The sequence below is a fragment of the Zootoca vivipara genome, chromosome 4 (genome assembly GCF_963506605.1).
Source record: "Zootoca vivipara chromosome 4, rZooViv1.1, whole genome shotgun sequence".
NCBI lineage: Eukaryota > Metazoa > Chordata > Lepidosauria > Squamata > Lacertidae > Zootoca > Zootoca vivipara.
This window is the reverse complement of record NC_083279.1, coordinates 18286216-18358304: the sequence shown is the minus strand read 5'-3', so window position 1 is coordinate 18358304 and position 72089 is coordinate 18286216. Positions and strand designations below refer to the sequence as shown.

Genomic DNA, 72089 nt, shown 5'->3' with positions numbered 1-72089 from the left:
AGGTAGTTTTCACATCCCCCATTGTTAAGCAGGGGCCCCAGCAGCTGTCTGAGAATGCTGTGTGCCCGTTTCAAGATCAGAGCCTATCATTCTTATGGCGTTAATAGGAGTAAAAAAACTAATTTGCTTTATAACTGGATGAGGAAGCATGGAAAAATAAAAAAACAGAACAGCTTTGCACATGCTAGAACTTATTAAAGGAAAATAGAGTTCTAACATGCTTTGCAGAAAATAATTGCATGTTTGTGGATACTTTGCTAGCTCCGCAAGAGAACCTGGGGAGAGGGAGAGAATGGAGGGACGGTTATTTGCCCAGGTAGACAAGGGAAAATGAGAAAAATCCCCGCACAATTCACAGAGGTACTAATGGAAGCGGGGGAAAGGACTGCTGTTAATCAAATGTCAATAGATGTCTAATAGGAGGATAAGAAGGAGCTGTGTGTTTGAGACCTAGGGGAACGGCACCAAACAGTTTCCCACTAATATTGGTTCAAAAATTAAATGGATCGTTAGACTTCACACATACCTTGTGTCAGCTCTGTACAAACATTCCATCAAGAAATTTTACAAGTGGGCAAGGGGGGGGGGATACCATAGAATCCTCTAAAAGTAAATTTAGGATCATGAGTCCTCACAAGCTCAATTTGTACATTTTAGGAACTAAGAACTACCCATCTGGGGTGAAAAACAGCTGCACATTCAGCTTAAATGGTCTCATCCTTCAGTCTCTGAAACACTGCATTTAAAATAGACAGTTTGTTAACATTTCAGTAGTAACAGATTATTCCACCTCTTTTAATCAAGTCACTTAAATAAAAGTTTTGAAAGCAATTGTGCAAAAACTTGATTCCTTCTAACATTGCCTCTCTCCTACAGTCCCTTGTACCATTAACAATAGATGCCTATTTTTATTATTAAGCATTGAAACTGAATTAAGTACGGAGAAATGGAAATGGAAATGCTCTAATTAGTTAAATAAAAATGCAGCACACTTGAGCTGGGGGGTCAAATCAAACATTGCGAGTTAACATATATGAAGGTGGGGCAGAGAATCTGTGGGTCCTATAGATGTTTCTGGATTACAGGTTCAATCATCTCTCACCTGGCTGCCTGGTCTGGTAGTGGGGCAAGGTGCCTAAACATTTTGTTTTGGGGCCCACAAACTAAGTCCATGGAGCCACATGGCCCTTAGCATTCCTGTCTAACACTGCTTACCAGGAATGAGCAGACGTACCAGTGCATGCTGCTCAGATTCTGCCTGCCTGAAGCCACAGCCCAACAATGCGGCGAAATACATGAATCTGATGAAATACTCCAGTGTAGATGTTGTGCTGTTCTTTCTGCCCAATCTAGAGATGCTTGGGGAATTTGATCTTCACGAATTCCGATACAAACTGACCTCGGCTGGATCGAAGTGTTTGTGAAAGGGCAACACGGGATCCAAGCCAATGCTTTTTTTTTTTGTTTTTAAAAGATGAAGTCTGGTTTGCCCTTCTTTTCCGGTAGGGACACTGCCATCTTTCCAACTCTGGACCAAGAACATCCAAGCGGCTGTTGTTCCATACATAGTCCAAGCTGATGGACTATGCCAAGATGGCAAAGTTGACTGGAAAACTCAGAAATCAAGAGGATAAAAAATTCATAAAAGAATGGGGGGGAAACTGTAAGTTATTTACAGGGCCAGATTTAGGTTTGATGAGGCCCTAAGCTACTGAAGGTAATGGGGCCCTTTATATGTCCAGCTGTCCTTTGTCAACAACAAATTGTTTCTGTTTTTTGTGTTGAATATATGCTATATGGTAACTTATGGACCTAATACGTATCTAAAGCCATTTGCACATAACAAAATATGTATTTTATCAAAGTACATCCATTTTTCCCCTTTAATTTTTTTTGCCCCCCCCCCCAATGGAGTGGGGCCCTAAGTTATAGCTTGTTTGCTTATACCAGGCATGGCCAAAATGTGGCCCTCCAGCTGTTTTGGGACTAAAATTCCCATCATCCCTAGCTAACAGGACCAGTGGTCAGGGATGATGGGAACTGTAGTCCCAAAACAGCTGGGGGGCCAAGTTTGGCCATGCCTGGCTTATACGTAAACCCAGCACTTATTTATAACTTATTTAGGAGACCACTGTAAGCAGATGGAAACAAGAGCAGGATTTTGACTCACTTGTAGTGTAAAAAATATTATGGACAATATGGCTTGATATAAAAATTGGAGTATGGACTAATATGCAGTTGTAGATGTTTAAAATAAGACTTCATGGATGGGGAGGGGGGAGTCTTGAGATTCAGAGGATCCCCTCATACCGTATGATTCTACTGATCTCTGTTTATTTGTACTTTTTATTTGTAAAACCAATAAAATGTCTTTTTAAAAAAAGATGTCTGGATATTATGTGACGCACACCAATTCCTACACTTCTGTGGCAAATCCATTGGTGTACAGTCTACTTACAACTTGTTGTTCTGCTTTTTTTCTTCCTTTCATTTTTCAGTGTTGATTAAAACGCAGATCCTTACACTTAACGGATGTTATTCGCTCTTACGCTTTTCAAAATTTAAAAGCCAAACAGTGCTTTTTAACAGCAAAACTCCCCGATCCCTTAAGGCACAATGCTAGAGCGTAAGTGCTTTTCAAAAATGTTGCAGCAAACATTATTCAGCTTTCGCCAGCTGGCATTTAAAAGCCATTCAGATATTCATTCCTGGATCCAGGACCTCAGTGTGGAGGGCCCAGACTTGAGCTTTCTTGTCACCACACAAGTCGGCTTTTGTGCACTGTAGGGATTCACACATGTAATCCCATAAAGAATTTATCCATCTCCACCACAATATATTGACTCAAACAACTTCCTTTCCATGGCAGCAAGTACACACATCCGTGCAGTTCACCTCCTCCTCTTGCACTGAACCAAGAACACCAGGGACTCAGCTACATTAGTAAAGAAAAACATTTTATATGTGTTATAACACTGTGATGCCAGAGGGCGCTATGGAGTCCCGTCTTTCGCCAAGGGGGTTCCCCCCTTTGAGGTTTACAATGCGTTTTCCCGAAACGCTTTTCTGATGTGTCTAGATCCAGCCCAGGTCAAACATCTGAATTGGCCGTAGATAAAATATATACTTCATATCTGTTTTACGCCTTCAAGGTTGATGCGTATGTAACAGATATGCACTGTGTAATAGAACGCTATTTATTCTGAAAGTTATAGTTCACATATGGAACTTGCTCCCACAAAAGGCGGTGATGACCACCAATTTGGATGGACACACACACACACACACACCTTTGGGTAACGTAATTTAGAGTTATGAATGCGGAAAACCCGGAAGTGTATACTTCCGGGTTTCACCACATGCGCATGTGCAGAAGCTCTCTGCACGCTTCACACATGGACAAAAGTTTTGTGTATATGAGAACATCTACCCTGCATGGGAGCATTCAATTTGCACAATGGGTTGCCATATGCGCAGGTTTCCCTGGAAATTTTAAACGGCAGCCAAGATTTCCGCCCAGACGAGACTTTCGGTAGCCAAATCACGGCAATGTCCAGGATTTTCCAGCCCTAGGAATGTGACAAGAGTCAATATAATCCAAAAACTAATCTGGGGCTGGAGCAATCCAACCCACCATGACTTTTCAGGCTTTGGTGTCACCTAGGAGCATGTGTTTTTTAGACAGGGATCACGAGAGCTTGGATGGTATGAGATGATTGTGAGCAAAGAATTCCTTTAAAAAAATCACTGGAAGAGGCAGATTGGAAGTGATCCTTTTTGTTTCTATGTTATGCAAGAGCCAACAACACAACAAAATGGATGAAACCACTTTAAAACAACCAATAAGGGGAAACAAGTTAAGTGTAGAGGAATTTTAGAAATTCGTCAGAAATTTCCAATATGGGTTTGGTTTTGGCTTTTGGGGTTTTTTTTAAAAAAAGACAAAACATTTTGGAGAAGAAAATGATCTGCCATACTCATATGACATGAGGATATCTACTAATATCCTATATAATAAAGTCCAAGTGTCTCTGCGTCCAGTCCCTGTGTCCCTGGGTTTGCGCTACTGCGCATGTGCCCCACGAACACAGGGACTGGACGCAGTGACTGGACGCACACACATGCTTTTTCTCCCCCCCCCCAACCCTCTGCCTCCCGTTTCCCTGCAGCCGCCAACCGCCGCTCCCAGCCGGACAGCGCCTCACTGCGCTTGCGCTAAAGTGTGAGGAAGAGGAGGCTGCTTACTTTTCCTTTCCCCCCCCTACGCTCCCCCCCGGGCGACCAGCAGCAAGACAAGGAGGAGGAGCCCGGTCCGGCTCCTGCAGCCGCCACCGCCGCAGCCCCAGAGCCCGATGCCGCCATCTTGGTCCGCTGCCGCCTCCTCCCGGCGCACCCCATGGCCGAGCGCAGAGAGGGAGGGAAGGTCACAGCCCCGCCGCTCCTCTCACATATGTTCTAGCATCCATTTATTTAACGGGCTCAATGACACTAGTTAATCTATAATACTGAAACCGCTATACCGAATGTAAGAAGTGATATCACACACATTTTTTTATTATGGTCCAAAGGCCCACAAAAACAGTTTCTAAAGCAAAGTGCAGCAGGAATACAGAGAAAACATCCCAGGGCAGCCACTATGTTTTATCTAGAGGATGTCGATTTCAAATTCTTATTACCTCCGATAGAAGTTTCAACACGGCCAGGGTCATAACGTTTGTCTTATCTTTGAGAAGATACTTGAGAATAGAAGGTTTCAGAATTTCCAGGTAAATTTACCAATAAGGGCTTAATTATGTGATCCCTGGAAGTAACTTTAATGACAACATGTAGCAATATATTCTTCCAACACAATAAAAACCCACACAGAATTAGAGAGGGAGAGGAGGGCACTCAACACACCAGCACACAACTGCAAATATCTATTTAGGGTGATGCAACTGCCATTGTCTTACCAGGTTTTTAATTATGTGTTTGTTTGCCGTGGTGGCCTAATTTTGTCAAGTAGACAAGCCGACATTAAAAGCTTGGAGGAGAGGTAAGTAATCCCCAGGGCGCGGGGTTCATGCAGACAGTTTAAAAGGTACAGGTACGGTAGCATAACGCCACGGCAAATTTGAGAAGGGGGCCTGCATGATGAACAGCGAAAAGCCAGCAAATCAGATTTTTCACAATTAGTTGGACAACAACTGTGACAGGTTCGGCGCTTCGCGTTTTCATTTGTGTGCTCAAATTTGGTTATCCGTCCTCTTTTATGCAAATGTGATGTGACAGGAAAAGCTGAGATCACTCAAGCAGGCCGATCGCTCACAACAGGAGCTGGAGCCGTACAGAGGAGAGGCCCAGATTAAATGGACCGAAAGCTGATGGAGAAGTGACAAGGAGGAGAGCTCTGGAAATCTCATGAACTGATTTTCATTTTTCCACTATTAATTGATGTTTTATTGGGGGGGGGATCAAATCTAAAGCAGTAAAGTGATACAAAAAGAAGGAAAAAGCACAAAACACAGAATTGTGTAAAGGAGGGGGACATTATATGAATAAATACCAAAAACACCCGAACCCATACATTCTTTGATAAATTTGATATTGTTATCCTAATACAGTGGACCCTCTGGATATGAATGTAATTTGTTCCAGGGGTCCGTACGTACCCCGGAAAATTTGCAAGTAGAGGCGCTGCTTCCGCGCATGCGCACAACACTTCTGCAGTGCTTCTGCGCATGCAGGCGAGGCGAAACCCGGAAGAATACACTTCCGGGTTTGCCGCGTTCGCAACCCGAAAGTTACGTTACCCGAAGGTAACGTAACCCGAAGGTAACGTAACCCGAGGGTCCACTGTACTAATAGAAATATTAATAGTCTATGTTTTGTATAAATTCGTTCCAAATTTTGTCTTGTTTATCCAAGCAGAGTCTAGGCCTGTAAGCAGTCTGTTTGTAGGTTGCAAGTGTTATCATATCAACCCACCAATTAAAGGAGATCAAATCTTCCAATTAAAGGAAGATCAAATCTTCACTCTTCCAGTTCATCAATATCAGCCTCTTGGCTACCATTAGAGCTCATATAATCCATTTTTGTTGTCCGGTTGTTAACTTCCATATAGTAGGTATGTATGTAGTTCAGAAGAATATTCTCTGCTTTTAGTTTCTTTCTGAGCAGTCATAGTTATACAATCCAGCTCTTTCTCCCAAAATTTAGTAAGCATAGAACACCGATTTTAAACTTCTCCGGGAAGGTGCATGCCGCAGGACCTCAAATGCCAAAGCAGAACGACAAGAAATGAATGCCATTTGCGTGTGTGGCTTCATCAAAGCCAATGCATTTGCCCTCCATTGTGAAGAAAGGAAGAAAATACATGATGAAGATGGTTAATAATTCGGTTATGCATCTTTTTACGGGTCTGTGACACTTTATGGAGAGGCACTTGAGGAAGAAAGGAGGGGGGAGAGGGAAGAAAGAAGAGAACGCAAACAAAGAAAAACATACTAGCCTAAGAGTTATTGGACTATAACTTGCTTAAACAATTCACCTTTTGCTTAATTCATTCCCTCCACGGATATACAAATGGTACAGCGATAGAAAGAACTGGCCAGTAAATCTTACAGCACTCCAGAGGGTGCAGTTATTACGATGCCTGATTGAGCTGGAAAAGGGACTGCTATGTGTCCTGCTTTTTTCAGGGGTAAAATTTCTGTCCAGGCGGATTTTTTAAAATTTGCCAAAATGTCTCTGGCTATACTTTCTGGATGAGACATAGACATAACTGGTGGTTGAAGACTTGCCTTCCTCTTCTCTTCTCTTCTCTTCTCTTCTCTTCTCTTCTCCTGCCCCCCTCAGCAATATATCGCAACTTCTACAGTCTACATATAGTAGGGATATTTAAAAGGAGAATTGTCATAGCGTCCTCTTTTTCGCTCTCCAAAATATGGCAGCCCAAAGGATGTCTTTAGCCTAAACCTGTCTGTTTGGAAGTCAAGTCACACTGAATGCAGCATAGTATTGCAGCCCTGGCTGCAGGAGAGAAAGAACGAGAGAATCGTGTGCACAGCTCCTCAAAAGGGAAGCAGGTATAATTTTGATCGAAAAATTACAGATCAGAGATTTCATCCATTTTTTTTGAAGAAACAGACTCCCGCTGGTAATATAAACCTGAAGAGAACTGCCCTAAGAGCTGGTTCCTGCCATCTCGACCAGTTGACGAAATGAGCACTTGCATTCCGCCGCACATAAAACAGAGTAGCCTTCCACGCAAAAGAGATTAATAACAGTCTTTTAAATTTTTACGTGTTTTTAATATACTTCTGTTATGGCCACCAACTTACACACGGCTGAAAGCCTGGAGCCGTCTCTGCATACTGTGAGAGGAACGACAGCTTTAGATATTGGCTAAGCCCCTTTAAGCCAAGGCAGAAGCTGTTTCCTCCTCTCATTCCTCCACCCCAATTGGTCTCTAGCCAGAGCACCTTGTTAAAAGGTATTTTCTTAACAAATAAAAAAGCAGAACCCACCAAACCAGTAGGTGGGGCACAACCAAGCCTAGACACTACTTTCCCCAGTGCTTAGCCAAGAGAGACAAGTAATGAACCTCATTCAGTGTCCTAAGAATACATACCCTTCAACATTTCTCTGATGAAAATAGGGACATCCTAGCCCAGGCATCCCCAAACTGTGGCCCTCCAGATGTTTTGGCTACAACTCCCATGATCCCTAGCTAACAGGACCAGTGGTCAGGGATGATGGGAATTGTAGTCCAAAACATCTGGAGGGCCGAAGTTTGGGGATGCCCGCCCTAGTCAATAATAAGAATAAATTAATAATACTTTTACTGTTTATACCCCACCCCAACAGTCTGTTCAGCAGTCCCAGCTTTTGTAGCTGGAGTCAGTCAGGGTCCTGCCCTTCCAGGCCAGGCGGGAAAAGGTCCTGCATGTTCAATAATAATAACAATAATAATTTTACTATTTATACCCCACCCCAGCAGTCTGTTCAGCAGTCTCAGCTTTTGTAGCTGGATTTACTCAGGGTCCTGCCCTTCCAGGCCAGGCGGGAAAAGGTCCTGCATGTTCAATAATAATAATAATAATAACAATAATAATTTTACTATTTATACCCCACCCCAGCAGTCTGTTCAGCAGTCTGAGCTTTTGTAGCTGGAGTCATTCAGGATCCTGCCCTTCCAGGCCAGGTGGGAAAAGGTCCTGCATGTTCAATAATAATAACAATAATAATTTTACTGTTTTTACCCCACCCCAACAGTCTGTTCAGCAGTGTCAGCTTTTGTAGCTGGAGTCAGTCAGGGTCCTGCCCTTCCAGGCCAGGTGGGAAAAGGTCCTGCATGTTCAATAATAATAACAATAATAATTTTACTGTTTTTACCCCACCCCAACAGTCTGTTCAGCAGTGTCAGCTTTTGTCACTGGAGTCAGTCAGGGTCCTGCCCTTGCAGGTCAGGTGGAAAAGGTCCTGTGAGGCAGAGAGCAGCTCTTCCAGGGCTCAGAGTATTTGAGTAGTTAGCAATGTAACAAATAATGAACGACACTACAGATTGCCTTATGTATGTGTCAGGGGGACTCCCTACAGGGAGCCTCCCCCCCTCCGTCATCCTGACCAGCACTTCACCCAGCGAGAGAGGTAGCAGCAGGTCAGACGGGGAGAATGAGGAGGGGAGCAGAATGGAGGGAAGGCTCAGAGCCCATGCACTGCCCTAGTCAACTGGTGGAGGAAGGAAGGCTCAGCGATGTATCAGAGCCCCTAGCCCACAGCTAGAGGAGGGAACACAGCCGCTTCCGGCGCCCGAATTGAGGCGCGCGCCCAAACATAGGATGAGAGGGAGGCGTTTCGGGGTGCCCAAGCTATTATGCTATTATGCTGGCCCCAGAGCAGAAGGGCGCCATTGCCGGATTCTGTGACTGACTAGGAGGTCATGTTTCCTGCTATCTCTGCACTGTAAATAGTATGCACAATAAAACCCTTAAAGACAGAACGGACTGGAGCATCTTTACTCGGGAGTAGCTGCAACAATCCCCTGACAATATGCACATGGAAGTTCATCTTTTAAAATCAGAATTCAAATATTTTTTTCTACTGGAGGCCTAACTCATAACAAGAGGAGAATTTATAACATTTGTATTCCATCCTGCATCCAGAAGCAAAGTATAATATCCTAGCCTCACACTCTATATGTAAAGTAAGGCAGAGTTGATCGGACCAGAGCTATCTAGTGATCTTCATAGCCGAGTTGAGGAACACTACTCACACTGGGACCCACCTCGCCACAAGTCATCTCCTTTAAACAAAGAGGTCTTAATACTGGCAAATGAAATCAGAGAAAGGGACCTCAGCTAACATGCCAGAACATGCAGAAACGAGAATTTCAATCTCACAAGCTATGGTTGCTGCCACAATGATTGGTTGTAGCTACTTTTTTGCTTCCTCACATTGTCTCATACTTGATTGAACTTGGCAGCCCCATGATACGTCTCAAGAAACTCGCGTGTATCTTATCTAAATCACTATGATATGCTTGTATCCATATTGGGATCCCCAAAAGTAGCTGGGGCGACACTCTAGCCTGAAAAATCTGAATAGCAGCTGGTATAAAATGGTCAAAGTCTTATGAATTTATGCTCCAAGTAGTCTAACCGCCACTTGCTTAACTGTCTTATTTTCCTTCCTTCCTTCCTTCCTCTTACAGTTTCAACCAATACTTTCATCCCCCCCACCCAAATATTCAGGGGATAAGCTTCCCAGTAAGAAGGGTTAACTACCTCTTCCAGCAACCAGAAGGTTATCGTCATCCTACAGAACTAGTATTTGAAAAGGGAAAGAAGAAAACGGATCATGGAAAGATTAAAAGGATGAGGAAACAGGGAGAAAGGTGGAGGTATGAGGGACCCTTGGGAATAATACCCCTCACCCTGACACAACTTCCATTGGGGTCTTTACATAGCCATATCTCTCGCTTGCCTAGACCAGCTGGGAAAGGCACTTGTACCCACAGAGGACACCTGGATGTCACAAGATGTCACAGACCACCTCTCCCCACATAAACAGAACCGGACTTTGCAACCATAATCCGCGGCCCGTATGCGGCCCCCAAAAGATTGTCCAGAAGGACTGAAAAAGGTTCCCCACCAATGGTATATGTTCACAGGCACCAGCTCCTAGGGGCCGAGGCACTTTGCCTCCCCCCCCCCCACACACACAAGCAGGTTTCTTTCATTTGAGGGAGGCAGGACCCCTCAATGTTCAGAGGGTGTTTGGCTTCACCCCCTGTTGTGCGTGTGATAACAGGGTGTCGTGTAGGGCCCCCTCAATCATCCCGAGAAGATGGCGCCTCCATACACATTAATGATGTGCAGGAATTTTGAGAAGTCGCTGAAGAGAAAAATAAGAGAAGGAAAGGAATGGAAAGGATATACAACATGCCCGCGTTGAGCTTCTGTTCACCAGATTGTGGGCAAACTACACATTCAAGCTGCTGATCTAAGCATATGCCAGGAACTGAAAAACATTAGACCAATCTGCCCAAAGCGTTAGTACCCCTAAGTAGGATACTGGGAACCATGAAAGAAATTTTCTAATATCTTAACACATTAAAAATATCTTCTTTTGCCATCTTGAAGAAAAAAAGTTGTGCATTAGTATTTATTTTAAAACTACCACAACATAATGAGCGCTTAGTTGACTTTATTACTGAGTTTTGGCAAATGTGCAACTTTCCTATGTTTACAAGGAACGGAAATGCAAATTGCTCAGGAAAATGCTAAAAAGACACCTGAACCTTTAAAAAAATGGTGTCTTTTCCCTCTCCTGGCAAGTTGAAAGTTCATTCCTCCCCGCCTTTCACGTTACAAATCATCATTTACGTAGCCCCGTGATCCATGTGCTGGCGATTATTCTGGCACATCAAGAACATGCAAAACCTTTTCCTGTGGCTTACGCCTTGGAGCAGCTGGCTAGCTAGGAAGACATCATTGTGACCGTCTGGAGATTATCGGAAGAGAAGACAGAACTATAACAGCAGCTGGAAAACAAAGCAAAAAATTGTGCAGCTGTGGAGTCTCTCTGTAGGATTATCTATTTCTTTTCCGACTTGCTATGCTATGCTTCAGCAGCAACCTGTAGGAAGGGCAGGTGATGCAGGCAGGTAGAGATAATAATACACCTTACAATTGGGAATCGCCTTCCAGGTCATGAAATCATCACCAACTATACATTTGATAAAAAGCCGTGTGGTGACTTACAAGGTTAACAAATCACAAATCACATTATCTCAGTGGCTCTCAAAGCAGAGCAGGCTAAACTCTGAACTTTTGACGAAACCAAGTTTTCAAGTGCGGCCTTTGTAAGAATGTGTAACCTCAACGCAAAATACTGGCCACAAACATTCATTCATTCGATGGGAAAGGCCCAAGAGAGGGGGACCTGACTGAAGAGGAGCTGGCAAGTGCGAGAAAATGAATTTGTTTTCACTTACGGAGACAGACTGCCCCCTAGCCTTCAACAAACAAAAAACCCATGTACATAACAGTATTATCGCCGTCAACATGTTTCTACTTCGTTTTCAGAAAATCTGGATGGAAAGCATAGCTTTTGCTATAAAAAGGAAAGAAACTTTCCTCAAACTTGGCAGCGACCTGCAAAGCATGGGTGTTCTCAAAATCTGGTCTTCGAGCTGATTGGTGGCCTTCTACATCCTTGCTACAGAAAAGGGGCGGGGAATTAACAGGTGAGGAAAGCTTTCAGTTGGAAGAAGCACGATCTGCAGGGATTTCAAAAGCACACATGCAAATCAAGGGTCATTTAGTCCAACGCCTTGCAATGCAGAAATCTAAACTAAAGCATTCAGGATTCAGGACTCGAGGCCAAACTCGAGGTCCTCTTCTTGCTTGACAGCACTCACGAGACAAACCACATGTGAATCTATATTCAACACTTAGCCATCATGCCTAGTAGCCGATAAGACTTTCCCTCCATTAATTTGTCTAAGCCCCTTTTAAATTCATCTAAGCTCGAGGGCAACACTATAACTTCTGGCGGTGAAATCCACAAACAGAATTACCGTATGTCCTGTGTAAAGTACAGTACTTCCCTTTGTCGGCCCGACATCTCCTTACCCAAAAGTTTTGTTGGGGTTCAAGAATTATAGGAAAGGACCCCTTATTACCAACAATGAAAGAACGGCTGTTATATTTCAAAAAGTAAAAACCAGCACACCCCAAAAGTTGTTGAGTCTTTTTGAGGAAGACTCCCAAATGGTTGAGCTTCTTAATGAAAACCTCCCAAATTGTCGAGCTTTTCTTAGGAAAACACCCAAGTTGTTGAACTTTTTTTTCTTCCAAAAACGCAAAAAAACAAACAAACCCCACACCCGTGGTTTTTCAATTGACTTGCCTAAGATACAGGGCGAAGCGCCTTTTGGGAAATTCCCCCAGGACGTCGATTCTGTCTTTCAAATCCCGGACGTGTGGCAGCCCTAGATATATAGACTTAGCTGAGATGTCAAAATTGGCAAAATTGGCATGTTTAACCATTTGTTAAAGACTGGAAACCTCTCATGGACTTATTTGCGTGAAAAAAATGGTATAATGGTTACCTGGATTGGAGGATTGAAGATAATGTTTGTTGATATAGAAAGCGGCTTCATTGGCTGTTGGAGTTGGATTGGACAAAGTGAATATTGTTTTTATATAGCGGACAGATGTAGAATGAGAAGCTCTTTACTTTCTGAATCTTATTTTCCTAACTTTCTCTTTTAATCTCTTTTCTCTTTTTTATTTTTCTTTCTTTCTCCCCCCCCCCTTTGTGTTTTTTATTGTATCTAGATAAAAGTCATGATTTGGTTTGAAAAGGGGGGGGAGAGATATTAAGCTTTGTATTTGTCTCTATAAACCTTAAGACTCTTTAGATACAGATAGATCTATCTATATCGAAAGGGAGGGGGAAAACTCTAACCACTCTCTCAGCACCATGCATAAAGGCATGGCATTATAATTGGCAAAAATACTGTACATTTAGATTCTGTAGGCAAAAAAAATCTCCTTGAGTGTCATAAACGGTTTGGTTTCAGGGTGGCTCAGTGGTTTCCTACAACCTAGGCTCAGAATTATCAAGAATACAGACTGACAATAGTTTGAAAAATGCAAGGAGAAAATAATTATTTGAGACAACAACCTGTGTACCACTGATCAAATGATATGCTGCATTTTCTAACCAAGCAAGTATTGAAATAATTTAACATGCAATCCTCGTCAAGTCTCTTTAACAATGTGGAATGTAAATGAACATTAAAATTCTGAAATGTCCCCCTTCACATGATATTAATCAACAAATCTGATAACAAGCTTATACTGAGCCACTCATTTTTGTGGGGAAACTGGTTTACATAAAGGGCCCTTTTTGATCAAGTAAATTTTGTCACTTAACAGATCAAAGCCAAAATGAGGCCAGATGAGCCGTGCTCATTTCAATATTTTCAAACTTGACATTCTGTTATGGTGCTGAAAGGAAAATACAGTCCAGTTAGAGGCCTGACAAAAAATTAAGCATCTAATACAGAGTAACAATGATGTGGAAGATTTAGCAATTACTTTTTATATAAAGCAATACAAAAACACTCAAAATGTGGGAAACATCTAGGGATTCCAATGCCATAACGCATTTGGCAATGAATATTTTAAAAAATACTTTTAATACCTTAATAGATATAAACCTGAAAGCAGATTTCCAATAGATTTTTTTAAATAGGTGGTACTTTATAAAATAGGGACCCAGGTGGCGCTGTGGTTAAACCACTGAGCCTAGGGCTCGCTGATCAGAAGGTTTGAATCTCTGTGACGGGGTGAGCTCCCGTTGCTTGGTCCCAGCTCCTGCCACCTAGCAGTTAAAAAGCACGTCAAAGTGCAAGTAGATAAATAGGAACCGCTACAGCGGGAAGGTAAACGGTGTTTCCATGTGCTGCTCTAGTTTGCCAGAAGCGGCTTTGTCATGCTGGCCACATGACCTGGAAGCTGTACGCCGGCTCCCTCGGCCAATAATGCGATATGAGCGCGCAACCCCAGAGTCGGTAACAACTGGACCTAATGGTCAGGGGTCCCTTTACCTTTACCTTTACTTTATAAAATACAAATTGGGGAGAAATACCTTCAATAATGATGGCTGTTGTTGAAGTGTTATGTTTCTCTAGTTCATCCATTTTGGAAATGTGAAAAGGGGAAAATCGGGAAGGGTTTGATTTTATGTTGACAGATTACAGAAGATGCAAACGTTGTTTTATTAATTTAAAATTGGACCAGTTAAGGTGATAGAAAGCAACAAGCAACTTAATAAAACATCAGCAAAACCCTCGGTTGCTTATTTTTGGAGGCTGGTCCTTAATGCATTGGTATCCGGCTGGTTCTGTCGAATCCAGGATATGATTTCGACATGTTGCATTCAAGCCTGGGAAAGTTCTGTAAAACAAGGAAGTTCGTTTGAGGATAAGCCATGTTTCTTTAATACTAGTATGATAAATTCTGCAGTAATATTTGGCCGTATACACCTTTCTTATTAACTGCTTTTAATCCTTTTTTTTCTATTTTGATGTTTTCAAGACTTAACAGTATCTAGTTCTAGTCATTACTTTTTGCAGCTCTTCTAAAATAGGGGGGGGGGGAAACAATGGCAAGAGCTAGAGCGAAAGCTGGGTAACATTTAGAAGCAACCTCTTGAAGGCACAATAAAAATCTGAGCTTAAAACTCCAGGCCTCAGGTTTTGTAGAGATACACATGTACGGATTGTATAGTTGAATTAATCTTTAAAATACTGTATATTTTAACAGTGCCAGTTTTCACAGATCATGCGTTTGAAAAGCCAAGAGCTATGATTTAGTTATTTGGATCTAGCAATACAAAGATCTTGTTCATCGCAGATGGCTGGGACTCCAGCTGCGAAAAGGGGACTCGTCCTTATCTCAGTCCCTGGCTTGTAGTGCATCCATTTAACGAGATAGGCAAGTTTGCGATAAACTTGTGGCTCATGATACATTTTCCAGTGTGCTGAACATGTTACTTTCCCTGCGAATGGAGCATACGCAATACAATACAATACAACAGCAGCTGTTTCGATTTCATCTTCCTTTCGGAGAAATCCCAAGGAACTTTTGAGAAAATCGACTTCATACATACCTGTTTAATTAAAAATTACAGCCACCTTCCCAATTCACTTTCCAGGGGCAAAGAGATTTGTGTGACACTTCATTTGTGTAACAGTTATAAAAATCACATTTTCCATCTTGCAAGGAAACCTGGCTCAGTTAACTCCCCGACGACATGGTGACCAACAGAGGTCTCCCCATTTCCCCATCTTAACAGGTAAATCCAAGTTATGTCAAAATGCTTGCAGTTTAATAATAATAATAATAATTTCTTATTTCTACCCTGCCCATCTGTCTGGGTTTCCCCAGCCACTCTGGGCGGCTTCCAACAAAATATTAAAATACATTGATCTGTTAAACATTAAGCTTCCCTAAACAGGGCTGCCTTCAGATGTCTTAGGAGATGTCTGGCTGATGTTTTTCTCTTTGACATCTGGTGGGTGGGCTTTCCACAGGGCGGGTGCCACTACCGAGAAGGCCCTCTGCCTGGTTCCCTGTAACTTGGCTTCTCGCAGTGAGGGAACCGCCAGAAGGCTCTCGGCGCTGGACCTCAGTGTCTGGGTAGAACGATGGGGTTGGAGATGCTCCTTCAGGTATACTGGACCAAGGCCATTTAGGGCTTTAAAGGTCAGCACCAACACTTTGAATTGTGCTCGGAAACGTACTGGAATGCATATCATTTGGGGTTACCGAAAGCCATGTCAGGGGTATGTGGGTATTTTCTGAGATGCCTCATTCATTTATTTATTGGCAATGCAATGCAACTGATGCGGGTTATAAAAGCAGCCAGTGTTGCCGCAGGAAACAAAACATGGAGAGGATTCATATTGCAATTTTCCTACAAGTAATTCGAAGTGTGCGTGTAACCACTTGGAAAGCTAGTCCATCTGTATTGCCTTTGTGAAGAAGCAAGGAGAACCCTACCATACTTCCTGCTACTGATCAGTGTTTGAAATTAGCCAGGCACATTTTGCACACCGTTTTCCACTACTTGTGACTGAGCTTCAACCACTTGGGTGCCAGGATGGCGCCCGACACCTGTAGGTGGGGGGCAGGATGGCATCCTCCTGTAGAATTCTATCAGTTATATTTTATCTGCACAATCGAAATGAATTCATGCAACCCAAATGCTTCTTCTGTGCAGCCAGAGCAGGAGCAGTCACCAATAAGAAAGAGGTAAGAATAGGGCTTCTACATTTCAAGAAGTAAAAATCCAAACATTTTGAGAATTTTTGAAAATCTCCCCCCCCCCCCATGGTAATTTTCCTGCCCGTCAGCTCTACTAGCTGCCCTGCCTCTTCTGCTTGTGTGTGCCAGTCGCCCGCACCCGAGCACATTTTGTATATACAGTATATTAAAAAGAACCCCAGAAACCCGAACATTTGCCCCTGGAAGGGCATGTAGACCCCCAAAAGAAGACATGTCGGTGATTTCCCAGACATATGGCAACCCTAGATAGGCCAAGAGGGAGAGGGACTGGCCTTGGGTCAAGTGACTTTTACAGTAAGTTCTCAAAGTTTTTAACCTAGCTGAAGGTGGTCACTTGAACTAGCCAGAAGTTTAACTGAGAATCAATCACAGTCAGTCCATCATTTGAAAAATAAGACTCTAGAGCCATCTTGCCCAAAAATGGCAACTAGACATTCCATTTTGGGGACTGTAACCTTGGTTTAAGGCAGGGGTCAGAAACTTTTTCAGCAGAGGGCCAGTCCACTGTCCCTTAAGAGCGTTTGGGGGGCCGGACTATATTTTGAAATAAGAAAATAAAAGGAATGAATTCCTATGCCCCACAAATAACCCAGAGATGCATTTTAAATAAAAGGACACATTCTACTCATGTAAAAACACGCCGATTCCTGGACCATCCATGGGCCGGATTTAGAAGGCGATTGGGCCGGATCCATCCCCTAGTTTGCCTACCCATGGTTTAAGGAGCCATTTGGCACCTAGTTTATATATCCGAGTTTCTATCACTGCTTCTTGGTGGAGTACCAAACTGTGCTAAAATCAACACACGTCAGAATGATCCAGGCAACTGGCCTTCCATGAAGCTACATGTAAGCTACATAAATTACCACACGGTAAACTGTATCGCTGTTGATAATAGCACAAAAAAAAAGTTGGTTAACACAAACACATGGTTTGAAGCTAATAAGTAGATAGATTATGAACGCCATTAGAAGTCAGTCATCAGAAGAACAATTATGCATTGAGAACTTAGTACATTCTTCATTTTTCGCTGCAGTGAAGCTTAAGCTTACATTTGCACTATGGACAGCTTTTATCAGTATGCACAGAACTTTTATCAGTATGCAAGAAAGCATTTACTATACCCCTATGACATTTTCTAGTGACATATATAAACCAATAACTCTGCAACTGTGACTATATTTTAAATTATTGCATTTAAAGCCTGCCTTTAAGAGAACTCAAGGGGAGTCTCCAAGCCCAAGCGCTAACCAAATCCAGACCTGCTTAGCTTCAACAAGTTTGCTTTGCGTTCCAGTTCCCTGGCTGTCTAGAAACTACATTTCCAGCATACAACTCAATGGCTTGAATTCAAAGATAGAATAACATAACTGATCCAAGCCTGATATTGGGCAATTCCCCCTCCCTTAGGGGTCCCTGTGCCCAATAACATTGTTCAGAAGAGTCCTTCAACTTTCCTTTAGGGGCATACTTGCCTGCAGAGAGAAGAACGGGGTCAAAACTTTCATTCAGATAACTTATTTAAGCTCCCCACCTCTTCTTTTTTTAAAAAAACCCAAACAGTATCTGCATTGAGCTCCAACCAATCTCTTTAAAGTCTTAGCTTGGAAATTCAGAACTGATTTCAAAGTAACTCCAGTTTTCATTTTTTAAAAAGATATTTTATTGGTATTATGTATCAAAAACATAACACAACACATAATTTATTAGGGTACATTGGATCTCGGATTATTAACATTCCTCCTTGGGCTATCACAAAATCTTGGAAGAGGAAACAGAAATTTGTAAGTTAAATACTGGGGTGGGGGGCTCATAGCAAAAGAGAAAATAAATCAGAAGCCAAATATTTACCCAGGTGAAATGCTGGGCTCTTAGTAAGCAGTAGGAGCCCAATGTACCCCAACAGACAAATAGGGTCCCCTAGCCCCCAATCAACAATACAAGAAAGAAATCAGTGGTACAAGTTGGCACTAAAGAGAATATTAACTCTTGTGTCACGATAAAATTTAGAGCAGAATTAAGCCCCAGGACCTGCTTCACCAAACGTTTTAGGTTGGTGGGCAAATTTGTAGAGACGCTGTCATGGGCACATCCTCTTCAATCAGCTACAAAAAAGTGTTTTTCAAGCCGAATTTCAGCAGGGTGGGTTCTGCAGTGCCTGTGTCCGTGCTACAAGGGCTGCTCAATATCTGTTTTTCAACATCATGATATATCAGCAGCTAGCTACCACAATATGCTAATACAGGTGAAACTCGGAAAATTAGAATATCGTCGAAAAGTGCATTTATTTCAGTAATGCAACTTTTTTCTTTCTTTTAATTTTTACAAATGCTTTCTTTTGGAAATTCCACAGTAATAAAACAAATAGTTACAATACAAAAATAAACATCGCTATTACATTTCATTAATTACATTCCATTTATAATTGACCTGCCTAACGGCAAATAGATCAAACCTATCCATTCTTAAGGAAATCAGCCCTGAGTGCTCACTGGAAGGACAGAGCCTGAAGCTGAGGCTCCAATACTTTGGCCACCCCATGAGAAGAGAAGACTCCCTGGAAAAGACCCTGATGTTGGGAAAGATGGAGGGCACAAGGAGAAGGGGACGACAGAGGACGAGATGGTTGGACAGTGTTCTCGAAGCCACCAACAGAAGTCTGAACAAACTGCGGGAGGCAGTGGAAGACAGGAGTGCCTGGCGTGCTCTGGTCCATGGGGTCACAAAGAGTCGGACACGACAACGACAACAACAAATGACAATTACAACAAATAAAGGCTTGACATATCTTGCTTTGCATGTCGTGCATTTATCTCATATATTGGTTTCACCTTTTAAGTTGCATTACTGAAATAAATGCACTTTTGGACGATATTCGAATTTTCAGAGTTTCACCTGTATATCACAATGTCTGGAATGTATCTCCCACCTTATGTGAGGAAGAAGCAGTCAAGATACACCATCCAGCCCTACTGAGCAAGCCCCTCTACCGCTCCAGCTCACAGGAGCCGGAGGGGCAGAGGCTTCCTTAAATTGCTCCGCTGGGGGTGGGAAGCTGAGTGAACCCCGATAATGTTCTGGCTGGCATGAGCTGGGGAGGGGGGCTTCCTCAAAGGCACAGGCAAGCAAACGGAGCCCAAAAAAGTGCTCGCCCGGAGCCTTCTCAGATTCCCATCCACCTGCTTACCTGCACCTTTGCCATCTGTATTGCCAGCTCAAAATGTCTGAAACAGGCATCGTGATCTGAACGTCTTACCAATACATTGCCCACCTCTACCTGCAACACTGGAGACCTCTGCCCCAGGGTAAAATTCACTCTCGAGTTCCACTGCTTTGGAACGGGCTTAGATTGGGGTTGTGTTTTTTGTATACACAGGAATGTATGGGGAAAGGTTTACCAAAAATTAAAAAAAATCTCCTCTGGCATTCTAGTTGCATAAGCACTCTTAAAAAAAATTTAAATGATAAGGCAAAACACGAAGTTATTTTCCCTAACCTATTTGAGAAGTTGTTGGGAGACAGAACAGACCCCAGCAAGCTTAAGAACGTGGTAGTTTCATCTTCTCATTCATTTCAATATGGGTAATCAGGCCCCATAAGGCCAGTCAGGGGAGTACGAAGCACTTTAGTTTGCTAAAAAATATTTGACAATATTTTGAAAACGCTGCTGGGGTCCATAGCAACTCCATTAGCTTGCAAGAGTTCACTTCTCTTAGCTTCCCAGCTTACATGCCTTACCAGTAAGGAATGTAGACAGTACAGTTGTGATACAAAGAACAAATCAAAATTAAAGACAGGAAAAAAGGACCAACAGTTACGGCTTTCTTTGTTGTTTTTCAAACCATCTGCCTGAAATGAAAAAAGGAAATCATCAGAACAACTGTTCAACGGGTGATAAAATATAAAGGATGGAAAGCATAACTTTAGAAGGAAATATAACAGCAATCAATTCAGTATTTAACTGGCTTAATGGATTTAAAATTGAGTAATTTAAAGCTGATGGTAGTCAGAACAACCTAGGAAGAGGCTTCATGGAGTGATGAAGTAGAATAGGTCTGCTGTAAATAGAGGGGGGGGTTAAAATAATACTTAACACTGGAGAATAATGGATGCCCAAAACTGTAAGGGCAAAATTATATTATAATTATATTATATTATAATATTATAATCTGGTGCAAAATTGTATCTATAGGGTAGATTGAAGGGGCAAGGAGGCATGCCTGGTCTGGCTACTTCTGGGATCCTCCCTCCCAGGAAAGAACCTATCAGAGACCAGTCTACCCTATCATTTGTAAAGTGATTGGACCAGATTTCTGAATGTTCTTCTTTTTTTCTCCCCTGTGGTCCCTTATGCCTTGTCTATTAGGGCAGGCATCCCCAACCTGCAGCTCTCCAGATGTCTTGGCCTACAACTCCCATGATCCCTAGCTAACATGACCAGTGGTCAGGGATGATGGGAATTGTAGTCCAAAACATCTGGAGGGCCAAAGGTTGGGGATGCCTGTATTAGAGCATAACCCATTTTGATAACCTCAATTTTTATTCTGTGTGCAATATTGAGAGCTTAACGAAGAATAAATAAAATTAATACCTACCGTTCAAGTCACTTTCTTGCATTTTTTTAAACTGAGTTTCCGCCGCACAAGAAAAACAAGTCCTCTTGGGTTTCTCAAATGTGAGTGCGGCCATGCCGTTCTTGAAGCAAGAACTCCCTTTGAAATCCTGGTTCTGAAGTTAGGTAGCCGGCTGGCAATTGCGTATAAAAGGATTTTCATCATTTGGCTTCAAGGCCAAATTGTTTTATTGTTTATAAGGTTGAAATAGTGATAGTGATTCAGCTCTTTTCGTGAAAATGGGGGGGTGGGGGGTCGCCACATAGAATGGTCTCTCTTTTTTTCCAATTTTTTTTCTTTGTTATCATGGGCCATAGAATAACGTTCATTATTGCTTTTTTTTTTTTTGCTTTTTTTCCCCAAGACCATTCCATCTCTTTATTTTTTTAAACATCTTAAAGTGATAAGGAGATATATGCAAAGCAGTCATACACTGTATCATTAAAACTCATACGTAAAATACGTACACAAATCCAACAAAAGGCTAGTACATAGTAAAGCCTAAGTATACTACTATGCAATATTATGAATACATAACTTTAGAGACTTCGGTTTAGTAATGTTATCTATTATTATTTCTGAAAACATTCACAAAGATCTTAAATGCAAATTTCCATTCCATACTTGGAATAAAACAAAACAAAACAAAAAAATCTATGTTATAACAACTCTTGGTCATCTTGTTGTGTGACCAATTCTTTAAATTACAAAGAACCCAAAGAATTCCATAATGTTTCTGTAGGAGTAATAAAAACATTGCATATGTTCCTCATATGATGTCTTTAGCAATCATTTACCGAAATGTAAATGCAACTCCAACATCAATCACTCAAAAGACGGGACCAATCAGCTGCTTGAGTCTTATCTGAAATCCAAATTCACCACTTTCACCCAAACTCCTCGAAGTACAAATATGCAAAAGTACATTAGAAAATGCTAATGCAACACAGGAACAGTTCTAGCAGTCTCAGTAATCCGCTGAATCATCTTCTCCAAGAACGAGATTCATTGTCGTCGTCTTCTTCATCATCATCTTGAAGCAATGAGTCATCGACCAGGGATTCTTCCTGAAACTGAAAAAGAAATGTTTCGTAAGACCCTGCCGGAAGCACTGAAGATATGAAAATCCCTAACGAAAAGGGTGTGTGTGGCATTCAGGCACTTTTTGGGACTTTGCAAATTGCTTCCGCAGTTTGAAAGAATGGGAAAAACACAATACCTGTGGGAAATCAGAATGTTAGCATCTTTCACGCCAAGTCTTGTTGTTTATGAAGATTAACAAATGGAGGGAAATTCTACAGATCATGAGATATACATCTCATGCTGGGATTCATTTATTTATGTTGAGCCGTTATGCTGCTGCAAACTGTATAACACTTTGAAAAGCTATCTAATAAATTCTAAACAACACTGATTTATTATGTAAGTGACATGATAACGGTTGCAGGTCTTGTCTGGACAAGCCAATTTCAAAATGTGATTAATGTTGCTGGCTAGTTTTGGCAAACCACCATTTAACCACACTTCAGTGTGCGTGTAACAGCAAATCACGGCTAGCTACAAATGGAAAAGAAAGTTTCCAATCTCCTCATTGCAACTGCACCAGAGGTCTACAGGGGAGAGCATGAGTCATTTGCTCATTTATTTTACATCCAAACCCATTGTGCACCGGCCCACACAGGGCTCACCAGGGTTGAAGTCCTGTGCTCTGAACACTCGGCAAGACAGCAGATGCATATTCAGTTTTGGTTTGCATGCCACATTAAAACATAGTTAAAATAAACTTTAATGTAAACATGCATTGTCCTGGTACATGTGCTGAAATCACAAGCTAAAACACTCCCCTGACCCCTTCCTGCTGCTGCTGTACTGCTGGGAAACAAACCATGGTTTGGCTGGTCATTATAGCCAACCCTGGACTTGTGGTTTATTTCCCTCCAAGCAATCTACAAGATATAAGCCCTAAACAAACCTTGATATCTAGTAATGCACATATATTTTACATTCATCCTGAGCATTTTGGATAAGGTTGAACCCGAGTAAGGAGAACACAAGCTTGATCTATCCACTACTGAGCCAAAATTCTCTCTTCTTATTTATTTAATATTGATAATTACTTAATGTTTATTTAAATAAATATTTTTTTGCAATCAACACATACTACTAGTTCAGAATGAGAGATAATCCTTTCCAGTGAGAAGTTATGAAACTAATTTTTCATAAATGGAGTAAGCATTTTCTAGGAGGTGCTTATGCAAAGGTCAGAGCCAAAACCCATAAATAACAGAAAATATCCTGACATTGGAACAGCAACTCTGACAAAATTTATAGTGAAAGCAATGTAGGTTCTCACTCATAATTTACTCTACAGATGATACATCCAGGACCTGGTGATTACAAATATTCTATTTCAACACTCCTTGGTGTCTGTGCTAGAAGCACTCATGAAATTCTATCTTAGGAAAAGCTGACATTTAAGAAATACAAAATGCTTGAGGGAACTTTGATTGGAAATCCATTATGTATGGGAATTTATTGAAGAAAAGAGGGGACTGGTTCTGTAATACTGGAAGAGAACGTAAATTAATATAACCTGGTTAAGTAAATCAGAAAAAGGCCAATGCATACAGGACAGAAAACATGACTTAAGTAACAGAATATACATTAAGACTATGAGCTAGGAAAAGGAAGGAATCAGCAAAGGCGACCTTTACTAAACAGCAACAGTAATAAGTTTTCTATTCCTTCGTCTGTTTGTAAAGGAGGAGGAGACGACACAAACTTACTTCCTCTTCATCTGGTTCAGTCTCCTCTGTTTCCATCGTTGAGATATTTACGACTGGCTTGTTCCAGGCCAACTTCAGGTCCTGCCCTTTGAATCGAGATCCATGGATAGCAGCCTAAAGAGAACAGCAATATTATCTTTAACACGAAACATGTCCTCTGGGGGAAACGGTCCAACGGCCACAGGTACCAGGGCTGCAACCTGGAAAAGCTGTGTGCGACTCTGTGTAACAAGGCTGCAATCGAAGGAATTGTCCCAACTCTCAGGACTTGTGTTTTTAGGACAGTATTTCACTATGCTACATGGCAAATCACTTTGGAAACTGTGTGTACTAACAAAAGTAGGTTATGATATAGAATTGGGTGGTGGGGTATTTTTTTTGGGGGGGGGTGTTGTTCAAAGAACAAATCAACACCCCAGGGGGCATCTCCAAGTCCTTCGGCAAACTTTAATGCAGGTGTGAGCAAACCCTACAAGGGCATACTAGGTATACTGTAGTCTTAGTGTTGCAGATTACTATTTCAAAGGTAAATGTGCATGCAAGCCTTTTCATATTTCTTTTGGTGTCTACACATACACAAGGCAATGAAGAAAAATGATATATTTTTTTTAAAGTCCTGAATTATTTCAACATGCAGGTAGCATACTGTTCAGAGAAACCAACTGTTACTGAACAATCTCCTCATTGGTGTTTTGCTTTTGAAATATTGATAATTTTTAATCTTCATACATTATTACTACTGCCCAAAACGGGGAATCCTGAAAATAAAACTGAGTTGATTATTTTTATAAAGAAATAAACTTAAAGAATATAACTTATTCTGCCGGAAAGCATTCCATTTTCTGTAAAGGCTTGGTAATTGAAATGTAAAAAATAAAATAAAAATTAACCTATGGGATATTCATGCCTTCTTAAGTACCAGCTGCATTAAGTGGCTGCTTTGGAAATAGTATGTTCAAATTAAAGTAACATGAACTAGCATAAATCAGTGTTAGCAACATTCCGAAATAACTGCCACAGTCACAAAAGATTTATAGTACAATCTGAAAGTACAGCATAATGTGAAATGTGGAAACAATTACATGTTTGATGACATCTGAACATGAATTGTGTGATATTAAGGTCCCCAGGTATAAATTTTAAATCTGTACATATAAATTTATGATCAATTTTAAAAGATTCCATGCCTATTAAAATGCAGCACAGGAGGGGTTTTTTGTCCATGGTCTCATCACAATGTCACAAACTGGAATTTTTAAAGAATACTTATATATGACATTTGGGTTCAGAAACAACTTGTAATCTTTGAAAGAAATTACTGCAACATAAAAATGCAACATTTTACGACTAGGGAATCCTCCTCACCCTTCCAAGCTCAAATGCACACGACCATAAAACTTAAACCTCTTTCATTCAAGACAGTAAAATATTAGCTACCATTCCTTCAAAGAAAGCTATAACTACTTTGAAGATTAACTTCTACTACCAATTATTATTTAAAATATATTTGATTTGCTAACAAGTAGAAAGTTAACATGCAGGTATTTGATTTATACACTATTAACTTTTTTTTGTTAGTTTTTACAGCTAAATCAAGTTCCTCTGCTTGTATTCGAGAAAATTTTCATATCCACAGCACGATCGGATTCAAAGTTTTAGAGAAAACACAAATGTGTTGTTCCATTCGTAATGTGCATAGAGGACCCCTCTTCCAGGTACTCAGGGTTTTGGAGCGCATCTTTGGGACCTTAACCTTTCCAAAGTAATTTTGCACAAAACTTTGCTTCACCATTTGGTGATGAAATACTGTTAGAAGCTGCAAGATGTTAAAGAGAATCCCAGTTGACGATCCCTGTGCTCACAAGCGTGGAAAACAAACGTGTTACAAGGAATTTAGGCATAGCTCTTTCTAGCTTTCATAAAGCACATTTTCTCTTGATTCTTCAACTAAAAGCTCAGAAAGAGAACTTATAACCAAAGAAAACACCAATATGACAAAAGCTGATAAATAGAACAGAGGTCAGCGTTTCAAACTGTATTTTTCACCCACCAACACATCCCCAACCCTGAAGGGAAGAATTCAATGTAGTGCTATGGCAATCATTCCCTAGACACAAGCATTTCCGTATGATGCATAGAACAACCCCCCCTCCCCACATTCTGCATGCTGTTGTGGAGGTTCTCTCAACGCTCCCAGAGCCAATCGGTTGTCTGTGTGGTGGCCGGGCCGGGGGGGGGGGGGGAATCCCTGCAGCACCAGCAGAAATCCTTCCATTAACAGGACTCCTTAGCTGAATACAATCCAAAATCCTTAAGATTACATTGCCAGACACACTTCATTATAGAAACCGCCCCGCCCCCAGCAGTCCTCCGTCCTCCGACATCTTAGATTGAAACAGGAAAATGAGAGCAAAGCCTCTGTACACACTCACTTTATTTCAGTGGTTTGGCCTTCATTATTTAATTAAAAAACTGAAGCCAGACAAAGCGTATGCTAATACACAACACATGTACTACAGATAATAGGAAAGGGGAGGAACACAGAAGCTCTATACAATAGTTAGATGCAGTTAAACTCAACCTTGCCGCCTAACATGAAAACAAAAAAGGAGGATATACTTACTGCCTCGGCTTCTGCTCTCGTCTTGAAAGTAATCACTGCATGGAGAGACGAGTCATCTATCTGGCAGTCTTCAATTTCACCATATTGCTTTTTAAGAGGAGGAAAATTGTCACCTTACTGAAATAATCTCTCCTCGATACAAATGCTACACACATAACATGCAAGGGCTGTTAACAGTTCTGGACTGATAATGCAACCTAATGGTCCCAAATCTTCTAAGATAGTTCTAAAATAAACCATCCCCAAAAAATTTTAAAAATGGAAGAAAAGGAAACTGAAAAATGAAACTTAAGCAAATTTAAATATCAAGGAAAACAGATATTCAATTTATAAATAGGTCACTATTGATAACTTTTATTATTCCAAAGAGAAGCCCAATACAGTAATTTATTAAGTCGGATGTGCTTGAAGTTTGACCTGAAACTTTGCTTGCTTTTGGCTTTGGATCAAGAGAGTTATTTTCAGTTCTTAGTTCCGCTAAGGGTAACTTCACATGAGTATGTGAAATAAACTCCATGTAGGAAAAAACATAGGCATTGAGTGTTTTACACAGGTCAGGGAATGGCTGTTGCCTTTCTAATTAATTTATTCACAGTAGAAACATACTTCAAATTCTGCAACAGCACACTCTTAAGATAATTTCTGTGTAGAAAATGTGTAACAGGTACCCATTCGACTTTTCTCTGAAAGACTGTTTGCCAGCATGGATGGACAAGTTAGGAAAGGCATCAAAACAAACCTGCGGTAATGACTATAAGAACCAATCATCCCTGTCCATCACACTTAATTTCACATACTTGACAGAACATTATTATAGTGCCTGCCTAGCCTAAGGCCTTCCTCTGGAAGTTAGAGGTGCATATTTGATTTACAACACTTTGCTGATTTTCACTGATCACAATCACGCTGCAATAGAACGTTAGGTTTCTAAGACATATTATCACACTGAGATCAGGAAGGCAGTGGGGCGGGTACATACCGCAAAATGAGGAAGGAGATCTTCTCGGTCGTTCTCTGTAAAAGCAGAGATTTCAAGTGCCCTTGGACGATGATCCACCACGGCATGGTTAGGAACACCTCTTCCCCGACCCCGGCCTCGTCCTCCCCTGCCTCTGCCGCGAGACGCACCGCGACCTCGTGTATGAATTCCTCTTCCACGACCCGAGGACAAAATTCCTCGTTTCGCAGCCTAACATGTAACAGTAACAACATCTAATACAAGCCAAACTTATCAATATGCGTTATACTACTGTAAACCTTAAAACACCTCAATGATATACCAGTATTATTCTTATTATTCTTATTATTATTATCATTTCCACATTGCAATTGGGGACTCAGGGGAGATTGTCTAATTGCAGTGTTTCCCAAACTGTTTTCAGGCTACAATTCCCTTCATCCCTGACCACTGGCCTTGCTAGCTAGGGATGGTGGGAGCTGTAGTCCAAAAACAGCTGGAGACCCAAGTTTGGTAAACGCAAGTCTAATGCTACCTCGGGAATTTATGGCAGAGGTTAAGATTAGAGCCAGAGGCTTGCCGATTGACAGCTTACTTCCTTTGCAACACCACACCAAGTCTCCTTGAAGAGCAAACCTCTTGAAACACACCCAGAGCAATTACACATGACAACTTTCACACTCAGGTACAGATTCTAGGACTCCCAAAGACATTTGATCATTCCAGATGCTTACATCAGTGTTTCTCGACCAGTGTGCCTCCAGATGTTTTGGGACTACAACTCCCATCATCCCTAGCTAGCAAGACCAGTGGTCAGGAATGATGGGAGTTGTAGTCCCAAAACATCTGGAGGCACACTGGTTGCGAAACACTGGCTTACATCCACCCATTCATTTCCTTTTCTCTCTAATATGTGGTAGTGGCCAGTCTGTTTTGTCCTGGGCCAAATTCATGTCTGCCCCATTTAGAAAACACTATGTGCATGATGGGATTTTAAGCTCTCTCCCCATGGGTACACTGCACTGAGTCAGAGATGCAAGGCGGGCGGAGGAACACACGGATGGAAAGATCCTTGAAGAGTTTGCCACTTCTTATTTCCATATTCTTGGGGACAACATGACAGATATATATGACAGATATATATGGTGCAGCAAGTCTCCTAATAGGGCAGCAAATGCCAGTGTATGAAGTTTAGGCCTGGTAAAGGCACTTCCAAAGAAATGAAATATGAAAGAATGCTGATCAAGCTGGCATTACATAACGCTTCATTTTAATATGCTTTGCAAACTGATAAGAATTGGGAAGCAATAATGAGCAAAATACAGTTTCAAAGAGAAAGAGATCTAACTTTGCATCAGATGACCTTCTGCCATTCATTTCACTTCACTCTAGAAGTTTGGGCTTAACATACAATCATTTTAAGGTAATGCATTATTGTCAATGCGCTCGTGCTCTTTTAAAGGCAGTGAATCGAAAACAGACATTTCAGTAACTGCTTACCAGTTCCAAACACCAACAGCACCACCTAGGGGAACATTTTGAAAATGCATGCTGCTCCCAAAGTTAAGTTACCCTATTTGGATGTTATTTTGGATAGATTGCCTAAACTTAATCTTCTGGGATAGGGTGGGATATTTTATTTTATGCGTATGATGCTGTCATATGTTGTGAGAATCTATTTTTTTTCTAACTGTTACACAAATTAACTGAGGGGGGGGGATACATGTGGAATAGTGCCGTGTTGGCCATCAAAAATGAAATAAACTTACTTCAAGCTGCAGTTCTGTGTACTTTCGTCTTAGTTCAGTGACTTCTTCACCTGCTTGCATCTTCTTATACAAGTCCAATTCAGTGTCCAGTAGTTCTTTTTGCATCTAAGGGATACTAAACAATTTAGTATGCATTTCTTAACTACAGTGGTACCTCGGTTTACGAACACCTCGGGTTACGAACTTTCGGTTTACGAACCATCGAAACCCGGAAGTAAGTAACCCGAGGTTTCCGAGGGCCATGAAGGCCTCCATGGAGGCATCGGAGCGTCCGCGACTGGGACGCAGCCACGGAAGTGCTCCGATGCCTTCACGGAGGCAAACTGCACAGAAAGGAGCCTTTCCCCGATGCGAGTGCCCTGCGCTGCGGCCGCCTCTCAGTCAAGGCGGCTGAGTAAAGCGCGGGAACCCCGGGGGGGGTTTCTCTTTGGAAGCTCTTACCTCGCGCTTAGAAAAGGGCTTCCAGCAGCAGTAGCAGCAACAGCAGTGAGAGGTTTTGCGAGTCGTTTCGCTGCACGGCGGTGGCAGCGCTCGCAGCTCTCCTTCCCCCTCTCTCTGCGGTGCCGGCCGGGCGACCTTCCTCCTCCTCAGAGCAGCCGCCGCCACCACCAGACGCCAGGACTGGCCGGGGTGGCTCGCGGTGCGCCTGGCTCTGGTTGGAGCGGCGGCGGCAATGGCGGCTCTCTCAACCCCGAGCCTCTCCACTCCGCAGGGGCGCAATGGTGAAGGCCCGGCCTCGCTTCTCTTGACCCCTCCGCGAGGCCGGGCCTTCACCGTCGTGCTCCTGCGACGTCTCTCCACCTTCGGCGTCGCGCTCCTGTGGAGAGGCGTCGCAGGAGCGCGAAGGTCCACTTCTCTTGAGCCCTCCGCGAGGCCGGCTCAAGAGAAGCGGGCCTTCGCTGTCACGTTCCTGTGACGCTTCTCCACAGGAGCGCTACGGCGAAGGTGGAGAGACGTCGCAGGAGCACGAAGGTCCGCTTCTCTTGAGCCCTCCGCGAGGCCGGCTCAAGAGAAGCGGGCTTTCGCGTCGCGCTCCTGCGACGTCTCTCCACCTTCGCCGTAGCGCTCCCTCGCAGAGGGCTCAAGAGAAGCAGACCTTCGCCGTCGTGCTCCTGCGATGCCTCTCCACAGGAGCGCTACGGCGAAGGTGGAGAGACGTCGCAGGAGCGCGACGCGAAAGCCCGCTTCTCTTGAGCCAGCCTCGCGGACGGCTCAAGAGAAGCAGACCTTCGTGCTCCTGCGACGCCTCTCCACAGGAGCGCTACGGCGAAGGTGGAGAGACGTTGCAGGAGTGCGACGCGAAAGCCCGCTTCTCTTGAGCCGGCCTTGCGGAGGGCTCAAGAGAAGCGGACCTTCGCGCTCCTGCGACGCCTCTCCACAGGAGCGCGACGCCGAAGGTGGAGAGACGTCGCAGGAGCACGACAGCGAAGGCCCGGCCTCACGGAGGGGTCAAGAGAAGCGAGGCCGGGCCCTCACCATTGCGCCCCTGCGGAGTGGAGAGGCTCGGGGTTGAGAGAGCCGCCATTGCCGCCGCCGCTCCAACCAGAGCCAGGCGCACCGCGAGCCACCCCGGCCAGTCCTGGCGTCTGGTGGTGGCGGCGGCTGCTCTGAGGAGGAGGAAGGTCGCCCGGCCGGCACCGCAGAGAGAGGGGGAAGGAGAGCTGCGAGCGCTGCCACCACTGTGCAGCGAAACGACTCGCAAAGCCTCTCACTGCTGTTGCTGCTACTGCTGCTGGAAGCCCTTTTCTAAGCTCGAGGTAAGAGCTTCCGAAGAGAACCCCCCCCCCGGTTTCCCGCGCTTTACTCAGCCGCCTTGACTGAGAGGCGGCCGCAGCGCAGGGCACTCGCGTCGGGGAAAGGCTCCTTTCTGTGCAGTTTGCCTCTGTGAAGGCATCGGAGTGCTTCCGTGGCTGCGTCCCAGTCACGGACCCTCCGATGCCTCCGTGGAGGCCTCCATAGGCCTCGGAAAGCTCTTGGTAGAAAGTAAAATTATTGTTAAATTGCTGCTTTAGGGGGTGTTTTTCATCGCCTGGAACGGATTAATCTACTTTCCATTATTTTCAATGGGAAAGTTTGCTTCGGTTTATGAACGCTTCGGTTTATGAACAGACTTCCGGAACCAATTGTGTTCATAAACCGAGGTACCACTGTAATGCAGAAAACGTGGCAGTAAATAGCCAGACTCCAATAGAGCATTACAATGTTTCAAGTTTCAGGCGGAACGTCTTCAAAAGAGACATTAGCTGACATCTACGGGAAGGATGATTGCTAGGTTAGCATAAGGGCCCACTTTTTTTTTTTAACGGGGTATAAAGCCAGGAGGGTAATGCAGTTTTATTTTTCTGAAATTTCAAAAATTGTCTCCTCCTCTCCCACATTGAAAACCACCTTAGGATTTAGCATAACTCTGGTGTGTTGTAGTGACCCACCGGTGACAGGTCAATGGATTCAAACTTCTAGTCGGCCATAAAGGTCACTTGGTGACTTTAAGCAAGTCACTACTTCTCAGTCTAATCTATTTAATGGGATTGTGGTGGTGGGAAAGAGAGATTCCTATGTATGCTAACTTGGAGGATAAGCAAAACACAAATGTGATCAATGCATCCACTCCCAGCTTTCTTCAGCTAACTTATACATCAAAAGAAAATGAGTTAAAGAAAAGAAAGATTAAAAGCATCCAATGAGGACAAAATACAGATACCTGTGTTTTTGTTTTCATGTTTTTCAGTGGAATGCTTGCTGGAGTGGAGACCCCTTTCAATTCATCCTTTAACTTGGTAATGCTGTTAGTCAAGGTCTCCAGAGTTTTCATGATTTCAGCTTTGTCCTCCGATTTCATCGTTTTATTCTTCTCCAGCTTTGAAATCAGCATCTATTGAAATTACACATATTACTAACAGGAATCCTTTACAAGTGGGTTATTTTTCATCTTCGAAGGAAGTTTTATCTAAGCTCCCCACCATTACACACATTTCTGAAGACACAAGTTTTTTAAAAAAAATAATAATTCTCCATACATAAGGAAAGCTGCCAAATATCCAAAATGGCACCAACATCCATGGAAAACAGCTCCAGCTGGAGAGAGGAATTAGACAACCCTTAGATTCCGATGTAGGAACTAGTCTTGACAAACAAACTTAGTGTGCTTAGAAAGATGCATTGAGAACTCTCTAATACAGAATCCCACTAGCCATTCTTGTAACTCTTCTCCAAAATTTGTAAACTGTGCTCTCCTCTGTGAAGAGCTGGGAAATAACAGCTTGGACAACTCATGGGAAAGCTTGGTGGCGTTTGGCAGATTTGAACTGAATTTGTAGAACCTCTCCACAACTTGACTTAAACCCCATATTCTTAAAGTAGTACTAGCTTGGCAGTAACACCAGCTGTAAAGAATAGCATGGACTGCTTCAGCTGAGAATCTGGAATTATTTTTTCATGAGAGAGAGCCAAAAGGTTCTGTTGATGGAAGGAGCTATTTCATTCTTGGAAGGAGTGTTTTACCTTCCGTAGGGGCTTCCATGAATGAAAGTTGGGGGGGGGGTGATTCTTCGCTAGTTCTCCCTTCAGCCCTGTGGCATCACCTCACACAGTTTGAGTGTCCCTGGACCTTCCAGAGTGGATTTTTGGTTGGCGACTCAAGTGGAATTCCACTCAAAGAACACAGACTAATACCTAGGATACGGAGGCAGAGGCTTCCACCCCATTAATTCCATCACCACTTTCTGTTCTACTTGCAAAGTTTCAACTGGGTGTACACAAGCTCACACCGCCCCAGGTTCATTAATTTTAGTGGGATCCCTATGAGCCCTGGAATGTAAGATATGTGCTTTACCTGAATCACAGCAATCTTTACAACACAGGATTTTACGGTGATGTAGTGAGCACTGTATCTTACAACATTGCTTCTCAAATGATGTTGCTGTGGTGGATCAACAACCCACCCACAATACGCCAGTATTTGGTTCCTGAAGCATCCTATGCAACCTGGGCTGTGATGGGGTCATGGACCAGCAACTGATGGCTTGCGGACCAACATCAGCCCATGGACCACCACTTTGAGTAGCACTATCTTACAATACATCAATGATTATTAATATTATTCAACAGTAGTCCAATTGCATAAATGTATATATTTACCTTTTGTGTTTCGATGTGCTTTTCTAAAATCTCTTGCTTTTTCTTTCTAACGTCTTGCTGAAGTCTTAGTGCCTCCTGGAAGCATAAAAACACAATTATTATCACCCACTGTTAAACATAAGCCAGTGAGTAACTGCGCAATTCCCCCCTCCACCCATTTTACCCATATATTCTGTCCTATTAGAATAAACCAATAATGTGGAAATAACTGATGTGACTGATCATGAGCACACTGAAGGTGACCTCCAATAATGGTAGCCATACCACTAATTGGTGCCTATGTCTTAGTGTAGCACAAGAGCAGAATCCAATGGGTATTTTGCATTCGTGAAAGATCATATTCAGCCCCTAGTGCAACTACTATTATTAAACTCTGTATGCTACCACTTGCACAATGTCAGTTCTCAAACAACTTGAGCTAACAAAATATGGAATCTCGCCTTGAATGGCTATGTGATATCATCTCTTCCTATATTTATAATTGACACAGAACTGCAGTATACGCAGTTACATCATTTGACAACCAATATTTTTGGACCAAATGCTTGTGTTATATCTGCTCCTCTGGACACTTGTATACTCCCTTACCATATTCAAGATTAAGAAGTGCAAGGCTCCACGCTTTGCTATGTGGATGCTGCACGATTGCACCATTTATATATTTAGAGATTTTTGTGCATTACTTTTTGTCACAGGTGCCATTCTGGAATTCCAAGGTTACTAATTCTGTGCTGTTTACAGGAGAATTTGTTGGAGTATTTCTAAAGTTAGGTAAAGGTAAAGGGACCCCTGGCTGTTAAGTCCAGTCGTGGACGACTCTGGGGTTGCGGCACTCATCTCGCTTTATTGGCCAAGGGAGCCGGTGTTTGTCCGCAGACAGCTTCCGGGTCATGTGGCCAGCATGACTAAGCCACTTCTGGCAAACCAGAGCAGCACCCGGAAACGCTGTTTACCTTCCCGCCGGAGCGGTCCCTATTTATCTACTTGCACTTTGATGTGCTTTTGAACTGCTAGGTTGGCAGGAATTTCTAAAGTTAGGGATCTGCATAACTTTTATGGCTAAATTGCACCTTTCTAGTAGCTAAATTAACAGAAATATTGAAAATATATTGGATTTCCAACTAATATGCATTAAGAGCCTACAGAAAAATAGCTACACATAGCAAGGAAATGCAATTAATTATATCTGGAATACATTCTTAAGACTGCTTCAGTAAATGATTCTGAATTCCTTGTTTCCTTTCTGTTTGAGCTTTCCATGACTCTTTGAATAAGGAATTGCAGGTGAAATTGTTTTATGTTAACAGAAATATTTACTGGTTCATCACAGTTGTAACTGTGCATTTATATGTTTTTTATATAAAAAAACATATTAGGAGAAAGTTTTCCATTTTGAGGCAAGACATAGTAATGACAGTCAAATACTTCAGTTTCATAACTTGAACAAAAGTGAAATTCAAAGCAGTTTAACAGAGAAAATTTGTTACAAAGCATGTAAGACTCTAAATTAAGGAAATAATTATTGCCGTAACCCTATGTAGCCTATTTTGCTATTCCAAAACCAGCTTGTTCTCCTCAAAAACAATTTCTTAAAGCACTGAACCACCTGCATCACGACTTTCAGAGCAAGATACCCAGAAACTCAATTTCTGGTGACAAATTTGATTAATATGCAATTAGAGGAATTACTTTTCCCAATGATTAAATACAAAATTTGCGACACAAATATGGGTTATTCTGAGTCAATGGCCTCTAAGAAAGAAATCTGAATATCCGGTCTCTGCAAGTGAAGAAACCAGCCTATAGAACTGCTACTTTAATGGGACTACAGCACTGAGTAATCCAGTCATTTTCAAATGGAAGTGAATACCATTCATGTCTGAATTATAATCAAAGAAAATATGATGCAGTAAGAAACCCCTTCCAAAATATTTGATCAAATGGATTTTATTTTATTGATTTTTCTGTAGTAGCTGAAACAAATCTGAACTTTGAAGATAAGTGAAAGAAACTATTTTAGCATGACAACTTTCTAAAGTGGTTAATAGGAATACCAGATTTGTAAGAAATCAAACTTGTTTCTGAAAGCAGGTAACTATGGATCTCACCCCTTTTATTAGAACATATGCATAGAAATTCGTCTATTAGCCTTTTGTGGCATCTCTTAAAACAAAGTTGGGCACCAAACTGAAGGGGTGCTATTCAACTTATTCAGAGTAGACCCATTTAAATAAATGAACATGACTAAGCGCTATTAATTCCATGATGTCTACTCTAAGTAAAACTTAGCTGAATATCACTCAAGGCCTTTCCCCAAATAATCCAGAGCATTCAGAGAAATGCAAAGGTCAATAAATGATTCCCAATTGTTATGTTTGGAGACTAAACTGGATAATGCAAGAGTTTCAATTGGTGAATTATCTGATTTACTTAGATAACACAGATGTGTTGTTAATCTTGGGACATTAGGAAGTAAATTTACCAAGTTTATTAATCTTACAGCAAAATGAAGTATGCAGAATGCCAAATGATTTCTATCTACCATTAGGTGTTACATATATAAATACGGTAATAACAGAGTCCACATCTCCTGATAAATTTTACCAGCTGCATCCCTGTTCTGAAGATCTTATCACCTACCCCAGCATTCAAATGAATTCTCATGCCCATAGCAAAGTTCAAATACTAATCACCTTCCCATAACTATACACTGATAAAAAAATTCAACTAATGAAAAATGGTTTGACATTCTGAAAAGGAATGTGCACAATATTATGTTTTTTATACTACGGTTTCTTCACCGAAATACTATGCAGAATACTGCAAATCTGATGTTGGAAACTTATAGCCCTGAAAAAAAATGTCAATAAAACATTTTAAGCTTGTCCAAATCAAGTAAAAACAAAAACAAGTCTCCTCTCCAAGGATAATGAGAAAATGTAAGACGTTAAGAGAAGAGAGGCAAGCAGCTCAAGGCAGAGAGATTGTTCAGGATTATTTAACTCTAGAAAAGTGAGATGAATACACCAAAAGATGAAGTGCATTGGTAAAAAAGGTAAGAAGAAAACTGGTCCACTATGTTGTGAAAAAAGTGGCGACTCAGAAAGCTATGCAGGAAGAACAGCAGCAGAAAATACATACTACTGTAAAATGTAACATAAAACAAAGTTCTGTCCTTAGATCAACACAAGATTAAACTGCTCCTTGGGGATAAGGGCATTTCAGTAATTGGTACTGAAGATGTTTCTTTCATGCTTTTGAGTGTAAGATCTTCATATAGCTCATTGTGCTTTATTGTGTAGAGGTCATCATTTGTGTTCTTTTGTCCACAGTACAGGGATTTAGCGGGCCACACATAATTCATGATGGTATTATTTCTATATAGGCACTCAATATCAGAAGTTAGGCACCAAACCAAGTCTAATGAAAGTCACAAGATGTGAGCAACTCATAAGTAACTTCCCCTATATTCTCCTTTCCTTCTGCACATAAATCCTCCTTCCATTTTGCTTTATAATGCTGATGTAGCACTAAATCTGCACCTGCATTTCCACTAGCCATGAACTGCTCAACCTTTGGTTTACAAACCCATCACTAACATAGGCTGCAACCGATTTGGAGGTACCGGTAAGTGTTTTTAGCAAGCACACTATGAGGTCAGGACACTACAGCGGTTAGCTTGAAAACTGGAAGGGAAGGGAATCTGTTAAAAAGAGGGGAAGACGCAGAGAGGGGGCATGTTCAATCTAATTGTTGTTAGATGAGAAAGCTTTAGGCTGCATCTGGCCTGACCCACTGTTAAGAAAGGCACCCTTCACCTACAATCACAACTGCAATTACAACTGTCTTATCTTTTTGCAAATCGCTTTGGGGGTTTTTCTTGCATTCAAGAGGTATATAAATATTATGAAATAGAAAAATAATTCACATAAATAAATTCTAACCATTGGTCTGAGTACTATATAACAAATCTTCTGCAACCCTAGAAGCCAAGTAAGATAATCAAATAGCATCTAACAACCCACTGCCTTAGGTAGCAAGGAGAAAATCACCCCTCTTCCTAAAATGTGTCCATGGAAGCAGATTCAGGTTCAGTCTTTACTGAGAAGGTGCGCCAACAAAACATCTCAAACTGCAACTTTTGAAATAATTCTCAGAACTTGACAGAGATTCTGGCAAAGGCACAGTATCCAGCTTCCTCAGGAATAAGCAATCATGACAAACTATGTTCTACATGTTGCAATTTTCTAAATAAATTATTGCTGTTTTATAAATAAGCAGAGTTCAATTTACCTGTTTTTTCTTCTGTGCTTCACTAGAATCTAGCATGGAACTGTTAACAACAGGCAACATTTTCTGCGCTGCTTTCAAAGCAGCTGGGTTATACACTGTTTTTGTCAAGCCAGTAGAAGTAGACAACACCTACAGAAGGAAACCATTTTATTTTGCTAGTAAATAAAGAATTTGTAAATATAGGATTCAAAGTATATTACTCCAAGACAGATGCTTGATGCTGTGATTGCAAAGATGGCATGAACATAAAAAATGGAGTAAACAGACTCATGTCAATTTAAAGACAGACTAGGACTGCCTCTAAAGTCAGAATTCCAGAATTGTTTTCCATATGTTGTAGAAAACAATCTACTTGAGTTTTATCAACATGTGCCTCTGTTTCAGCAGGAAAGTTGTGCCTGGCAGTTTCTATATGAATCAGATGATGCAATATAATCAGTTAATGAAGAGATGGGAGTTCCCATTTCTTCACTTATTTTGGGTTGAATATTTTAAGTGCTGGCAAGTGATGTAGTTACAAAGTCATAGCTGGAGTATAGGTAATAAGTTGGAGTATACTCCACAGCTGGAGTATAGGTAATAAGATCAATTCCCAGCTGCCAGCGATTGCACAAGATGTTTGTTATGTCCCTAGCATCCTAGAAAGAAGCATTATATCCAACATGGAATATGGTTGGTTAAAAAACATATAGCTCAAATAAACAAGCAAGCCAAGCTGCATGCAAGCCAAGCATTGTGCAGTATTGGAAGATAAAAGACAACAAATCAGTAAAATTGACTTGGGGAGAGATTCATTCCACTGTGGAACAAGTTGATCACTTACACCCAAGTATACAAGCAAGACACATAAGTACTCTTTTGACTACAGAACCCTAGGATATAGTAGCTCTATAGCCAAGGGAGATATCTGATTAGCAAACCTAAGAATTTCTATATCGCTAAGAAGTCTTTCATCGAAAAACACAAACTATACAGAGATTAATGTTCTTCTCAGAAGTTCCTAGCACAGTAAAACCTAGAAGCAGATTCTCCCTCAATCCCTACCTGCTCACCCCCAAATGGTTATTGCTTAACGTCTGAGGATGTCCAGTGGGATTGTTGACTTTCCCCTTTGAACGGCAGATTGCCACCCTGCCATACAAAATTGCTTTTAAACATTTCTCGGCTTCAAGAGAGTTTTGCTATGCAGCACTGAATATTACGGTCTAAGAAACAAGTCTCAGAAATACGCTCCATAAACTTAGCACAGATCTTATTTGTCACCCCACCCACACGCAGGAAAAAAGGGGGGGGGAGTGTTAACTCTCTTGCCTCGCACTGTGTCACAAACGAAAGGATTCACAAATATAAAAATCAGAATCAGTCTTATTTTGTATTGTGCGTCATCAAATACAGAAGCAACGCTACCAAGTCAAGTGGTTTGTTGATATGTATATTGAAGCTATGTCAAAGTAGAAGTAGATAACACCTATAGAAGGAAACCATTTTCAAAATATTCCTATGCTGAATTCTAGGCTGTCAAATCTATTTTAAGCATTCACAAACATGCAAGACCTCAATTTAAGGTTATTTTCCCACCCCCTTTTCTGCAACACTGACCTTATTCACATGTTACTTGCAAGTAGGTCATAAGTATTTAGAACAAGTAGCTGGGCTGTGTTCTTAGCATGACCTGAGTCTTTCCCCACTCCTCAAAAACACACAATGCTGTGGGCAGGCCTAAAAGCATAGCCCTGCTCCTTGCTCTACATGCTTTTATGTCCAACATACAAGTAAGACGTAAAACAGGACTTCCAACTTGCTTTTAGAAAGCTTATAGCACTAAGTGTGAGCACATTTCATGTATATTGATTCAGCAAAAGCAAGAAGCTAAGTCCACAATCCAAGGGCAGCAATAGATGAAGATGCTGAACCCACTCCAGACAACCTCTCTTTCCCCTTTCTATCGTGCAGTTTTCACCAAGCAGAGCAGAAGAGCTCTAGAAGGGAGCGGTATCTCAATCCTGTGGGATGCAGGTCACGTACCCAAGCAGACTGGGCAAGCAGTAAGGCAACAGCAAAAGCAAATGCAACACTGAAAGGAAAAAGCAGATCTCAGCAGAGGCTACCCCTCACTCACTAAGAACATTCAGAGATTTCAGGAAGAAGGCAGCTCACCCATGCAGCTCCAACTCTTACTGAATATCCTAGACCTCCAAAGAAGTAGAATCACTGTAAGGGATGACTGTCACCAGATCTCAGAGGCCATTTCCAACGGACCGTAATTTTGTCCACTCTTCATTCACAGGCCCAATCTTAAATAATAACCCTGCCATGCAAGCTCCTGCCCAAACCACAACCATTTAGGTTTAATGAAGATGCCTATATATATTAAAAACGTTATTTCATCTTAACTTTGTCAGCAAGGTTTAGTTGTGTTCAATTCACTGCAGTTCGATTCATTGGAAGAAGAAGGAGGAGGAGGAGAAGGAGAAGCATGCAATCATTTTGCATTCACATGTTTAATGGACACTAGAAGCACGTATGCTAAGTATGCATGTGATATTGTTGTCATTTGACAGTTCAAGGGCACTATTATTTCCTTACCTTTTCAGTGGTTGGAGTAGGTGGTTTAGGTACAAAGCCCAGCCTTTCCTTCACAGATAGTTTTGTTACATTCTAGGGAAAAACAATTTAAAAAAATAGTTTGGGATCATGTATTTTTAAACAAAACACGGGCATTTCTCACTTTAACTGAAGCTATAAGCATATTATTTCTTAACCTTCTGCATTTTCAAATATTCTTTTAAGTTCAGTTAGAAAGACTGGCCTGGTTGGTAGGTAGGCCGGAGAGATGGATCTAGTACAGCCTCCAGGAGGTTGCAAGAAAAGGTGCTTGCAGCATACGAGAGCAAGGAGCACCACTTTAGCAGTCATGGCCAACAGTTAAGAATCTGTCCCCCCACCTTTTGCTGGATGTGGTAGGATTCAGAAGCTCCACTGCTGGCATGGCAGGTGCCTATCCCAGCAACAAGGAGGTAAAGGTAGTGAAAAGTTGCCAGAGCACCATGGTAACACATCCTCTTGAGGGTTGGCAGAGAGATGTCAGCAGTTTGGAAGCCATGCTACAAAATGCTTGGGAAGAGCAGGCCAATGAGATGCAGCACCAAAGCTTGCAAAAGGGGCTGTGAAGAGGCTAGGATGAAGAAAAATGCATCAGGGCATCGATGAACCAACCCCCTTTCCTCCAACTAAGGTCATATGGTTTCCACACCCAGGCTAAAGCTGTGCAGTAGTTCTCGTTTGGATAATACACCAAGAAGTGCATGAAGACAGACTGCAAATCGATTGAACAAACGTGAATACAATTTGTCAACTCAACAGTGTGCTCTCTGCATTTTCTTTAGCGGGCAAACCATTAGATAATCTTATACTGGAATTAGGAGTTATGGGAAGCACACAGATATCACACACAAAAAAGCAGTGCCACGTCATTACCTCAATCTCCCTAAAACATGTGACAAAATGACATTGATTTCCATAGTTCCATTAAAAACAGAAAATAAAATTGCCCATATTTTTCCACATAAAGAATTTTGTTTAAGTGTATAGGTTTTGCTTGTAAAATAATTGACATATTTCCAATATTGGTATGGTGTGTATTTTGTACCAAGACTTTTAATATTACCCAACCAGCAGCATAAAAGACAGATCTTTCATCTTTGACAAAATAGTGTATCACAAGGGTATTATGTCAGTTATCATCTAGGGCTGTGAAAATGAGTTTTTTAAAGAGCTTATAACCTGGTCCACAAACTGAAACATGATTTTTTTACCAGTTGTCTGTATTAGGGGGGGGGGGGGGGGAACCATCTATAAATTTCAGCATGCTTATTAAATAAAGGCCACCAATTTCTGCTAAATAGAATCCTTTATCAAAGAGAAAATTTCAGTTTAGTTTTACAGATCTCTTAATATTTTGGAAAACAAATATATCCACCTGAACAGCTTCTGTACTGGCACTCTGAGCTTCAGCAGGCTCAATGTTACTGGCAGGTACTGGACCTAATCGTTCCTTGACAGACTGCTTCACAACAGGCAAAATGGGCTGTTGAGCTAAAGGCTGCAATACCTTAAAAAGAAGAGAAGATCTTTATAGCAGCACATGAACATTTCAAAATGAACTTTTCACCCCCAATACCATTTTTAAATGTTTAAGTGCAGGTGTTCTCATTCTTCCATTGCTTTCTAAACTGCAAGTATTCATCTGCTGAAGAAATTTTCTAAGCTGAGCATCAAATACTTTTGCAGGAGCATTTATATTTCAGTGCAATTGTTTACAAGGCTACAGTACTAGAGTAAATTCTAAGTCTAAAAATGAATTATTTCAAAGTCTAAACCGTCTGACAGTTTGTTTTTACTAACCATTGTTGGAATAAATCAGCATTCTTCATTCCGATGTCACTGGGAAGCGTAGTTCTAAAGCATAAGGTTTAAAATAGTCTCCTTTCATGAAGGAGAAGCATGCAAACCTAAGGCTCATGCAGACTAATTTCTAAAACACTGGACTCTTTGGAACATAATGCTAAGCCATTGTTTGTTTAAATAGTGTGGCTTGTTTGAACATTTGAACTGAACCCAGTCCTGTAGGCTAATCATGGCTTGTCCTCTAGCAACAAGCCCTGATGTGAAGCCATGGTTTTTTGTTGGCTTGTTTTAACGATGGTTTGGTATTATGCCTGAACAGCCTTGCTTAACCATGGTTTAGCTAGCTACTCTACCCCAGGTGCTTGTCAGGCTACAAAGGAACAAGGCAAAAGCAGGTGGAAAAGCAAGCAAGCCATGGTTCATTTGTTCATCTATGAGATTACTCGGGGTTGTTGAGCAAACCATGGCTTGGAGTTATGTGCAAATGCAGCCACTAAATTACATCTGAGCCAGGCTGCTGTCTTGTGTTTGTAGCACATCAGATATTAAATGAATTACTACTGTTAACTTTCCAACATTACCCCTGAGGCCTCCTCAAGGGTAGGGTGTTTCTGCATAAACACAAGCATACATAAATGTGTATGTGCATGAAAACTAATGTATATTTACGTGGATTTTAAAAAAAATTGAAAAAAAATCAACCAGGTTTCTTCTACCCCTTTACCTTCTGTACTGAAGTTGACATTGGTGGAGCACTGCCTTCTCTATGCCAATAGACTTTGATGAAGCGATTATTTAATACTGCTTCTGTGCTCGATATAGCTTTCTTTGCCTCCTCATGGGTAGCAAACTGGATAAGGGCACCTTCTGGATCTCCCTGATAAGCAACCTATGGTTTTCAAGAAAAGCCAAGAATAAGAGCAGAAATAATAGCACACAGGCTTGCTGTCCCCATTCAGCCACATCACTTGGGAAAACTGGGAAAACTAACCCCAAACCGCCAATGTGCTAGACATTCAGAAGCAAAATGTGTCCTGCCTCAAAGATACCTACAGCTATAATCTAAGCAGGCAACAGGAACTGGATAGGGAAAGAGGGAGTAAGTAGCAAGCAAGAACGGAGATAGAAGAATAACTATTAATACAATCAAACCTCGGTTTCCAAACACCTCCGTTTTGGAACGCTTCAGCTCTCAAAAGCCGAAAACCCAGAGGTTTTCCGGGTTTCAAGCGTTTTTCGGAAGCCAAATGTCCGATGCGGCTTCCGCTTGAGTGCAGGAAGCTCCTGCAACCAATCAGAAGCAGCGCTTCAGTTGTCGAAGATTTCGGAAGCTGAGCGGGCTTCCAGAATGGATTACTTTTGACAACCAAGGTTTGACTGTAATGCACTTGGAACACGATTTCTAAATGTACAAACGTTGTCCAAAACATCCATTAGTACTTTATAAATAGTAGCCTTTCTTTCTAATTTCAGGCCCTCTTTTTTTACTATATATTGGTGGAGGGGATGACAGAACATTATTTTCCAGAGGGTGAAAACAACAACATGGTCACACTTGCCTCCGGACATCCTTCTGTATAATGATTTGATATGTGCAGAGCTCCTTTCTTTTAGTAACAGCAGTGTAGAAAACCCCTGCAAGGCTATCTGAATATGTAAGACATGGCTGTTTTGTGACATCAGCATCCCTAGACCAATCATGCTTCATGTCTCTGCATAATCACAAAGACCTTTGCTCTAAGGGATGGCAGTAGTGGCTGCAAGTAAGGAGACAAACTACAGCAGGAGACAAAGGCAATGGGGCTAAGGAAGTGGGATGAGTGCAGAAAGCATAACCATTTATACAGGGCCTGCTCATCATAGACCCCCGGTGGCGCAGGGCACCATGGCGCTGGCCCGCCAGGAGGGCGCCGCGAGCTGCGCCCGCCCGCTGGCCGGCCAGTCCGCCGGTCCACTGCGCAGCTGCGCCCACCTGCCCACCGCGCTGGGAAACGGGGCGGGAGGGCGCCGTAGAGATCGCGCTGTGTCTGCCCGCCCGCCCGCCGCGCAGCAGCGCCGCGCCCACCCGCCCACCGCGCTGGGAAACGGGGCGGAAGGGCGCTGGAGAGATCCGGCGCGCCACGGCGAACGGGTCGCCATAGGGCGCCGGAGAGATCCGGCGCACCATGGCGACAGGGGCGCTTAAGACGGCGCTGCATTTATACTTGCCTGTTATATTGACGGTAAAGTGGACTAAATCTAAGAATTTTCAGCTCATCCTTATAAAGCAGGGGTTGCTAACCTACAGCCCACCTGACGTTGCTAGACTACAGTTTTTTATCATCCTTGACCACTGACTACACAGGTGAGGTCCGATGAGAGTCTAACAACATCTGGAAGTCCAAAGGTTGCCACCCTGTTAGAAAAAGCACCCATATGATCCAGGCTCTAATAATGAGCAATGAAAAAGTCAAAGATACCACCTACCTGCAAATTTACTAAATTTCCAAATTTGCTGAAGTGCTCATTTAGTTTGCTGATATTGTTGAGCTCTGGAGGAACTTTCCTCAATTCAAGTTTAGTATTTTCATTTCCAAATTGCACCTTCTTCTGGAAAGCAGGACTGCTTGTTCTATTAAAGTTTTGCCTGCAATAAAACAATGAGTTGGGGACTGCCTTGAGCTACTAGTAGTACGTTAATTTGCAATCGGACAGACAGGTAAGATGTGGAATTTCAGTGAAAACAAGTCTAAAGCTACATTTTAGGAAATGTTCAGGTGTCAACTGAAGACGCTCCTGTTCCTTCGGGCTTTTGGGAAACAGATGTGGAGTGTAACAAGACATTTGGTCTGCTGAGATAATGAAATTGTTGCAGCTGAACAAATTATTACATATGTTTTTAATCGCTGTTCTGCAATTCTTACTATTTTGTTAACTGCCCTGAGAAGGGCTGTTTAGAAATGCAAAAAACAAAAAACACGAGTGGAAGGAGTGCACATACTGACACCAAACGACTACCAAAGGTAGCAACCCTATGTTCCCTTGGCCACATGGCTAAGGGGCCACAGGATGTTGCAGACCTCCCTCATCGCAGGCAAAGGCCTCCCAATGGTTTGAGTTTGCGGTGTGGATGCACAAAATTTCTCTTTAAAAGAGAAGCAGGGAGGGAGAAGAAACACCAGTTATTCTGGGAGCTGATCCCCTTCAAAACACTTGCATCAACTCACCAGATTTGGACAAGTAATTTGGAAATGCAGTGATGGGCGGGAGGGTGCTCTGAAATTTTCAGTAATCCAACACCGAAAGCCTCTTAAGATCACAAGCTTTGTCCACTTTGGATTTTAAGGTTAAAAATGAATTTCCTTAATTTGAAGATATGTACATATGTTGTCCTTCCTGCTACAAGCTATAGGTATCCATTCATTTGTGCCTCTATAATTTGCACTCAGAGCAGTGTGACTCCCTCATAGGCCAACCAAGATTTGCATATACTGTAAAAATTTACTACAATGTCATGCCATTTTGAACGAGACTTAATCATGGAAACCAAATGCTCCAAACTTAAAGAATGAAAGTCCTCTCCCCATAATCTAGGTAAGGTAAGGGACCCCTGACCATTAGGTCCAGTCGTGACCGACTCTGGGGTTGCGCGCTCATCTCGCATTATTGGCCGAGGGAGCCGGCGTACAGCTTCCAGGTCATGTGGCCAGCATGACAAAGCTGCTTCTGGTGAACCAGAGCAGCACATGGAAACGCCGTTTACGTTCCTGCTTGGAGCAGTACCTATTTATCTACTTGCACTTTGACATGCTTTCGAACTGCTAGGTTGCCAGGAGCTGGGACCGAGCAATGGGAGTTCATCCCATCGCAAGGATTTGAACTGCCGACCTTCTGATCGGCAAGCCCTAGGCTCTGTGGTTTAACCCACAGCGCTACCTGAGTCCCACCTGAGCCCCCATAATCTAAAAACATATAAATAGTGATGGGGAAACAATTGAAAGGCTGTACAGTGGTACCTCGGGTTAAGAACTTAATTTGTTCTGGAGGTCCGTTCTTAACCTGAAACTGTTCTTAACCTGAGGTACCACTTCAGCTAATGGGGCCTCCCGCTGCCACTGCAGCGCAATTCCTGTTCTCATCCTGAAGCAAAGTTCTTAACCTGAGGTACTATTTCTGGGTTAGCAGTGTCTGTAACCTGAAGTGTCTGTAACCTGAAGCATCTGTCACCCGAGGTACCACTGTATAACACAATTTAAACACCTGATTTTACAGGTGTATAGGACAGGTTAAATGTTGACTATTACACAAAACAACCTGTGACAAACAAAACAACCACATCACGGAGAGGGGGATGCTCCAAACCAAAAACAGACATTTTAATTGGAATATCTTGAATGGTTTGAAAATTTGAGCACTGGAAAAGCAAACTTGAAACACATTTCATAGTTCAGGCATTAGTATGCAGTTAACACATCTAGCAACTACTCACTTGTCAAACCAATTCTTCTTTGCTGGAACTCCATCACCTGAACCAATAGTTCTTTTTCGGGACTCAGAATCCACCACTATCCTCATGCTGCTTTTATTAGGGGGTTTTTCTGTGTGGAAGAAAAGAGTACACTGATTAATTTTTAAAAGATGTTTGTCTGTGCATTTTATAGTAGGATTTTCTCTCCTTATTACCATCAGCTGACTTATTGCATTTTTGGAACGTACTAAGTGCTATACTTCTTCAAACCCAAGGCCCCTTTGGTTCAGCATTGGTCTCCAACAGATACCAAAACCAGATGCTTCAAAAGGAAGTGCAAGAAACCCCACAGGGCAACTATAGAATACATTGCCCAGAAAGCAAGATTTCTTTTCAACTCTTAGATATTTAGCAGATGGCTTATGACTTGAGCCTGAAAGGGATGCCTTTGATATTTTCCAATGTTTTTTTGAAAAAGAAGCTAGACAAGAGATGGGGGGCTGTCATAGGTGCACAGTACAAATATAACATGGGTAGTTCAGGAGAGCCTTGCAGCTTTGCAAACTTTGTGTCTCTCTCCCTCCCACACAAATTTACCCCTCCTTTTCCAGATCCAACCATGCCTTCCGTTGATACCCTGAGTTTAGGCAAGTCTTGTTGGCCCCAAAACTGGTAAAAGTAGAGTTCCCCTAAACATCGTTCTGAGCAAACTGCCCTTTGTGATTCAAGCGGCAAGCCAGGGAACCAAACCAGTGCGCCAGAAAAATGAGTTTTGGCATGCACAAAAAGAATTAAAGGAGTACCATCCTGTACGGTGTAGTGTATTGCAAAGTTAACCAACTCGCTTTAATTCCCCACAACTCTTCAAGCTAATTTATAGTAAAGCAAAATGAAGGTAGAACATCATCTGCACCAATCATATATGTAACATGACCTAAGTACTGACCATTCCAAGTTTTCCAAAATGCACAATATGTTTCATGGCAATGATCAGGAGCCCAGGTCTCATCATGCATTACCTGATATCTCTCCCCCTCCCCACCAATCATTTAATTTTAATTTTTCTTTTTTGGTGCATTTTTTAAAATCAGATAATGAACTTGTAAACTGGAACTTGTCCACGTTTATCATTGCAAAAACATCTATTATTTTGGATGGTTTATGTACATGTGCAGAACAGTATGGGATTAGCTTCTCCACAGTAGAATACCAGTCAAAACAAAAACAAAAAACCCCCCCACACAATCTTGATTTGTTATTTTCTCTACTTCAGAGAAGATATTATTAATATTTCATGACTACATAAATACTTCCTTAAATGAGATAAAAGATGTGACATAACGAAAAGGTACGTTCAAATGATATATTAAGCAAGCTTTGAAAATCTGCCTTTGGGCAGCATGGGAGGCCCCAAGACATCTTACAAATACAAAAGCATCAATAAAATTGGTCAAACCTATACATACAATAATAAAATATCACAATAGCATTAAACCAACATTCAGCTAAAAAATTTACAAAAGCACATTTTCGCTGTCTATGAACAGAGCCTTGCATAATGAGCATGTTGCTGTCAAACAAGTCCTGTATTATCAATATGTTTTATTCTAACGTCACAAGCTGGTTGGGGTTAGGCAGCAGAGCTTGGAAATCATCTTGCTCCTAGCAGATTTAAAAATGGCAGAAAACATAACCCAGCCCCCCTCAGAGCAATTATTCCTAGTACTGTATAATAAAACAATGTTAAGACATAGATCAATAAATCTTTCACGATACCTCTTGGTGGCAGGTCCATATCACCTGATGTAAGTCCTATCAAATTTGGTCTTTGGGCATGCACTCTGTGTCTATACATGGGCCTTGAAGTGATAGTTATACTTGGTGCTTCAGGATTATAGCCATCTGTGTCATATGTTTCTGTTAAAGAAGAAGTTGTCTAGTTACACTACAATACAGAAAGGGTTACATAGCTCCAAATTCAAACAAGGCAGTCTATACAACACTCTCCATAGCTATGAAGCTAAAACTATCTGTAGAGGACAGATCAAAACCTTCCTTTCCTCTGGACAATCTTCGCCAGGATCCAAAGAGCTGCTTTGGCTCCTGTGAGGAGCCTGAACTAGCTCAGAGGATTTAAAAAATAATAATTCTGTTTTGAATTTGAACATCTGATCCCCATGACATATTTCGTATTTTGTAGACTTTCTCTTATTTTTATCCTGTTGTACACCACTAGGATGGCTTCAGGCTATGAAGCATTCATAAATTTGCAAAGAAATAAATATATATTTTTTTACAAACTGCTTAAGCCCCATGAGTTTCAAAAGTAGTTTGTTGCAGGAAGTTGGCTGCTTGCAAAAAATACATTTCATGTTCCATGGGGCTCGGAAATAATTTTGCAATGCTTTTGATCCTGTCGTCGAGTGTAAAACTACATTCTACAGTTTTATTCCTTGACAATGACAAGTTTCTACCAGATGACAAAATCTATTACACTCCAATTGTCCATTGCATCTAAGAATAAGAAGACATTCTTTATCATGAGTAAATATTCTAGTACTGCACCTGTAAAAAGAGAGGGTGGAGCAGGCAGTGGCTGGTGATGAATACCGGTCGTTACAACTGTAGGAACAGAACTAGTTGCAGAATTTGGGGGAGCATCCATACCAGAGGGTTGCAAAGGTGGGAGAGGAGGTGGTGGTCCTGCCAAAACCAGAAATAATTTAATACCAAAAGTGAAAAGAAAAAAGCAACCACATACAGCACAAAATATACTATCCTGACCATTGACAGCACTATGGATCTTCAGAGGTAGACAGCAGCATAAATGCAGACATAGGGATAGAAGAACTCGCTGTTTAGCTTCTGGCTGTTTAATTGAGGCGATCCTCAGTATGTAAAGAAAGGTCCTGGTTGTTTAAACCATTATTTAACAAGTGTACAGTCACCAGGGAAGCTACTTGCCGTACTATGTAGGTTCACCGTAAAAATAGTAGCATGCTGTTCCCTATTAGTGTAAGTTGAGGAGTAAAAGGAAAGAGGAGTAGTGGTTGGTTTGATTACAGATTTCAGCTTGGTGCGTGAACCACAATTAGTTCAAACTTCAGCCACCAGAATTTTAAATGCAAAAGGTAATAGAGACAATATAAACACTCATCCTTAGATACAGTTGGTTTGAATGCAAATTTAATAAATGTGCCAATTTTGACCTTTAAAGCTTACGAGATCTGCACCATTATACCTAAAAGTACACTACTTTCTATATATTCCCTCTCGCAGGCAGCAAGACCTTCTGTGCTTGTTTTGCTGAGGCCCTTACACTTCAAGATGTATCAAATTGCTGCAAAACCTAGGAACTTCTCAGTGACAGAAATCCAGTTATGGAACTCCATGCCCCAGGATATTTTCTTGTCTTCCTCCTCATTTTTAAGAAAACAGGCATTTCCCCCAATATGGTTTAGAAACATTGTATCTGAACAGTGTTTTAATGGGTTTCAACATAGTACAGTAAGTTATTTTGAATTTTAAAAAGTACATCCTACCTGTAACAGGTGGAAGGCTGGGTGGCAAAGGGCCTGGAGGTGGAACAGGAGGTCTAAGGTTTACAGGAGGAGGAGTAAGAATAGGAGGCGGTGGAGGAAGTCCTGGAGGGGGTGGTCCTTCAACAACCGGGGGCTGTGCTGGAAAAGGCAGTATGCCTGGAAGGTTCACATCTTCTACAACTACAGGGTCACTTCCATGATCAAATGGACACATATCTCCTCTCATACAGAAACCCTTTTCTGAAAAGTTAAAACAGTATGTTACCAGGAAACGTTTGCAGTGTTCTGAGCAGTGCAAATTAATAGCTTTCCATTCAGTTTCGGAATGGAGTTCACAAACCTCCAATCGCAAAGAAAGCTCCACCCATTTTTACTTTTTATGTTTCACTCGTAAAACAATCAAATGAAATACAAAATACTGAGGATAAGAAATAGTTTAGAAGAAAATATTTAAAATATAATGTTTATTGTCATCAATGCTCGACAGGGCAATGGGATAACTCATTTTTTGTTCTTACCATCATAGTCTCTGCAACGTTTCTTTGGCAGTGGAGGTCTCCCATAGGAATTGTGGTCTAATTGTTCTTCATGAAAATCTGACCAACTTTCAGTAGTATTATTTCCATGGTGAGCAGGAGCGATAACCGTTATAGTGCTACTTAGTGTAGGGGCAGGGTAATGGCTGGATGAAATGTTTGTTACAGAAGAAACAGGAGTATAGTTGTTTTCTAATGGCTCTGTTCTGTCCATGTCATATTTTGGTTTCCCTATATCCCTTTCTGCAAAAAAAGAACAAGGCATCCACATTATGCCAGTAAGACAAGTATTATGCAAACTGATGAACATTTTTAAAACTTAAAAAACTCCCAATCCCAGCTGGTTTATCGATCTGAAAGCATAAAGGACAGCCAATGGCAATCACAAATCACATTTACAAAATACAATTGGCTAAGCGTCTTAAATCCTGAAACACATAAATAAAGCCCTTTAGTGTGGGACAAATGAAGTACCAAACACAATAACTTGCTGTGATGTCATTTCATCAGATTTCACCCAGAGAGAGATCTAGAGGAGGCCTCATGTGTGTTCTTCTTCCCCAATAATCTCACCTCGGGAAGAAACAGCCAAGTGAAGCAGAAGAAAGACCGTTCAAATATATACAGATTTTCTCAGTTCAATCGCTCCTTTGCACCTCTATTGTGCAAGTGTGGAAAAAACATGCGAGGGAAAGCAACATCCAATGCATGCTCATCCAATGCACGAGAACACCACCATCGAACACCATGGTTTTACTTCTAAGTATATATCCACAGGATGGCACTGTACTTAGAACATATGTGTGTTAGAAAACACTTGTGTGGCATATTTGTATTATTTGTATTTGTATTATTTGTATTTGTATTATTTGTATTATTTGCATATTTGTATTATTGTGGCATATTTGTATATTATTGTCTAGAGCATAATCATAATCATATATATTTAGTCCTACTTTATATACTGCCTCTCCTTTGAGGATCCTAAGGCAGCACATATGATTCCTCTCCTCTCAGCGGTAACCTCAGACTTTTGCAATGTCCGACATTGGACAGAACATTAATGATCATCTATCAAATGATATCTAACCACATATATTGAAACGTCTCTGGTAAGCAAGTCTTATCCATCCAAACCTGAAAACATTTATTTTCTACAGAGTACCAATTTGTATTTTGGAGACAGTCCTACACTCACTCACTCATTCATTAATTTATGTTTATATACTGCTTGATTGTTTAAAAAAAACACTTTAAAGCATTTTACTAAAAGAATTGCAATGCTGCAAGTCAGCATGTGGAGAGCATCACCCACCTCTACTCCTTGTTCTACTTCTACTTCGACTCCTGCTCCTGTCGCGGTCTCGATCCCGCAACCTCTCCTTGCTCCAGCTTCTACTGCGACTCCTGCTGTAGCTCCGGCTCCGCCCCCTTCTTCTGTTGTAGCGGTCTCTATAGGACTCTCTTCGCGGGGGATTCCGGTCGTAGTCTCTCTTGCGAGAACGCTCCTCTTTCTTTCTTTCATCCCTGCTTCTAAATATTTTGGATTACCACACAGAAATAAATTATAGGCTCTAAACAGAAGAGGAACCTACAATTCATACCAAATGTAAGAGTGTAACCATTTATATCAGAATCAGTGAAAATATTTTTAAAATGAACACACACACTATTTTAAGTGCCAATTCTGTGCAAAAACAAACTTTGAACCAGCACCGGTTATCACCTACCACACGTCATTTTAAAAGCTATATAGTTTGGGGCAGTGCTATTTTTCTAGAAAGAGAAGTGCTGGAACTCACCAGGAACACCTTCCTTGTTCGTTTATAAAGGCAATGGCACCCACCAGAGAGGTGGCGGAACTAAGTCCCGGTGAGTTCCAGCTGAAAAAAGCCCTAGTTTGGGGGCTTGTTCAGGTAATTGTATATTGTATACAAGGTATATTGTAATGTTCGGCTGGTGATACATTGAGATGTTCAAATGCAGTATTACCCAGCCTTAACCTACACTCCTATTCCGCCCTCACCATGAACTCCCCATGGACGCAGGAACATGCTATGCCATTTGAATTTCTGAGCTCAAGGACATGAAGCTGTGTTACTGTATATTAGAAGCAAACTGGAATACCAATAGCACAGTGCCAGTGTTAGAAACTGAGATAGAAAAGCTAGGAGCACAATGACACCTTAAACCTAGGTCATGGGCGCATCAACGGAATGTCTCAGCGTGCTGTTTTATAACAAGAATACAAAGCTGAAAATGAATGAACTGCAGCTAAAATATTGTGCTCATTTTTCACAGGTCTCTTCTCCGGTCTTCAGAGAGTAGCTCAAAGTGGGGAGGCAGAAAAAAGTCCTCCTTTCCTTCCATTCTGCAGTTTTAATCTAAAATCTCAGGTGCAGTACTGCGCCTAGAGCTCAGAAGCTGCTCAAGCTAATAACATTCCACATCACAAAATGCACCTAGAACAACACAAGTTTCAAGCTGCACAGCAGACACTCTCCTTCTCTCATTTGAAACACTGGAGCAGAGAAAAAAGTCCGCCTCAATGTAGACTCTCACAAGATAAAACAAAGCAAATGAAAGGGGAGAGAATACTTTAAATAACCCAGCAATGTATTGTAAAGTAGCTTATATTTGCACTCTTTGATATGCAGCCTAGACCTTCATGAGCTCAGACATTCTAAGCGGTAGCCAGGACAGGACTTGCTTCCATGAAAAATGGATGCGTATCAAAGACAAGTCCTAATTCAAATCCAATAATCTATGCATAGTTGGGTGCTTTCCTGCAGATCCAAGTGTTCTGCATTTCCCCCAATATATCATAGAAATGTATATTGACTCAAGACAATCACCATCCATTTAAGTGGGTGAAAAAAACCACTGATATTGCAGAGTTGTTTTAGGAAAATTCAGAGATTGACAATTTTTGAATACAAAATTCACTAAGGTGTTCTTTAACTTCAAAACTGTCAGATGGAAGGAGATAGGTATGCTTGAAAGCACACTCTTTTATGTATCTATAAAAACTTCATTAAAAACTACAAAATTTGGATTGTGCTCTGTATGTATTATGCATGGAGACTTGCTCATTTATACCTTTGCGTCCTTACCATATAATTTGTTTCAAATTGCTGTGACAGCAAACAATGTAAATAATCCACCTCAAAACATTTACAGGTATATAGTACATGAAAAAGGAAGGCAAAGCCAGTAAAAAAACATGAGAACTTTATTAAATAACCTCTCCTGGCTTTTACTACAAGGGACAGAATATATGATCACCTGGTTTCTCGATAGCGTGAACTTGACTGAGGGGGACTATGATTTAGCCTTCTAGAAAACTTTTTCTCTCGCTCTTCCTCTTTAATGACCTGGATAAAGAAGGAAAATGAAAATCAGACAAGAGTACAGCACCCAGAGAAACATCCAGCAACCAAACAAAACAGAACCATTTCAAAATCCTTCTCGAGAATTCTACGCCAAACTCAGCCCTCAGTACTGCACATCTTTGTAACAAAGAAGATGCTTTGACATGAGAATTTGCAGTTTAGAAGAGCCATCAGGCAAAAAATTCCACTTCTCCCATGCCTTTGGTTAATTAAACAATCAATGCCTTTTAAACTGGGAGGTATTGCTTTTGTTTGTTACTATGGTATGTCCTTTTGTGTTTTTATATTGCAAATCGCTCTGTGAACTTTGATTACCTACCAAAAGTATTGAGCTTTAAGAAATTGGCATTTAAATGCATTGTAACTGAAAACAGATTAAACATACAAACCTAAATTGCAAGATACACATTAAGAAGAGGATGCATGACTGATCCCTACCTCTTCCTTCTTTGTTTCTTTTTCTTGATGCTGAAAGAAGTCTGATTTCAGGCTTCCCGGTGTCGGCTGCTCCGGTGGAGGTAGATAGCTCTTTGTATTCACAGCATCAAAAAGTTTTTCTACGAATATCTGGGTCTCTAAAACAAGATCCAAAGGTACACTTGACAAACGATTTCTATGGCTAGTATTACTCAGAATTCAATTAGCCATTTTGCATGGGTTGAGCAAATGGTCACTCTCCTGTTTGCTTAGGGTACATGTCAACTGTAGGCAGCAGAGAAGACCAACAGCAACCCTTTCACCAACCCTTTCCCATCACTGGCACAGTGGTATGCCCGACACCCATCCCTGGAGCTTTCAATCTTGAGAAAAGCAGCATCAGGCATTCATCTGCCTTCTCAAGTGTCGGCATACTCTTTTCAGACAGCACATGGGAAAAGAAGAGCAGTTCTGACAAGCAGAGCACAGAGCAGAGAAGTATATCTACTATGCACTTTGGAAAGTTTTTTTCGTTTGTTCTTTATAGGTTGCCTCTTGATATACCGTCACCAATTCCAGGAGCCATTTTGAATCAAGATGGTAGACTAAAACACAACTTTGGGTTGACTACATCCACTTTTTGGTGTGACAGATACAAACTCACAAATTGCACTATTTATTGAAAAATCATAAAATGTTCGGGTTTCTAAAAATGCCTGGGGAGTGTCAAGTGCTCTGTAATTGAAAGTATTTTATTATATTTACAGTTGTACCTCAGAAGTCGAACGCCTTACGAGTCAAATGTTTTGGCTCCCGAACGCTGCACACCCAGAAGTGAGTGCTCCAGTTTGCAAACATTCTTTGGAACCCAAACGTCCGACGCGGATTCCGCTGGAGCTTCCTGCAGCCAATCAGAAGCCATGGCTTGGTTTCTGAACCTTTCGGAAGTCGAACGGCCTTCTGGAATGGATTCCATTTGACTTCCGAGGTACAACTGTATTTATTATATATCTAAGGCATCTACTATTTAATTCTTAGTATTTCTAATACTTAATTCTAGATGGCGATCCAATAACCACTCAAAAGGATTCAGAGATTCCAAGAGTGAAACTTATGATGCATTTATTTGCTACAACAGCATTTGAGTATCTGTAATGTCTCTTAGATGTTATACACTACTTTATTTCTATGAATCAACAAATCTGTTGGGTTGCATACTTTTTGGTTCTATTCAATACAGAGCCATTCAGCCCAGAATGCAATAATAATATACAATTGATTCAAGATGGAGTCAGAATTCAGAACATGTCAGTGATATATTTACAAGAGCTTACCCTTTTGAAGAAACACATCCAACTGATCAACACATAATGCCTTCAGTTCTTTCTCACTTTTATCCTTCTTTACCAAAGCAAGAACATACTTAGCTAGAGCTGATGGGTCTGCATCACATCTGTAAAAGGAGCAAAACAAGACTGCTGTCAGTAATGAAGATATCCTAAAAAGTTAACTCGAACTGGTGTAGCATGCCCAGGGTGTTCCTTATCTTTACACTTCCATTTTGCCCTGATGTGTGTTATATAAAATGAATCAAGTGTCAGCTTCTACTGAAAAAGCCAGTCTATGAGTTTCATCGATTTGTTTTGCTGCACTGCATTTTGGACCATTGTTGTGTTCATGGCTGTTCCCATCCCTTAACAAGGGTTACCCATCCTTCAGTGACAGGGTCAAAATGTGAAAGGTTGACCCAAAATGCTGGGCATTGTGTACCCTTCAGCCAGGCATTCTGCAGAGTATTAAATCCCCTTTGCCCCATCATTAAAATACGGGCATGACCATTTTAGGAGTGTCCAACTAATGTGTAACTGCCAACACTCGGGTGCTTTTGGATGCGGAATGGGGACGGGGCAGAACAGGACTGGCTGCTCCGCTGACATGTACAGGGGGCAGGAACAGAAACCCCATGCAATATGGTCACCGCCTGTAACATTTCGCTAGTTAGTAAAGGAATTGTGGCCTCTGCTGTTCTTACTTATTTTAAAAAAATGGGTGAAGTTTCAATGGAATAGTTTTACCATTGTGATGTTCATTATATCAATGATAATTACTAGGCTTGTAGCCATTAGTTACTGTTCTGCAGACTATATGTAATTAGCTGATGAGGTATCACACAGCGAAAAAGAGAACCAGCTAATACTAAACATAAAAGCATTTCATGGCTAACCAAAAGTTGGCTCAAGGACAATCACATCGTCACTTATTTCTTAACCATCCGTTGACAAGTTGGGTTAAATGCACCCCAACAGCACTGAAAAAGCATTAATAAAACTTTTGGGTTTTATGTATTTAACTTGTTATAATAAAGTTGTATTTTAAAAAGCACTCTGGTGAAGCATAGCCATAGGTTGTTTCTGTGAGGACTAAATTATGGAAAAATAAAGGTTTTTTACTTTTACAACTTTTGATGTCAATTCTGCCACTACTGTAGTAACTGAGAAACCATAAAAGCTGCACAAAAGTCCAGGAAGTCAACATGATCCCAGGACATTCACAAATGGTATCAGGGCAGGGTCAATAACATTCCAGACGTTTACCACTAAATTGCTTTACAGTTCCAGATAAAGGGGGATCTAGGCTTTCCAATATGCTCATACACTTCATCTTCAAATTTACTTATCCAACTAGATACAGGTAGGTAGCCGTGTTGGTCTGACGTAGTCGAAACAAAAAAATTTAAAAAATCATTCCAGTAGCATGCACACGTGTGCATGCACACGAAAGCTCATACCTATGACAAACTTAGTTGGTCTCTAAGGTGCTACTGGAAGGAATTTTTTTTATTTTTTATTTTCCAACTAGAGCAGGCACCCCCAAACTTCGGCCCTCCAGATGTTTTGGACTACAATTCCCATCTTCCCCGACCATTGGTCCTGTTAGCTAGGGATCATGGGAGTTGTAGGCCAAAACATCTGGAGGGCCGCAGTTTGGGGATGCCTGAACTAGAGTATCCTTAAGCTGTAGGTGTGATACACGACTGGCACAGGATTCAGTTGAAACTTTACTAACTTGTTTCATCATGGTGCATCTATCTAAAGGAAACTAATTTCAGTCTCTCTGTGGAGGAGTGTGATATTCCATCTAAACAAGCAATGTTCTCTGACTGTCATGATCAAAGTAGCCTTAAAGAGATGGTTCAAGGAAACTGGGAACACCTGAAAGCATCAACGGTCTTTGCAAAACTGGATGTTCTTTTAAATTAAAAATTAACTTTACACTATTTTAAATATTCCTCATCTATCGTGTTCTTCAAGACAAAACAGTCAGTCACTTGCACAGAGATTAGAAAAAACACAGAACATAATATTAAACATAAGCACCTATTATTAAAAACAAGGTACACAGATGTATCTTGCCACCCAGAGTGGCTGGGACAACGCAATCAGATGGGCGGCATACAAATAATACAATTTTGTTGTTGTTGTACTCAGAATAGAACCATTGAAATTAATAGGTACATTAATTTCAATGGGTCTACCAAGTATAACTTAGCTACAACCCACCATTTAGAGGCACTTAAAAATAATAATAATACAGTGATTGAGTACCAAGTAACTGAAGTTTGTGAAATATGGTATACGATACCTTAAAGCAGTGGTTTTCAACCAGTGTGCCATGGCACCCTGGGGTGCCTTGAATGAAGGTCAGGGGTGCTGTGGGCAACACTGACCTCTGTCCCTCTTTCCTCCCCTCCCTCCTCTGATGCCCTCTCACGTCTCTGCCTCCCAAAGACTTGCACAGTTGTTGGTTGCAGCAGTCCTGGCTACTAGCTCCCCAGGCGAATGGTGTCTCAAGGACTGGTCAAGGGGTGCTGGTTGCCAGGAGCTGAGGCAGCCTCGGAGCAAGCAAGCAAGCAAGCAAGCAGGCGAGGGAGCTCAGCCAGCCAGTCTGCCAGGTCCTTGCTGTTGGGAGTGGACAGACAAGTGGAAGGCCAGGCAGGCAGGCAGGCACTGTGTTGGCCTTTCTTGTGCTTGCTGTATGTAAGATCTGCCTAAGAGCTGAGTGTTCAGTGTTGAAGGGGAGCCTTTTCACCATGCAGATCCAGCAGTACCCCCTGCTGCTACTGCTGCCTCCCAATGTGAGTAAGGTGCTGGCCTCAGGTTCACCTTTGGCCAGTCTCCAGGTCCCTGTGAGGCAGTGTGAGGAGGCACATCTCTTTGGGACAGGGGGAAAGCTTAGAGACCAGGGGTGGCAGTAGTGACTGCCTGGAGGACTCCCAAGGACAGGTAAGAGGAGGTTGAGGGAACACTCCACAATGGAGGGTGTTCGAAAAAGGCTGAGAGGCTGCCAGTTCTGCAAGAAAGGGATGACATAACTGGGCTCCTGAGCCCCACAGGGGTGCCGCAGAAAAATGGAGTTGGTCAAGGGAGCTGTGGACTCAAAAAGGTTGAAAACCTCTGCCTTAAAGTTTCAAAGTTACCAGTGTAAGGTCCCCTACCAGTGTAACATTAAAATTTCTAAGCATTTCAGGAGTTCATAAATATATTCTGCACAGTATATGTCCACTGAATTACTGTTTCATAGAATAATAAAATTGTAGAGCTGGAAGGGACCCCAAGGGTCATTTAGTCCAACCCCCAGCAATGCTGGACTCTCAACTAAATCATACGTGACAGATGGCCAACCAACCTCTACATAAAAACTTCCAAGGAAACAGACTTCACTACCTCTCATGGGAGTATGTTCCACTGTTTTATCTTCTGTCAACCACCTCCTCTGTTGAATTTACATTTTTCTCTTCTGTTTGAAACAGATTTACATACATTATCATTGCAATTGCTTTATCTGTTTTTATAACTTTGCATTTTATTGTTGTAACCTATCCTGGGACCTTAGAATGAAGGGTGCATAGGAAAGATTAAAGATAAATAAATAAAAATGTGAACTTCTCAGAAGTTCAACAGTCTGACTCAAGTATGAAAATCATGTCAAGTAAAGAGGAAGGTGAGCCAACAATGGTGCTGGAATAATAATGAAAGACCTTGTAGGGGCTGGCTGCCATGATGATGTCCCTTGTTATGTACCCTTTAAAAACTTTACCATATGAAGCTTTCCATGTCATGTTTCCACTGGATGTATCAAGTTCAGAAGCTTACATCTGCTTCAAATATTTCAAAACCATGCTAGACTGTAACACACACTTGTTAAAAATCACTGTATTTTGCAGTTACTCAGCAGACCTTTCGAGGCTGGAGACTTTACACAATTACACTGCACAAGATTTAAAACCTTTAAAAAAGAAGTCATGAAAAAAATGGAAGTTTAGCTCTCTTGTCAATTACAGACATTCTTCCAGTTTTTATATAGCTCACAAACTCATTCAAGCTATTTACATACAACATTTCCCACTTTTAATTGACTTGTTGACAAGAATCTTGTTGGCAATATGGCATAGCATAATTTGTTTAGCTATCTGAGCAAATATTTCCAGAAATCAAGTTTCAGAAGTCAAATGAAAGATCTAAATGTATACCCCAGTTCTGAGCTACAAACTCTGTGCACCTTAACTTTGTTTTCTTTTGGATAACATTGTGCAAACAGCAAAGAACAAATGCAGGTAATTTTTTTAATGAATGGGTCATTCATGCAACTTGCTCATACAGTAAACTATGAACTATGTATAAAGAATCCAAATGACATGAAAAATATGAGAAAACCTAACAAAACAGGAGACCAAAAACTTTTAGAATATAGGAAGAAAACAAATCCTCTCAGGAAGTTAAAAAAGAAAGGAGGACTTTAAGTCCCAAAACAGGCAAGTGCAGAAATTCATTACAAAATAAAGCATGTCCATCATGCCGTAATTACTCGAATCTGCTCGCCTTTTTTGGCCAAATGATGTTGCAAAAATTAAGGTGTGCCTTAGATTCTATGGCACATTTACATTCACCAGCAAATACTTTTTTTCATTTTAAGGTTCTGACAATTGAGGTGTGCATTAGATTCAATGGCGTATTAGACTCAAATAAATAAGTGGTCTCCTTCAAGAAAAAGATTTCTATTCCACATTGTGACGATTCAGTCAAGCCATTTATCATTTATTCAGACAACGTAAATGGAATTTCTTTGCCTCGGAAATGTATACAATGCATTTCAGTTTACTGTTCCAATAAATGTCTGCACTAAGCATCATTTTGAGGCTTTGCCTCCTTTTGGGGACTTGCAGGCCTCTTCATGCTGCCCCTTCCTTTTCCTGCCCAAAGATTTCTCCTACACACCGCTTATTTACTATAAAACAAAAGTAATAATAAAACCATGAACTACATTTAAACCATCTCCTTAATTGTATTCCCATCATAACAAATTACAGCAACAAAATCCCAGGGCATTTAACAAGCAGAAGGAACACTTTCCATTTTAATGAGCCTATGCTTCTACAATGTCTCTGTACAGTACTAATGTTTAACCATGATTTCACAAAATAACCTGAGTTATATAATAGTAAGCTTGTGCAAAAAGTATCATTCCAAGAGAACTAAAGCGAAATAGGTTGAATATCCTGAAAAAGCCAAATCAAACAACAAGTTCAAATGAGAAATAAATATGATTGAAAACTCCAGGGAGCACTGCAGTGAATCAACATGGCAACAACAATGACTGAAAGTTGTTTGCCCAGTCTACATGGACAGCACCTCCAGGGATGCTTTTAAACTGGGAGACAAGTATATTAACAAGGAAAACAGGGAGAAAGACTGTTCAGAATAATAATCAAAACCTATTCTAACAAATAACCATTCCATATTTACTTATTGTGTTCACAAGACTTCTGTCTTATGAGGCCACTCATCTTTTATCAGATAGATTCTCCATTAAGAAAATGTACCCTATTTGACACGGCATTGGTAGCCATATGAAAGTAAAGTTTATGCATGTTTCTGGGAGAGATTGATTGCAAAGAAGTCTCCATGTTTGGTATCAAAAAGTTATAAAAAGCAAAGGATTCCAAGTCAATGTTTTCCTTAGTCACATATTTATCTGCAAAGAATAGCCTGGTCCAGACATGCAGAACTATGAGATGGGAATGGGAATGGCAGAACAAACCATCTCACTTCAGACGGTGGAATTAATCACATTTTTTTAAGCTCTCTGGTGTGGGGGGGAAAGTGTACCCATCCAGTGCAACAAGAACAAGGCTGAACTAGAATCTTTCTCCATTGTGTGTTACTATTACTTGCAAATGTAGCTATGTAATTTGCTACTCACTTAGGGCTGGTAATAATCGTTTCCAAAGATCTCCGAAAGTTCAAGGAGAACCTGCCCAATCAGCTATTGCTGCACTATGCTACTGTACTCTGCCCCAAGTAGGTAAATAGTGAAATGCTACAATGATTGTATTTATTCCCTCAACTCTACCTAGATAAGACTTTTGCTTGTTAAGAAGGCTAGACAACAGAGCAGTGGTGGATTTCCCAGCTCCACAATAAACAGAAAAGTACTATGCAATATAGGAAACGACCATACACTTCATCAAAGCAACAGTCCACCCAGCTCAATATTATCTAGACCCGTGATTCCCTAACACTTTCCCCTCTATGAACCACTTGAAAATTACAGACTCTTGGACCACAGTTTGCAAACCCCTGGTCTAGATTGACAATGGCTCTCCAGGGTTTCTAGCAGGAATCTCTCTTAGCCCTACCTGGAGTTGCCAGAGATTGTACCTCCATGCAAAGAAAATGCTCTGCTTCTGAGCTGCAGCCCTTCCCATTTTATGAAGTGGCTACATATGTCATCTCTCTTCTGTTCTTAAGGCAGAGAGCAACCACAATGCAGTGCCGCTTTTCCAAACAAGATGTAGCGGATGAACAACCACTCCTGAAACCTAACTGCAAAACTGCACAAAAATATACATATCTGACAAAGGATGATTTCTGTACAAGTTCCCTACTTCTGCATTTGAAACAAGAATTCCTGGGGTGACCAAAAACTGGACAAACTGAGAACCAATGATATCTCTTCACACCATTTCTTATCATGCTGGTTATGGAGGCTTAATCTGCACAGAGCATGAAATTGTTAATCTCAGGATTGTGGGTTCGATCCTCATATTGGGCAAAAGAGTCCTGCACTGCAGAGGATTGGAATAAATGACCCTTGGGTCAAATGACCCTTCCAACTCTACAATTCTATAATCCCAAAATGTACAGTAGTTACAAACCCAGAAATCAACCTACAGTGTTCAACTTCTGAGACAATGGAAAGGAGTAGCACAGCCATTAAATTTTCTTATCGTGTTTTGTCCATTCTGCTTTTATGCAGCAAGTTATATAAAAATGATGTTTGTTATGTTAAAAGAATTACTGATTCTTCATCCCAGGAGTATTTCCACTGTACCAACACCCTGCTTTGCCACAAATCACAATTCCTACATGTTTTTCTACGTATCAGCTGCACAATGCAAACCCTTTGAATTGGTGGTAGCCCGGAAATAGCTGGCAAGAATAAACATCTATTAAAAACACACTGCACACTCAAACTTTGGTGTCAACAATTCAATTCAAAGCACCAAAGAGTGAACCAACAATTCAATTTAATACATTGTTAGGCAAGAGTCTCAAACAGGCAAGAATGGCAGTTGACATTTCGAAAATTTCTTGCAACTGAACTTTTACTTTTCATTTTAACCTTTAATTCCTTGCTCACAAGGAACTGTGAAGCATACGACTTTATGACAAAAGTGCAGAAAGCATTTGTTAATTAAGTGTGCTTTCTCATAAGGAAACTAGCACAATTTATACATCCTCCAATATGATGGCAGTATAATTCTATACAGCATCAGTTATTTGCACACTATAAAGTCTGAAACATACATATGTAAGTCAGGTGTACCAGATCAAGGAGTATGCATAGGTGCAGATCAGTTAAGCACAGCAAACTTTCAAGACAAATGCAGCAAGAAAGGTCAAGTCACCCATTCCCTTGCACAGCAGTGCCCTTCCATAAACTTCGAGGCAGCAATACCTATGTGGGCTAATTTCCAACTTGTGTTTCATGTTGTACCACTACAGGCTGCAAGCTGCCGTGAGTTGAAAGCAGCTCCATACACAATGTTCCCCACTCCCCCAAAAAAGAAACACACCTTCACAGAGTGAACTAGATCAGCGGTTCCCAATTAGCTAATTACAGAAGACCCCCTATTTTTCAAAATCCAAGCCATGCAAAATTTTGATAAATCTACTGTAGCTACCTGTGCAAAGCAATTTTTGAACAAAATGTGGGGCAGTCCCTAAGAAGCAAATTTATGATTTTAGGTATGTTTAAAAAAAAAAGATGATAAAATTTGTGTTATTACCATGCAAAAATTTAGTTGCGGGAGAGGCAAGGGATGCAGTTGCAGACGCCATGGGTGCGTTCTGTGGACCCCCAGGGGTCCCTGGACCCCTAATCGCAAACAGTGTTTGAAACTTTTTATGATTCAATAATCATAAGGTGATGATGGTTTTCTTGCTAACCACAGACAGCCTTTAAGGCTGTCACTTTCTGTTTGGGTAGTGCAGTGTTTCTGAGCTCTGGGTGCAGTACGGCACCTGAGATTCCTGCTTAAAACTGCAGAGTGGAAGAAAAGGACCATTTTCTGCCTCCCCACTTCCAACTACTCTCTGAAGACTGGAGAAGAGGCCCTCTTAAGAATATTAAGAAGGACCAGACCATATGCAAAAGGAACACAACATTTTAGCTGCTGTTCATTCATTTACAGCTTTGTATTCTTGCCAAGACAATAAAAAAGCACACCTTGGAGACCATAACCTAGGTTTAAGGTGCCATGGAGGTAACTTTCCCCATCTCGGTTTCTAACACTGGCATTCCAGTTTGCTTCTGAGGTACAGTAACAGAGCTTCACGTCTCGAAGCTGTTCAGACATTCCAATGGCATAGCGTGTTCATGGTTGGGGGGTGGGGGACAGGGGTATGTTAGGGCTAGGCGACCCCGCTTTTCAACATCCCCAGCCAAACTTTGCAACGTAGTCACGCGTCAGAATGGGAACCACTGAACTACATGCAAGGAAGAAGTCAGGTTTCTGCACAGCAGACACCCCAACCCCCCAACCCCAGTGACACTATGGGTCCATTTTTGAGGCTCCGCGGGGCAACGCGCCTCCCGGCGGGCGGGTGCGTATGTACGCATCTTCCGCACACGCATATGCAGAATGAAGGCGCCCCGAATACACGCGTGCGCGCGCGTTCAGACGTTCCCCAGGGCGGCAAGGAGGGTTCTCCCCAGCACCGCCTCGCCAGAGCTACTACTCACATCGGCTCCAAGGTCTTGCTGAGCCACGATTTCAGCGCCTCGAAGTTTTCTATGATCATTCTCGCCACCATCCAGAGCCGGCCCGAGCCCCGCCTCCTCCGGCAGCGGTGACGAGGGCTTGGCGGCGAGGGCCCCGGGCCTGAGGGGAAGCCGAGAGAGAGGCCCGAGCCAAGGAAAGGGGCAACGGCAGGCGGCCAGGCAGCCTCCTCTGACCCCGGAATGCTTATGCGGACGCGGCCCCAGCTAAAGCCTCTCTCCTTTCTTTCTATTTTCCCCCTTTTCCCGCCCCTTCCCTTCCTCGTCTTCTTTCGCGCAAGGAACAACTAAGATGGCGGCAAGGAAGCGTCGCGAGGCTTGCGGAAACCTCGCGAGGGGGCGCAACGCGCGAGGAAAGCGGGAGGCGGGAAAGCGAGCTATCGCGCAGGCGCGGGGCGGGGCGGGGCGTCACTAGCCGAAGGAGGCTGCGCGCGCATCCCCGGCTGGTTTGAAGGGCCGGGATCTCCTTTAAAAGCAGGGGGGCGTGGCCGATCGGAGGGTATGGAGTTGTATGCAATCCCGAGCCAAGGAGATAAGTAATTATACAACATTCAGAAGACATCTGAAGGCAGCCCTGTATGGGGAAGTTTTTTAGTGTTTTATTTTTATTATGATTTTTATATGTTGAAAGCTGCCCAGAGTGGCTCCAGCAACCCAGCTGCAAATAAAACGTTTTAAATGTGTCATAAAGTGCAATATACAAATGTGACGCTAGATGGCGAGGGTGAGCTCTGCAAAATTCAATGTGTTTTTCAAAACTTTTTTACAGCATTTTCACAGTGCTTTTTTTTATATGTGTGTAGATTCCACCCCACTCTTGGGAGGGCGGGGAATAAATAATAAAACGTTGTTGTTGTTGTTGAATAAGATGTCCCTATTTTCATTGGAGAAATGTTTGGAATTTCCACCCTCTATATAAATGTGCCTGTGTGCCTGGAATGAGCCCATTCTGCCACAATGTGCTTGCCTTTCTGTGTTCTGCAAGACTCTCCTGCGTCTGGCATATGACTAAGCTGCGCCTTTGGAATTTGTCCTGATGGCTTGTGCTTCCTTTCTCCTCTTGCTCACCCCAGTTACTTGGCAGTAAGTAGAATCATACCTCAGGATACAGTACATCCGTTGCAGGTTGCGTCTTTTCAGGTTACAGACGTGTCAAACCCGGAAGTCCCGGAATGGGTTACTTCCGGGTTCGGTGCGTCTGTGACCTGCATGCATGCGCAGAAGCGCTAAACCGTGCTTTGAGCATGTGCAGTAGCACCGCATTGTGTCACGCATGTGCGCAGATGCGGTGCTTCATGTTGTGGCCTTTTCATGTTGCGAACGGGCTGCTGGAACGGATCCTGTTCGCATCATGAGGTACCACTGTACTGCCAAACCCTGCAAGGATCACTTTCAGGATGCACATCATTGGATTGTTAGGAGCACAATCTTTTTAGTGCTCATCTATGTTGACTATGGTGACTATGGGGTTGCGGCGCTCATCCTACTTTCAGGTGAGGGAGCAGGCGTTTGTCCACAGACAGCGTTCCAGGTCATGTGGCCAGCATGACTAAACCGCTTCTGGCACAACGGAACACTGTGATGGAAACCAGAGCACACGGAAACGCCGTTTACCTTCCCGCCACAGCGGTACCTATTTATCTACTTGCACTGGCGTGCTTTCGAACTGCTAGGTAGGCAGGAGCTGGGACAGAGCAACGGGAGCTCACCCCGTTGTGCGGATTTCAACCACCAACCTTCTGATCGGCAAGCCCAAGAGGCTCAGTGGTTTAGACCATAGCGCCACCCGCTTAAATATTGACTGCTTAAAACTTGCGAGGCACCACTGTATTATGTATCAAATGGGTTGACTGATGACCTGTGCTTTTCAGAGGCCAGAGATTTCTAGCACAATCCTAAGGCATGTACAATGGGACTTGCTCCCGGAGAAGTGTAGGATTGTGACTGCAAGGCGCCAACAGTGGACAGCTATCGTAAGGACACATCTCAGCATCATAGTTGGCCCTCAAAACAGACTCCGGGGCTAAAATGAAGCCTTGGTTGCATGAATAAAAGGGCAGTGAAGTTGCAGCAAATTTGCACATGTTGTAGATTAGTTCTGAGCTTTCCAAATGGTGTGTTGCAACACGTTAGTGTGTCGGCTGCAGTCTGTAGGTGTGTCACACAAATGCTCCTTCCAGGGCTGGAAAGGGGTTAGTTTAACCTCTGGTTTGCTAGTAAATCACCGCGTTGCAAAATGATGCATGTCTTTAAAAAGCATGTCAGCAACATGAAAAGTTTGCAAAGCTGTTATTATACCACAAACTCAGCACTCAGTCGCTAAAGTGGATTGGAAACTCTCTTCATAAATATTCACTGGGAAAACAGCTATTTTGCCCATTTTTGCCTACCCTAACACTGAATATAGCAGGCTGTGGGGAGTTTATTGTATCTCGCCTCAGTTAAGTGGGTTTGAATGTACTAATATGGAATAACAAACTGTATTAGTGACGTAATTACAAAATGAAGAATTAACTTCATGATTCAGCAGGACTCGGGGCTGGAGGAACAGCAACACTTGTAGCTCTTCATGCTTTATGATAGAACATGGATGTTTATGATAGAACATGGATGTTTATGATAGAACATGGATGTGGTGTTGTACAACCTTAGCTGCATTTCTGTTCATGTTTTTTGTGATATATGTGGCCAATCATATGTAAAGCAACCTGAGAATGCTAGTCTTGTTGGATGATTCAATAAATCTTGGGTATGAAGGCCCACGACTGCATGGCGTATGCAAATTGTGGCTGCTGTTTTAAAAAGGAAAGGAAGGGACCATTTTGAGGATAGAAGTTTTTGGGCTTCTTTACCATTCCCCATTTGGCCATTTATATATTCCAAGTGCCTCCAAGCAGCTAACTCCTTCTGCGTTCATGGGAGTATCAATTATGGCCATCAATATAATAAATATTATAAATAGTTTTGTCGTCCTCCTGAACACAGCAGAAATAGAAGTGAACTCCATCATGTGACTACAACAGTCAAACGTGAAGCCATTCAAATCCCGTAGTGTGACAAAGCCCTCTGAGGATTTAAGCCATAAAATGCTACATACCGCGAATGAACCTGAACTGAGGATCTCAGGCTGAAATTCTCCATGTTCCTGGAATGCATCAATATCCTTAGCAACACGGAGACTCTTGGCTGTTAAACAATTGTTTGTAGAATGGAATGACCGTGCATGGAACTTGGTGACATCGGGATGAGCCCATCAAGCCTATGGCTGTCGTGCGAAAAATGAGATTTGACACTACGGTCTGTGGGCCTGATTTTGTGTGCCCATGAAGTATGGAAATTGACGCAAAGGGGATTTCACCATCTGGCGTAGGCAACAGGCAGAATGGATCTCAGGTACTGCATCTTCCCTGATTTGAATATATATATATATACATATTTTACAGAGGAGGAGAATAGTGGCCCCCTAGGAGTAAAAACAGCAGGCGTTCGGGGAAAACACTGCAATGTAAGAATATCAATGTGTTGTACATATACATGGAGTTAGAAAGCAGTTGTCTTTTTGTAAGATGGGAATGTGGGGGGAAATGAACGAGAAAATCCAAATGGAAATCTCAATATTTCAGGTTCAAGACTGGAGGGGAAATGGTTAATTCCAAATATTGGAATGTTGATATTGGCATTCCAGGTAGGGTTTTTTTTGGGGGGGGAGGGAGGACCGTCGGAAATCCTGTTCCCAGAAAATGGACCTCCACAGCAATGCTCATATACTTACATAAAATAAGAATGCATGCATTTGAACATTTCTAACTTCTAAAAATGCTTCAGTTTGACAAATGTCACCTCCGCTTCTTGTTGCGACTTAGAGTTGGCAAAAGGAAACTCGACAATGTAGGCCTACTGTCTTCTGTGCTTGCTTCATGAGGACCAGCGTCTTAGTTGGGTGCTACCTCCATGGTTGGAGGCCGAATGGCTTCCCACAAGCATCTGGCTGGCCACATTGAGAACAGGATGCTGGGCTTTTGGTCCGATCCACTGGGCTCGTTTCTATGTTCTTGTGCTCCCTGTTCCCCGCCTGTTTCCTTGCTTGTGGCACCGTAGCTCTCGAAGTGGCAAGGTCAGTTCTCCGTCAGTATTATGGGCATGATACTGTTATGAGTTGAGGGGGGCACAGGCACCTGGCTCCACCTAACTTTTTTTGGGAAGGGTTGAGAACGTGAGGCGTCGCATGCTGCAAGGAGACTGCAAGGCCCATCACGGCAGCAAAGTTAAATTTAAATATGGTGGAAAGGAGACTGTTTCCTTGACATTTAGCCTTGTTTGAGTAAGTGGAGTCCTTCCTGAGTGAGTATAGATTCAACCAGGGTGGACTTTGGTTTTCCAGCAGCAACCTGTGCGAGCCCAAAATTTGCCCCCCCCCCCGCCTCTCTCTCTGTTCTGTGCATGCACCATGTCCTAACTGCAGCACCCCTCTCGGCTCAGCACCTGGCGTGGAGAAACCGCTCACACTGCGCTAAATCTGACTCTGTTTCAATACCATATTCATTAGTTATTAACACCTTGGCAGCCCTTTCATTTATAAAATTCTTATTTATGATTTTCAATTTTATACATTTCAATAATTTTACAATAATTTTTGGTATCTGAAGAAGTGTGCATGCACGCGAAAGCTCATACCAATTGACAAACTTAGTTGGTCTCTAAGGTGCTACTGGGAGGAATTTTAATAATTTTACAATCATTTTATAATTTTGAAACACAACTTCCTTCCCCCTCTTTCTGTGGTTCCTTAAATTTATTTATTTTTATATTTTCTGCATATTCCAAATTCACTGAACTGAATCATTTACTCATCTACTTTAAATGTTACAAAACTGCAGGTTATTACAATAATTCTGCCAATGTTCTTATCTGTTTACAGTTTGTTTGTAAATATTCAATAAAACAATTTCCATTCTTTTATTAAAAGTTTGTTATCTTTTTTTAAAAAAAAATTCCAGTAAGCTTTGCCATTTCTGCGCATTCCATAAGTTTTTGTATCCATTCTTATTTTGTCGGGATTTCTTCTTCTTTCTCGGCAGCCCTTTCAAAGTAGTTAAAAAGGTGCCTTTTCCTTACAGTTTGTGTGTATGTGTGTGCACATAGAGTGAGGGTTTTAATGTCAATGACCGTGAATGACAAAACAATTGCTGTATCCAATGAAATCTCATCCCTTCCATCTCTTTGGCAGAGTTGAGGAAAATCCCGTAACAGATCAAAGGAGGCATGTGGTGGCAGAGGAAGTATAATTGCACAGGTAGAAGTCCTTGTGCCAATGGGATGGCATTGTTGGAGTCAACCTAATGCCTAGTGAAGTTGTTATTACTGGGAGTTGGGCATAATTTTTGCTCTATACAAACAGGGACGCAGGTGGCGCTGTGGTCTAAACCACCGAGCAGGCAGTTCGTGGCTTATGTCTGTGACGAATATAGGACTCCTTTGAGTTGTTTATGACTCAATTAGGAGCCACTAATTACCGCCCGGCACGCTTTCTCTAGCGCCTCTGCTCCGTAGACCCGGGCTGGCAGTAAAACACACAGCAGAGTTCTTCTTCTTCTCACACACAGCGGAAGCTTGTATAGCCGTTGGATAAAAAGCCTCTTAAGAACACACAGAGTCCAAAGTGTTCTAATAACTACTGGAGTTTATTCTACAGAGAAAATAACAAACACCCTGGTGAGAGCGCAGACATTTTGCGACCGTCTCCCAGGCAAAAACGAAACCATCTGATACACACAGAAACACTTCTAGTACATTCTGTAACATGATATCTTCCTCAGTGGTCAGGTGGACAGTACACAGTTAACTCTTTGGTTACTTGTTACTCCTCACAATGTCATGGTGTTCTGCTGCTCCAGAAGCAGTTTCGTCATGCTGGCCACGTGACCTGGAAAGCTGTCTGTGGACAAACACTGGCTCCCTTGGCCTGAAAGTGGAGATGAGCGCTGCACCCCATAGTCAAATTTCACTGGACTTAACCACCCAGGGGTCCGTTACCTTTACCTATATAAACAATTGCTTTTAGAGCCAAACATTTTGTGTGACATGGATTCTCTAGAGAGAACAGGAACGGGGAATTTGTGACCCTCCAGATATTGTTAGACAACAGTTCCCATCATTGTTGATGATTGACCATGCTGGCAGGGACGGAACGGAGTTGAGAGTCCAAAATCTGCAGTTCTACAGGTTCCTCATCTCTGCTCTAGAAAGAGAAGTGTTCTCCGGGTGGCCTGTTTATAGAGCATCCATTCTGGTGATATGCTTGCAGAAAACTTAAATGAGGGCTTGACAAGTGCTGGGCTCTGCTGAGCATTTGCTCTGACTTGTTTGCGGTGAAGTTAAGCGGTAATGAGATTTTTCATCCTGATGTGCTTACACAGTAGTTAAACACCACACTTTTCTTCTAGGAAAAAAAAAAGAGTGCCAGTACTAACCATGATGTTGTTACAGGAAGTGCCACACTTTTAACCAGTGCTTTTCTTCTAGGAAAAAAAAGGGTGCTGGTGCTGCTTACCCTTGAATACCTCCAGAAAAATGTACCTTAACGGTTAATTGGCTATTTGTGCCACATTTCAAAGTGGCATTTCCTCGTTCCTTTTCTAACCCCAAAGTGACCTCTTTCTTTTCCTTTACAAGTGGATTTGTTGGGCCAGAACAATACAGCATTTTAGTTCTCTTTAATTGCACAAACCTGAATTTCTGGTAAGCCATTGATTCCCTCCTGTAAAACAACTGGCAGTCTGGCAGTGACCGGTTTATTTTATTTCCTTCTTCTGTGGTCCCACCAGAGGGAGCTCAAACATTGTTTCTTCCTCTGCTTAAGTGGCTGCCCTATATGTTTGCTTTAACAATTCCCATATTTCTCCCATAATGATACACAGTTCAGAGGTATGCAAAAAAGGAAAACTCTTCCCGATCTTTTTTAAAAATCTACATCTTTCCAAATGTGTACGTGATACAGCAACCTTAACAAATAAACACGTTTCTCTTATTTTTTAAAAAAAATGCATTTCTAATACAGACAGAAAACCTACTCTGCAGCAGGGAAATCAGTACGGCTTCTTTTTTAAATAAATAAATAACATTGCAAACATCTTTATGAAGGACTTCCTTTTATCAGACGAATGTACTGTGCACAGTTCATTCGGATTCTCTCAGGAATCTTCCAGGCACGGCAAGTTCTGTAATCTTAGAAGTGTTTGTTGTGGTGGTGGTTGTACAGAAACAAAGCACAAGACACCAGTATTTAGATATACTTGTGATGTTTCTTTCCCATGTCCTTCCCTCCTATATGTTTCTTTTTTCCTTTTTTAAAGTTACAGCAGTTCACTGTACTCCACAAGGACCAACTTTCTTGCACCCCCAAAGTTTTTTATGCAACATTTGCTTCCCTCAGGTATAATCTATGGACCATTGTTTTAAGTGACTCAAATAATCTCCAAATAT

General features: G+C 41.8%; 1 protein-coding gene across 2 annotated transcripts; it reads right to left on the bottom strand.

The window, feature by feature from the left end:
• Positions 1 to 21287: 21287 nt before the first annotated feature.
• On the bottom strand, positions 21288 to 64905 carry RBM26 (RNA binding motif protein 26). Of its 2 annotated transcripts, XM_035114901.2 has the most exons (22): positions 64572 to 64905; positions 55601 to 55719; positions 54288 to 54424; positions 53743 to 53831; positions 51773 to 51990; positions 50440 to 50700; positions 49922 to 50161; positions 48945 to 49082; positions 48156 to 48296; positions 46401 to 46509; positions 44399 to 44558; positions 42657 to 42821; positions 41505 to 41636; positions 40112 to 40183; positions 37526 to 37654; positions 33233 to 33307; positions 31797 to 31967; positions 29096 to 29200; positions 27348 to 27557; positions 26369 to 26455; positions 23746 to 23859; positions 21288 to 22032 (listed from the first exon to the last, which is right to left on the bottom strand). In XM_035114901.2, the coding sequence occupies exons 1-22, from the start codon at positions 64640 to 64642 to the stop codon at positions 21943 to 21945; spliced, it is 3033 nt and encodes a 1010-aa protein (XP_034970792.2). In that variant the 5' UTR covers positions 64643 to 64905; the 3' UTR covers positions 21288 to 21942. The 2 variants fall into 2 exon arrangements, with proteins under 2 accessions (XP_034970792.2, XP_060129337.1); XM_060273354.1 differs by lacking the exon at positions 37526 to 37654.
• Positions 64906 to 72089: the final 7184 nt, after the last annotated feature.

Bases quoted from the DNA above. Each gene is read 5' to 3' on its own strand.
- RBM26 (XM_035114901.2), bottom strand. From the start codon at position 64,642: ATGGTGGCGAGAATGATCATAGAAAACTTCGAGGCGCTGAAATCGTGG. The intron at 27,558-29,095 runs GTAAGTTTATTT...GTTACATGTTAG, and splicing joins ACACAGAACTGCAGCTTGAA to GCTGCGAAACGAGGAATTTT. The intron at 22,033-23,745 runs GTAAGTTTGTGT...TTTCTTTTTCAG, and splicing joins CTGAACCAGATGAAGAGGAA to TTTCAGGAAGAATCCCTGGT.